Genomic DNA, 72,089 nt, shown 5'->3' on the forward strand with positions numbered 1-72,089 from the left:
ATGAACAGTAAAAAAAGTGTAATAATGTGTTACTGTGTTTGTATAACTATGCTACTTTCCGCGTGTTTTAGATTAAAAAAAAAAAAAAAAAAAAAAAAAAACACTGATGAATATGATATTTGCCGCCGAAACTAGTTTGGGAAATAAACAACTAAACAAACAACAAGGTGTTTTGCATCAAGGCGGACTCAATTTTGATATTGTTGTTTTTCTATGCAAACACGGACCAAATAGAAGAGTTCCAAGATAAAGTCACTGTAAATCAGTTTCCTCTTCCAGATATTTGGTCTCTTTTGTGGAAAAACACTCGTAGCAAAAATGTTTACGTCCTGATGTAACTGTCGGTGTATGTCACGAAAGAAAAAATGTACAATACAATAAAGATTAGAAAGACAAAATCACGGAATGGACAGCTACAACATGAGTGACAGCGGCTTGAGTAACAACTTCTGACGGTGCTGTGGCAGTCGAAGCCACCTCCGCCGCCTTCCTCCAACTCTTGCCCCGCCCAATGTCATAACTTTCTTTCCGAGAAACTCTGATGATGACATTCAGTTCCATCCGAAAGACACTGTGGAATGTGTGGACGTTCCGTTCCGCCCCTTCTGAGTCGACCTCAGCTGTCGCTTCGCAGGCAGATAAGATCTGTGCCTGCGATGCTAACAACGCAAGAAATGAGGCGTTGCGTCGAGGTCCCCCGGTGGCTGACTTCGTGGACTTCCGCTGTCATTACTCGAGCCATTGTACCGAGCGGTGCTCGTCACTCTGGTCTCGCATTCCGAAGAACGCAGGGTCAATTCCTCGTAAAGCCATACACATTCAGGTTTCCTGCGATTTACCCGCCGATTCCCACTACAGCGCGGCAATGGCAGCGGTAAGCGTTTTCCGCGTTGATGCAGCGGCGCGCGTAATTCGTGTTTCCATCTGGAAGCGGCAGACGCTAGCGGTAGCCAATGACAGACTGCCACTGAGGCATGAGGCGGGACCCACCGAAACGTCCGGTGCGTTTGATTAACACTACCGTGAACCTACATGAAGGAAAGACGAAGTGGGATGAAGACATATCAATTTTTTATTTTCTTTGCGATGTACCCTTTCACATGTTTTCTTATTTCACCGTAAAGAGATTTCATGATACCGTTCATGATTGTTCACTATCTCATTTAGAAAACCGATCGTCCCAGAACAGAAACTTATTGCTACTTTCATAACAGCTTTTAGTATTGCGAATTGTAATACCTAAGCGCAGTTTACTATAATGATAGTACATTACGTGTTATATGATAATCACTCATTTATAATTAAAAATGCCTGACAGTTTATCCTCAATATTTGCTGTGTTAAGATCATGTATTTTAACAACTCTGTGAGTGTTAGTTATTGAAACTATCAATAAAGTACTGTCACAACACTCAGCTCCCTCTCTAAACTGCCATTAACATTATCATTACCAAGACAGACATAACGCTTACACTGACACCGCAGCGATACAAGTTAACATGCCTACCTACACCACAGGTGACGAACAGATTAAAACCAATATACAATAAAAGAGATTACTCAGATAGTTAAGCGAGACAAAAATTTAAAATGTGATGAGAGACTGGAATACGGTAGCACGTATAGGAAGAGAAAATAGTAAGAAAATATAGGCTTGGGGGGAGGGATGAAAGCGGAAGTCACCTGGTAGAATTCTGCACAGAGCATAATGTAATCATCGGCAACACTTTGATCAAGAATCATGAAAGAATAATTCATATCTGGAACAGAGTTTTCGAAACCAGATATTACATTGTAAGCAATTTCCCAGTGCAGATGGAGACTGACAATATTTTTTGGTTACGAACTGCAGTTTACAACAAAAGTCACAGTAAACGGTAGCAGATTAAGGAAGTGGAACCTGATTTTTAAGTTAAGACGCAGAGTTTTCCGATAATCTTAAAGATACCATAGGTATCGACTAACTGAAACAGAGGGAGGAATCCACTACAATACGAAAAGAGATCTTTGAGAGAAGAAGTGGCGAATGCAGCAGAGAATGTGAATGAGAAAAAGGCACAGTAGAAATCCTTGGATAAAACTTGATGTGTTGAATTTAATTGACAGGGGAAAATATAAAAATGCAGGGAAAAAATGGCTCTGAGCACTATGGGACTTAACATCTATGGTCATCAGTCCCATAGAACTTAGAACTACTTAAACCTAACTAGCCTAAGGACATCACACAACACCCGGTCATCACGAGGCAGAGAAAATCCCTGACCCCGCCGGGAATCGAACCCGGGAACCCGGGCGCGGGAAGCGAGAACGCTACCGCACGACCACGAGCTGCGGACAAATGCAGGAAATAAAGTAGCCGTGGGTAATAGAGTTGTCTAAAAATGACGTTGACAAAGAGTTCAAAATCTCAACGGCTGTATTACACTCGGAAAAATCAGGTGCCGACATTAAATAAGAAAGAAAACTTTGCTTAAAGGAGAAGCAAGTGTCAAGAGCTCATTTGGCAACCCAGAACTAAGCAAATAAGAGAAGGCTAGAAGATGGAAGGAATACGTAGATTGGAGAGGCGGTGGAGCTATGCAGATTAACATGAGAACAATGTTAGATTCCTGTGAAGTGCGTCAACACGAGAGACAATACTGATTCTATCACCCTGTCACTTAGCTAAGTAGACAGACTGAAGAAAGGCAAAACTGTGTTTATAGCATTCGCATATTTAGAGAAACATTCTGACAATATTAACTGAAGGACACTCTTTGAAGCTCATGAGGTATCAGTGATAAAATACAAGGACGTACGACTATCTACAACTTGTACAGAAATCAAACTGTAGTTCTAAGACTTTAATGACTTGAAAGGGAAGCAGTAACTGAGAAAACAGCAGTAGAGAGGATATAAAATGCAGACTGTCAATAGCAAGAAAAGCGCTACTGAAAAAGAAAATTTGTTCACATCGAATATAAATTTTAATGGTTGCGTAGTATTTTATAATGGTATTTGTGTGGGGTGTAGCCTTGTATGTAAGTGAAACGTGGACGATGAACAGTTCTGTCAAGAAGACAATGGACGCTTTCAAAACGTGGTGATAAATAAGAATGATGAAGATTAGATACGACGATCGCATAACTAAACAAGAGGTACTGAATTATATAGATGAGGAAGAGGAAATTATGGAACAACTTGTCTACAAGAGGGGTTAGCTGACAGGAGATATTATGAGGCATCAAGGAATCATCGGTTTGGTAATGGAGGCTAAACTGTAGAGCGAGACGAAGGCTTGCCAGTGGTAAGCAGATTGGAATGGATGTAGGGTGCAGTAGTTAAGTAGAGATGAAGAGGCCTACACAGGATAGACTACTGTGGAACACTGTATCAACACACAGACGAATTGTATTTCTTGTTAATGCAGCCCAACAGGAAATAACATCACTTTTAATTACGCAGGCCAGTTACGTTTTTATTGCCAGAATATTTGTTTGATACAGCCTCTAGCATATATATTTGTGCTGAATTTGTGTATACATCTCTATTAGTCTCTGCAAACAGCCTTGTGTTAGGGAAAAGTTACAACTTGAATGCAGTTTTCTTATGGCGACTGTCAGCAAACGATAAAGTTTAATTACTGTTATGGCCATTCTGCCATTTGTAGCATTTTCCATGAGACATGTATTCCGTCATGAAACAACAACCAATGACTGGTTACGTATTTTCTATGACTTTCGAATGCACTGGTAGTTCTCAAACTGTGCAGAAGCCATCGGTGGCAAATGTATCGCAATACACTTTTACATATGCTGCCATACGTCTTTTGTGCAATAGAGGCTTTTCCGCTGAGGTCAGATATCATGTGACCATTCTCAGGTACATTAAAGGATGCAAGAACATCGTATGAAACTTGTCGGGGAAATCAGGTCACTCAAAAAATAAATGCGGTGTTTTGGCAACCAAATATGGAATCGGCAATTGGATTATAACGCCTAAAATGGTAACTGTGAAATCAATTATTATGACTGGTCCTTCATAACTGCTTACAAAACTGTTATCAGTGAGACTTTTTGGAATATTGAAAACAGTTCACATAATATTGTATTTGGTACTTTATGCCAAGGTGTTTAACATAAATATTCTATCAGGGATGTAAAATCTTTCGGTAAAAGATACTGGAGGAATCTGGTGTTATTACATGTGATTATAAAGTGTTCTAAACGTTGCAAATAAACAAATGGCTTAAGGCAAAACGAAATAATAAATAAGAAATTTGTTTACGTGGCCATCTCCTGCAGCAAGCACAGAAATATTCGTTTTGTAAATAACAAACACCATTTTCTTCCTGTGACGTGTTTTATTTGTTCTAGACGCTTTTCGCCTTTTACTTTAAGGCACTCTCAGTGGAATCTTTGTGATATATGTAGATTATGAAACAGTTCAGGCCTTTTTTTTACGCGAATCAGCGATTACTTACAGTTAATCGAATTTCTGGCTGACATCTACGTTTCGTCTCATTTGGTCGCAGGCTGTAGATCGCACTATAAAATCGCTTACGAGACATAAGCACATTCTCACGTTACAAACTTTTTTCTTCAGAATATTCATGTTATTTCCGCTAATTGGTGTGCAGCACAATTATTCTTCTGTCACTGGCTGCGAATATTTTACCAAAAACTGATTTGGAGTCGTAACTACTGTGTGTTCAATTTATGCATCTTCTTATTTGGTTTGTTTATGTACACGTTGCCAACCAAATGAAGTATGTGCTGAAAACTAAAGTCTGTTCATTCTGTTCCTGTGTGTGTGTGTGTGTAGTTAGGGTGAGTTGTTAAAAGTTGAAAAGTTGAATGTCCGGCAACAGTAGGTCGCCGTAAGCGCCGTACGCAATAAAAGAGCCAGTGTCTTCCTTGTGGGAAGGCAACAGTCGATTGCCTTGCCACAGACCAAACGATGCTCATCGAAGTCGACGACCGTGCTGTGTGGGCGTATAGGCGTGTCGACCAGGTGAATACAGTGCAGTCGTTGACGGTTTGGGAATTTGCCGTTCACCACTAAAAACCACAAGGCACATACCTCTGCATGGAGATAAGGAAGACAAACCGCTTTCTATAAGTAGGTTGATTCTTACCAAGTAGAAGACAGCAACCAGACACTACTAATAATGCTATATATTTAAGTAAATAGCGCCGTAACCGGTTTCGAACTGACAAGTTCATCATCAGACAGCTGTTCACAAGCTTCACAAGATGCACTTTACATAATCGTCAGTTTTCGATTTTTATTCGACCACTGTAGCGAAATATTCTCGGTGTGTTGGTGCCCTACGGTAGAAAACGATGTTAGAGGCGCCCTATGTGAACATAATTAACCTCCGAACGATGTAGTACAGAGTAAACAAGTATTTGAGGTTAAGTGGTTATAGTACTTACATCGAAAATTCCGCGAAATTTTGTTGCGAAAGTTGCAGGATTGTATTTTCGAAATATTGCAAAGTATATGCAGCATTTATACGATTTGCATATCACCATATTGTGCAAAGCACCAACCACACACACACACACACACACACACACACACACACACACACACACACACACTGTGGCGTGCTTTGCTCATGGAGTACATCGCCTTGCTCAAGAAGTACTTTTGTGAATGTAAATAAACTGATTTCATCCACAAAGAAAGTGTTTCTAAAGGCTCCTGCTCGCATCAAGACCTACAAAGAAAAACTACAAAATGTGCCTTTAGCTCTCGAACCAGTGGTAACTCGTTGGGGTAAGTGGGTTGAAGCTGTTTTACAATGAACATTTCCAGGCTATTAGAGGGGTAGTAAGCGACTTCGATAGTGCAGAGGCTTTGGCAGTTTGCCAGTGCAAGGAAGCTTTTAATGATTCTAGTATTTAAAAAGACACTGCTGGGACCAGCACTCATTTTTCCCATATTGTTGCAAGTATTAAAAAGCTTGAGACTCAAGGTTTGGAGTTGAATGAATCTATTCAGTTAATGAATAAAATTATTGCAGTGAACTCCTCATTGCCAGAGGTATTCCCAAGAAAACTCGAAGAAAGTATGAAAACATTTTAAACAATAACCCGGGCGTTGAACCCTTGTGTCAAATTGACAGTTTTATTAATGGGACGGACGATCTTCTACCAGAAACAATAAGTGCCTACATAGAACCCAAATTCAAATACTGCCCAGTTACCTAAGTTGATGTAGAACGGTCCTTTGCTGCTTATAAAAATGTTTTGAGTGATCGAAGACACAATCTTACTATAGAACATGTGGAACAATACTTGGTCGTTTATGTTTACAACATCGGAAAAATGTAAAATAAATTGTAAATGGTGCTTTGGTCCAAAAGTATTAATTAAAAGTTGGTGCTACTCAAAAAAATTCGTGATTGTATGTTGTTTTTTAAATAAAATATTACGGAGTTTTTGATCGTGCCGCTCTGCCTGCGATATTATCTCCAAGTTGGTCCTGTACATATCGATCGTTTCGCTGCGACTCACTCGCATCGCATCCGCTTGTTACCAACAACAATAGCAAAAAGGGAACAATTCTTGAAATACGATATGCGTCCCCATTTTGCAAATTTTTAGAAAATAATACCAGGAAGGCCCCCTTCCTGACCTCTACCAGAAAGTATTCAGAAAATAATATCAGCGTTCTAAATGTACTGATTTTTCGCGTGGCCGGCGCTCTTTCTCGTAACTGAAATGCACAGGTTCGACTTTGAGTAACTACCATGTTTTTTTATTATTTGGTCTTGCATATTTCAACACTTTTCATGCACTTTTTAAGCTTTTCATGCATATTTTTGGGCTTTTATGATGCATATAATCCGGTCTCTAGGAATCAGTATGCGCATTATGGTTCGGTTTAGCGACGAAGCCTACTTTCATTTGGATGTGTTCGTCTATAAACAAAATTGGCGCATTTAAGGAACTGAGAATCGGCATTTCGCGATCGAGAGGTCTCTTCACCTCAACGGGTGACCGTGTGGTGTGCAGTGTCCAGTCACGAAATAATCGGTGCGATATTCCTTGATGGCAGGGTGAGTACCGAGAGGTACGTCAAGGTTTTGGAAGATGATTTCATCCTCATTATCCAAAACGACCCTGATTTCAATAAGATACGGTTCATGCAAGACGGACCTCGATCTCATCGAAGCAGGAGAGTGTTTGATGTCCTGGAGAAGCACATTGGGGACAGCATTCTGGCTCTGCGGTACCAAGGGGCCACTGGCATGGGCATCAATTCGCCGCCATATTCTCCGGATCAGAACACATGCGGCTCCTTTTTGTGGGTCTCTATTAATAAAAAGGTGTACAGCAATAACCGCAAAACAATTGCTGAGTTGAAAGCAGCCATTCAGGAGGTCATCGACAGCATCGATGGTAGGACATTTCAACAGGTCATTCAGAATTTCGCTATACATCTGCGCCACACCATCGCCAATCATGACATGCACATCGAACATGTCACAACGTAAATCTGAGTAGTCTAAGGCGCTGCAGTCATGGGCTGTGCGGCTGGTCCCGGCGGAGATTAGAGTCCTCCCTCGGGCATGGGTGTGTGTGTTTATCCTTCGGATAATTTAGGTTAAGTAGTGTGTAAGCTTATGGACTGATAAGATTTCACACACATTTTTTGAACAAACCTGAAAAATGTAGTGACGTTTAAATGTTGAATAAAATGTGTCCACGCCGTAGTTTGCAACTAATTTACGTTGTTTTTCACATACTTCAATAACTGCCACTCTGTATACGGTCTATATACTTCCTGATCTGCTCGTCAAGCTATTCTTCTGTGTACACAATTACAGCTCTTGATTCACTGAATCCTGCAGCTGTTCTTCCAATTTCACGCTGGGTTGGCAAGCATGGACTATGGAGCATGGTGCATTGCATGTCTCTTTTTTTTTCTTTTTTCTTTACCAAAAAAGTGGAATCAAATGACCAAGTGACGTATACACTGTTCCATGCGCCAAGAACTAGGCTGACCCACTCAGCGTCAAATTGGAAGCAATCTCAAAACTGTCAACCAGTGTCACTATGGACTGCCGTTTTGTTTAAATTTATTTCATACAAAAATGGTTCAAATGGCTCTTTGCACTATGGGACTTAACTTCCGAGGTCATCAGTCCCCTAGAACTTAGAGGCCCCCTACTGTGCCTCTCTCACTACGGTGAACAATGGCAGACGACATCATAACTTCTGTCGATGCCTTCCCATTAACAAAGACAGAGAAAGATCTGTTTCCCGGGCCGGCCGGAGTGGCCGAGCTTCTGTCTGGAACCACGCGACCGCTACGGTCGCAGGTTCGAATCCTGCCTCGGGCCTGGATGTGTGTGATGTCCTTAGGTTAGTTACGGTTAAGTAGTTCTAAGTTCTAGGGGACTGATGACCTCAGAAGTTAAGTCCCATAGTGCTCAGAGCCATTTTTTTTCTTTTTGCCGGGAATCTTTCTACATCTAAATCTACATGATTACTTTGCAATTCACATTTAAGTGCTTGGCAGAGGGTTCATCGAACCACAATCATACTATCTCTCTACCATTCCGATCCCGAACAGGGCGCAGGAAAAACGAACACCTAAACTTTCTGTTCGAGCTCTGATTTCTCTTATTTCATTTTGATGATCATTCCTACCTATGTAGGTTGGGCTCAACAAAATATTTTCGCATTCGGAAGAGAAAGTTGGTGACTGAAATTTCGTAAATAGATCTCGCCGCGACGGAAAACGTCTTTGCTTTAATGACTTCCATCCCAACTCGCGTATCATATCTGCCACACTCTCTCCCCTACTACGTGATAATACAAAACGAGCTGCCCTTTTTTGCACCCTTTCGATGTCCTCCATCAATCCCACCTGGTATGGATCCCACACCGCGCAGCAGTATTCTAACAGAGGACGAACGAGTGTAGTGTAAGCTGTCTCTTCAGTGGACTTGTTGCATTTTCTAAGTGTCCTGCCAATGAAACGCAACCTTGGGCTCGCCTTCCCCACAATATTATCTATGTGGTCTTTCCAACTGAAGTTGTTCGTAATCTTTGAATGCGATCGCACCTCTGTTCGGACCATCCGCTCTCACGTCTTTCGTTTACTAAAGCGGCAGTGCGCAAGTGGATCGAACGCTTCGCAGCAGCCAAGAAACAAAACAGGGCACCACTCCACGCAGCCGCGCTCCGCTTCTTTCTGCATTCCGGGTCTCATCAACGAACAGAGCCAGCCGAGTTCCACAAACCATTTTGATTCCCACATTCGGTCTGGCGCAGGCGGGGCTCGTAATTAAAAGGCTTTGAGGCGAAGCCGCCCCAAAATATACATTTAAAAATTTTCCAATAACCTATTATAGAATCAAATTAACAGAACGCATTTCGCATATTTCCCACACGGATTTAATTAATAGCGGTCAACGTTTTTCGAACTGTTGATAAGTGGTATCAAGTGATGTTTTTCGAACAGATAGTATCTAACGTTACGGCTGCGCCTCGAAATGCCACTTAGCTCTACGTAGCAGGGGTTGGGGGGAGGGGGGGAAGGGGGGGGGGGCAGTACAGCTCTTGTGGCCAGCCCGAAGACTATGGCGTTTCAGCCGTACCAACTTGCATGAATCTTCACGTTCCACTGCTTACATCAAAAGCGAATGAACAGAGTTGCTGAAACTTCGCTACTGCATCCCTGTCTCTGTGAATCTCTATTATGCTTCATTGTGTGGCGGCGGGTCTTTAGGCGGTTCTCCACATCCTGCTGTGTGAATGCTGGGCTGGTGCTCGAGTGCTGCTAACTTTCACACGAATGAACACACACACGGACAGCTCGGCTACAAATATTCCTTCCTAAGGGGCATTGCAATGGCGGCAGGAAGAACATCTGGCCACCCCTTAAACTATCCAGGACAAATCCGTGTAACAGCCATGCCGACCCTGCAGAGATGCGGGACAAAAGCACAGGAAAAAGAAAATGATTCAGTCTGCAGTTAGGTCAGTATAAGCTCGCAACTGAAACTGCAGTTTTATTGAATTGGCTTTTTTGTGGCTTGGCACGCAGTATTTCGGTGCTGAATAATGAATCTGAGTGGAATATCATTAAATGCGTTATTCAAAAGCGTTATTTTAATTGTTTAGGTCCGATTAGGTAGCGCAAACGTTAACTTTATTATGTCGCGACGCGTTTTGCGTGGTCGTGTACGTTTCATTTGAGTCGCAGCAACTGCAGTTCGCATTTTAGTACAAGCCTTTCTTCAAAATTTACTTTAAATCAGAGAACTTAATTTTGAATCGTACAGGGAAATATCCCTTTTTTTTTATGTCTGTGCACGTAATAGCAAAAGCTAACAGATCCACTGCTGGGATAACAAAGTAGATACGAAGTAGGATTGTTATTTGTGCATTGGCGACCGTTTCGTTTTGTGATTAAAAAAATTTAAGTGACATCGTATTCCTCGTTGACTGTAGACATTATTTACTTCACAAGTGTTGCGATTTCGGCCTCTGGGCCATTTTCAAGTGGCACTGCAGAAGATTTTGCTTCAGTACATATCACACTTTCACATCTTCCGCCATGTGTCAAAGCAAAATCATTTGCAGTACCACTTGAAAATGGCCTAGAGGCCGAAACTGCGGTTAATTATGAAATAAATAGTGTCTATAGTTGGCGCCGAATAAGACGTCCTTTAAAAAATCCTACATGACTGTGGACGTCGACTGTGAGAATTTAATCAGTTATTTTGTTCTTTTATTTTTGCGATTACCGAACACTTCTGCTGATTCAAAATCATAAATATTTGCTCGAAATTTATCAAAATTCCCAGGTATTTGTATTTCAAGTTGAATACGAGATGCTCACAATCACACGGCCACGGTAACTGATCGGTGAGTGGGGGTGTTACATGGCAGTGTTCAGACTAAAATATTAGAGAATACCAACCCAGTTCAGCACGCTTCTTCGGAATGTCTTACACAGTTGCCCATCCAAAGCACATCGATACGCATCTCATTCATACACTTTCCGTCCCATATGATGCAGTTCTGTCGCCCTTTTTTTTCGGGAACCGCACATGAGACGTAGCACAAGCGACGTACGAAGTGGAGGGAGGGCTTGCCGTCGTACGTCGACATCACGGGGTGTCGCGAGCCCACTCAACAAACCCAACAATGAGGCTGTCCAGCAGGCCGCAGTGACCGAGCGGTTCTAGGCGCTTCACTCCGGAACCGCACGACTGCTACGGTCGCAGGTTCGACTCCTGCCTCGGGCATGGATGTGTGTGATGTCCTTAGGTTAGTTAAGTTTAAGTAGTTCTGAGTTCTAGGGGACTGATAACCTCAGATGTTAAGTCCCATAGTGCGCAGAGCCATTTCAACCATTTCATGCTGCCAAAATGGGAGTGCAATTTTAACAGCAACATAAAAAGTGAGTTTCCTTTTATCACCGATAATGGAGAAGCTGTTGCATGTACATATGATCTTCTTAGTGAACCATTTGTCGTTATAAAAAAAGAAAAACCAGACTTAAAATTGAGCCGGCCGGTGTGGCCGCGCGGTTCTAGGCGCTTCAGTCCGGAAGCGCGCGACCGCTACGCCCGCAGGTTAGAATCCTACCTCGGGCATGGATGTGTGTGACGTCCTTAGGTTAGTTAGGTTCACGTAGTTCCAAGATCTAGGGGACTGATGACCTTAGTGCTCAGAGCCATTTGAACCGTTTGAACTGATGACCTCAGATGTTAAATCCCATAGTCCTCAGAGCCATTTTCACCATTTGAATGTCACAGTGTTAAGTGACTTTATATTCATGAAAACACGTTGTGCTCTTCGTATGTGTGTTGTGGGCAGGGGTTGCTACGTAAGTACAAGTTGGGAATTCGGGCTGGACAGGACGCGCGCTCGGAAGCCGAATGGCGGAGACGACTGACCGCTCGAGTAAAGCGGCAGTTCCAGACTGCAGTCCCGGTTCGACACAAATTCCCACTCGTCACCACTGAGTTACTTTCAGTGCCCGATTGAGCCCGCTGTCAGAATTTCCATTTCATTTTGCCACGTAAGTTGTACAATGGTATTTTTTTAATTAAAAAAAAAGTCACTGTATTCGTGTAACCACAATTTAATTTTGCCTCATACTTATGGAACAGCAGTCTAAATTTACATCTACACTCCGCAAGCCACCTGACGGTGTGTGGCGGAGACTACCTTGAGTACCTCTATAGGTTCCCCCTTCTGTTCCAGTCTCGTACTGTTCGTGGAAAGAAAGATTGTCGGTATGCCTCTGTCTGGGCACTAATCCTCTCTGATTTTATCCTCATGGTCTCTTCGCGAGACATACGTAGGAGGGAGCAATACACTGCTTGACTCCTCGGTGAAGATATGTTCTCGAAACTTCAACAAAAACCCGTACCGAGCTACTGAGCGTCTCTCCTGCAGTCTTCCACTGGAGTCTATCTATCATCTCCGTTACGCTTTCGCGATTACTAAATGATCCTGTAACGAAGCGCGTTGTTCTCCGTTGGATCGTCTCTATCTCTTCTATCAACCCTATCTGGTACGCATCCCACACTTGTGAGCAGTATTCAAGCAGTGGGCGAACAAGTATACTATAAGCTACTTACTTTGTTTTCGGACTGCATTTCCTTAGGATTCTTCCAGTGAATCTCAGTCTGGCATCTGCTTTACCGACGATTAATTTTATATAGTCATTCCATCTGAAATCACTCCTAATGCCTACTCCCAGATAATTTATGGAATTAACTGCTTCCAGTTGCTGACATGCTATATTGTAGCTAAATGATAAAGGATCTTTCTTTCTATGTATTCGCAGCACATTACACTTGACTACATTGAGATTCAATTGTCATTCCCTTCACCATGCGTCAATTCGCTGCGGATTCTCCTGCATTTCAGTACAATTTTCCATTGTTACAACCTCTCGATATACTACAGCATCATCCGCAAAAAGCCTCAGTGAACTTTCGATGTTATCCACAAGGTCGTTTATGTATATTGTGAATAGCAACGGTCCTACAGCACTCCCCTGCGGCACACCTGGAATCACTCTTACTTCGGAAGACTTCTCTCCATTGAGAATGACATGCTGCGTTCTGTTATCTAGGAACTCTTCAATCCAATCACACAATTGGTCTGATAGTCCATATGCTTTTACGTTGTTCATTAAACGACTGTGGGGAACTGTATCGAACGCCTTGCGGAAGTCAAGAAACACGGCATCTACCTGGGAACCCGTGTCTATGGCCCTCTGAGTCTCGTGGACGAATAGCGCGAGCTGGGTTTCAGACGATCGTCTTTTTCGAAACCCATGCTGATTCCTACAGTGTAGATTTCTAGTCTACAGAAAAGTCATTACACTCGAACATAATAGGTGTTCCAAAATTCTGCAACTGATCGACGTTAGAGATATAGACCTACAGTTCTGCACATCTGTTCGACATCCCTTCTTGAAAACGGGGATGACCTGTGCCCTTTTCCAATCTCTTGGAACGCTACGCTCTTCTAGAAACCTACGGTACACCGCTGACAGAAGAGGGGGGCGGGGGGCAAGTTCCTTCGCGTACTCTGTATTCCATTGTCTATTTTATATCCTTACGAAATATAAGTTGCAATTTTTAACTAATAAAAATTATATGATTGCGTACCTTCTGCGCCCTTATGTAACCAAAGCAACTGAATCGCTTATTTTAGAAGGTTCCCAAGTCCATCTAACATAGTTTTGAGAAAAGTGGAAAAACTGTTTCCAATATTTTGCAGGTCATTTTTTTAATTTTTTGCAGTAACCGTGTGAGAGTTATTACTATGAACAAGTATTCTGACTTATTATATTCTCAATATTGTCTCTATTTACTGACCGCAGCCTTGGACATAAGGCTTCTGTGAAATAAGTGTGAAACAAAAATCTTAAATCCTTTACATCGCATATACAAACTGTTTAATGAACATGTGAGTAAAGGTTAGAGACAGTGTTTCAGGAATTCACAATATCTGAAAATGAAAACAAACTGTTAGTCAATACTGGAAACAACAAATCACACATGTGACCACGTAGGCTTTCCCGGCGTAATAAGTCTTGAAAGTCTCTTCGGGTTTGCTTTGGCGACCAGTTGGATCGCCGAAATATCGGTTCAAGTTGATTTTAGGATCCGGCAGCAAACCCGGAGAGACTTTCAAAACAAATCACGCATCTTACGTGTCCGGTGCTCCCTCAGCAGTTGGCAAGCAATGAACAATATTCCAGAATTCTAAGATGTGTTCTTCCTGCACAATGTAAGCATCTTCTTTGCGTTGATAGTAATGCAGTTTCACCTGAATAGGCTCCAACAGCTGGGAAGCTGACGTTGGATCGAGAAATTCCAGGTAGTCCTAATCTGAATCTGTGGGTATTTAAACCACTGATCATACTTCAGGCTGTTACAGTCTCGAATATCTTATTACTGAAGACAAAGTGACGAAATGTTGCAACACGAAATCATACTTTCCAGTCCCGTCGTGCTGTAACAGTCTCTTGTGAACAAGTTGTCCTCTTGTAAAGTCTCGTCCACCACGACTTGAAGTCCAACATTTCATGTGTTGAGATAATCTTTACAGAGAACAGTCGCCTTGCACTCGATCATATGATCAGTTCAAAGTAATCCATACCAGTATATGCTCTGTCAGTTCTTCGCAGTGATTTCTTGACTGTGCCGAAAGCTCTATCAGAGTGTACCCTGACAAGAAAGAGCAGCTCTATTTTCTGAAAATTTCTAGCATCCACGAAAGCCTGACACATTCTTACTCGTGATTTTCGTTTTGCGCTCGGCAGTTATCATAAAACAGATGAAGAGTTTTATGTACTTGGGGAAGCACCTGATGAGGCAGCGATGCAAGAAAGTGCACACTTCGTTAGGACGTTTATCAGCGACACCTTCCTGATAAAGGTAATGAAATGCCGTATTGTCTTTCAAATTGTGAGTGATGAAAACTTTAACCGTCAGCTGCCGGAGATAAAACAGGTCTTGAACAGGTTCTGTTCGTGGATGGAGATTGTGCATGAAATCAGAGCTCAAACTCAAAATATGCTTATCTCCTTCGCACATTACATTCAGAGCAGTATAGAATTTCTTGGCTCTTCTCTAGTGCACCATTAAATCACAAACCGCAGTCCGTCGGGGTGTCTCATTCAAACTTTTGGTTTTAATTTTCACCACTAATTGCTCACTTTCACAACGCACATCTACTGTGGTCTGCCGAAATGAAGATATTTGATCGGAGAAAGGGGAATCACTTCTTTGAAAAGCTCGCACACGATCTTTCCATTCAAGTCAGCACTTTAGTGCAGGTACACTTTACCGGCATAATGAGACTCATTCGCCGGAAGTGATGATATGTGCTCGTGAACTATGGCAATTTCAAGTTCTGGTACTGACTTTCCTCGTTCGTATTTAGGGCTTTATCCAAGCAGAAGCAGCTGTCTTATTCTTCTCACCCTTTTCTTCGCCAACTGCAAATGAGAGTAGAAGTGCTTGTCTGCAAATTTGGATTCTATTCGTTCACACCATGCACCGATATTTGAAACAATTTGCCTTTGGACATTTTCCTTCCCTTGGTCTATGTCGTTTTACTTTTTCTGGTTGTATAGGCTCTGAAGGTAAAGATCTCGTTCATCTTTACTATTAAGATCCAGAAATTTACTATTAAGATCCAGAAAATGTGTGGAATTCTGGACACTTCAAAACTGCATGTACAACGTTATCTGACAATTTTTGCTGGCCTTTGCTTACTTCGGTAGTTGATATGCTCCAATTCCATTAGTTTAGCAGTTTTGATTACATTTCGTTTGTACTGCTGAGGATGACATACGCCTTACCTACTCCTTTTCTTATGGATAGGTTCAACTTCACTGCCAGATTCACTCTTGTTGATAGAATACACGATACTATGAGGACACAATATCACATCCTACTGCTTGCCTTACAATGTTCACTTTGAAACAACCCATAAATAGATTATTTATACAGTTCTCGCATGTTTTCTGACAATTACAGCAGTACATGCATTTACTGTTCAGAATTGTTCAGATCAAAAGCGCCCTATGTCCTGGACATGGGGCTCTTTCGAAATCAACGGGAACTTCTGTGCAATATGTTTCGGCTATTTTACAAATGCGGAGGTCTTTCCCACACCCGACGACGAGTCGACTCCTGAAGAACACAGAATTGTACCCAGACAAAAAGTCATAAAAGTGGACTTAGGACCCATCTGAAGTAAGCTATTCAATTACTTTCGATGCGAGTACAGTTTACAAGCACAAAAGTAAAAAATATGTAGAATTAGTGCTATTATTTTGAACTGAATAGAACGTTCTTCATCACGATCAAAGGCAAGACTTCCTTGCTTTTATTGACAAATGCGAAAGTTGTTTTCGAGTAGCAGAACCATGTTTTATATGACATCAAAGAAATATTGAAGCAATGTTTTGTATATTTTTGTTTTGTGAGTTTTTTTTAAATTTTACCTTGTTGTTGACAAAATTGCGTTTTCTAGGGCTATATGATAAATATGTATCATTTTCTTTATTTTTACTGCAACTTCCTTCTGTTTCACGTTACAAATCAGCAGTTTACAAATAAAAACTGACAATTTCAATTTTGCTGTAAATACTGTTTATTTTCAAGCAACAGTCACAAGGATAACTACGTAGAACAACGATGTTCCTTAGGTTACCTGACACTTCACGTATACTCACTCAGTTTCTAGCTTTATATTAAAAATGAAGAAATTCCTCCAGCTGTATTTAAGGTGTCGATTTTATTTTGGCAACTAGTTTCTACATTGTAAAAACGTCATCTTCAGGCCCATACACTTGTTGACGTCAACTGCGTGCGGCTGAGTAACCACCTTCCACACAGAGCACGTCCGTATCTCACCACTGACTTCTAGTATCAGCCGCACGCAGTTGACGTCAAAAAGTGTATGGGCCTGAAGATGACGTTGTTACAATGTTGAAACTAGTTGCCTAAATAAAATCGACACCTTAAATACAGATGGAGGAATTTCTTCATTTTTAATATAAATTTATACCAGCTGACGTCCAATTGTCCTCCATTTCAACTATGGATGTAAGGATCCGTACCAGATCGGTTTGACGGAGGAGATAGAGAAGATCCAAAGAAGAGCGGCGCGTTTCGTCACAGGGTTATTTGGTAACCGTGATAGCATTACGGAGATGTTTAATAAACTCAAGTGGCAGACTCTGCAAGAGAGGCGCTCTGCATCGCGGTGTAGCTTGCTCGCCAGGTTTCGAGAGGGTGCGTTTCTGGATGAGGTATCGAATATATTGCTTCCCGCTACTTATACCTCCCGAGGAGATAACGAATGTAAAATTAGAGAGATTTGAGCGCGCACGGAGGCTTTCAGACAGTCGTTCTTCCCGCGAACCATACGCGACTGGAACAGGAAAGGGAGGTAATGACAGTGGCACGTAAAGTGCCCCCCGCCACACACCGTTGGGTGGCTTGCGGAGTATAGATGTAGATGTAGATGTAGAAGACAGTTTCTAGATGGTTCAAATGTGTGTGAAATGTTATGGGACTTAACTGCTAAGGTCATCAGTCCCTAAGCTTACACACTACTTAACCTAAGTTATCCAAAGGACAAACACACACACCCTTGCCCGAGGGAGGACTCGAACCTCCGCCTGGACCAGCCGCACAGTTCTAGATGGTTCGCCGCTTCCGGTTTTTAGGGGTATCTGGTAAGACACTGCTCGCATACGTAAAGAAAGCGATCGTTACGACGCAACACCCGATAGGTAGGCAACACACTTAACGTGCAGGTAATGCGGGTACGACCGTAACAGACCAAAGCTACTACCGTAGTTTATGCTTACGACAGCGCACCGTAGTTCTACAACTCTAGAACGAATAAACTGTAACGTACGGTATAACACAAGTACCGTCTACCGCGCTCTTAACGGTAGAGTGTGTATGGATGCAGGTTTCAGTGACAAATGCTCACGCTGCTGAGACACTTGCGGCAGCCGGCACTCTGTGACTCAGACAACCGCACTGGCCCAGCGGCTCAGCAGGGGTGCGTCTGCGGTCGCGAGGACCTGTGCTGTGATGCTGGAGATCCACCAGCGAGCTGGGGCCGCCACACGCTGCTGCTTCCGAAAGATACCGGCGGTGCTGTCCGATGTGTGTGTGTGTGTGTGTGTGCGTGTGTGTGTGTGTGTATGTGTGTGTGTGTGTGTGTGGTTGTGGTTGCCGACCGGTCTGGCGAGGCAGCGCACGCGCGCGCCGGCGGCCGCGGCGGGGCGGCCGCTGCAGATTCGCTGCGCGCAGCTGTACCGGCCGCCCGCCAGGAATGCGGCAACATTATCCCCCTCCCCCCCCCCCCCCCTCTCCCACCCAGTGAGCAGAGCAGCGCAACACTTGCGCTTCCATCAGCACCGTGCCCTTTGTCGGCGTTCCCGAGGCACTGGGTTCGACTCTCGCTGGCCACGACCGCAGCTTCGTGGCAGGCGCGCGGAACACGCCGCCACTTCCGGCCTTAGCGTCTCGCTAGTGGCGTCAATTTCCGTCTCCTGTGGACAGCTACGTAGAGCAACTGAAACACGACACAAAATCTACCTTTGCACGAGCGAAATCAGTCTTCGGCCATCACATAACTTTTAATATGCATGCCGAAGGGACGGTACAACAAATTTTCAAGTCGTTCATTACGCTATTAAAGGCTTATTATTAAATATTTTGGAGGAGCTCGAGATACTGGGTGATCAAAAAGTCATTATAAATTTGAAAACTTAATAAACCACGGAATAATGTAGATAGAGAGGTAAAAATTGACACACATGCTTAGAATGACATGGGGTTTTATTAGAACCACCCCATAATGCTAGACGCGTGAAAGATCTCTTGCGCGCGTCGTTTGGTGATGATCGTGTGCTCAGCCGCCACTTTCGTCATGCTTGATCTCCCAGGTCTCCAGACCTCAGTCCGTGCGATTATTGGCTTTAGGGTTACCTGAAGTCGCAAGTGTATCGTGATCGACCGACATCTCTAGGGATGCTGAAAGACAACATCCGACGCCGATGCCTCACCGTAACTCCGGACATGCTTTACAGTGCTGTTCACAACATTATTCCTCGACTACAGCTATTGTTGAGGAATGATGGTGGACATATTGAGCATTTCCTGTAAATAACATCATCTTTGCTTTGTCTTACTTTGTTATGCTAATTATTGCTATTTTAATCAGATGAAGAGCCATCTGTCGGAAATTTTTTGAACTTTTGTATATTTTTGGTTCTAATAAAACCCCATGTAATTCCAAGCATGTGTGTCAATTTGTACCTCTCTATCTACGTTATTCCGTGATTTATTCAGTTTCAAATTTATACTCACTTTTTGATCACCCGGTATATATCCATTATAGAGATAAACCGTCACTGCTTCTCAATGAACAGTTGGATTTTCGTGAAAAACATTCTTATGGTCTCTTTGACGAAATTCTATGAACACGTATGTACTCTTTTGTTCAGATAATTATAGGACCCAGTTGTATCCATGGGAGAAATGTACCTTAGAACAGTGCGTAAATATTTATATCACAATCTTAAACTTCCAACAAGAAGTATTACGAAATACGACTCCATTTCTAATAAATCAGTTTTATGACATTTTAAAAAGTGTATCTAATATCATAGCACTCTGCAGCTGATCATTCCATTATTACATATATCGCCGGTGGCAAATAAAGTTAATATAAGACAGACAGACTGAATCTAGCACAGGTGTATACTTGCAGTTGAGTCACAACTCACATATCGATATGATGCCGCAATGGCAAAGACCTTCACAACATCGTTGACTTTGAAACCATAGTGGTAGTACCACCTTAGCCCATAGAGGGCACACTTGAGTATACATCGTCTGTACAGCTATTTTAAAGCTTTTAATTGATACTTTATACCATATTTAAGTAGTTCCATGGTCGTAAAGAGATATTTTAAACATAACTATTTTTATGTTATTATTGTACTTTTTTTACGTTTTGACGATTATGTGAACCCGTTTTACACTGACTGGTTGAGGTGAGGTAGAGGGAGAAGAGGTAGGCGGAGCATCTTCGTATCGTATTTAAGCGTATGCCCGTCACTTGCTGGCACCAGTTGAGATCACAGCAGCTGAGAAGAGTGCTCTATCTTCGAAGGATGACATGGGCATAGCAAGTCTTATTGTATTTTATCCTTATAAGCATTTTGTCATATTCTATTGTCAATCTAATAAGGTTTCTATTACTTTCTAAATTATATTACAAGTCAGATGATGGTCATGTAATATGAGCGAAACCGGTCACCTATGTTCTTGTAGCATAGGTGGTGCGATCAACACTGAATTTTAAATAGAAAAAAATTATAAAAATTTTTTATTGCTGTTCCAAAAATGTTTTTTTTTAAATTGTACAAAATCTGTGACCTGCTTCATTTATACAGATTAATGAGCCAAACGACATTTCTGGAAAAGCTGTCGCAGTGTATCAGTTTCATACAAATTACTAGCTGCAGTGCATTGCCCGAGATGTTTAATATCTGCCACACAAAGTGATTGGCCCCGTGCCTTGTTGACACTTGTAGCGAAAGCGAGACGAATGGGAAACTGCAGTCGCTGTAAATCGAAGGGTACTTCTGAATCACTCGGCATCAACGGCCTACGACGAATGGACACATCTTCAGCTGCACAAAAAAGTGGTTGTATGCGTAATCTGCAATTACATCTTGCGATTAGCGTCTTCGACTGTTTTATCTCTGCTTTCACTGTTTCCAGCTGGGCTGTGCTTGAGCACGACTCGAACTGTTCCAACTTCACAGTTCGACAAATCTCGGGTTCTATTCGATCATTTCGTCGCACTGGGATCTAATGATGTCTAATGGTGCTACCTCCAAGACAGGTATTGGCGCTGTAATTCAATCTCGCTAAGGGAACTACAGTCAGTTTATCGCCGTTTATTTCGTTTTTAAGATTTGATTTTCCATTGATTTTCTTCATCGTTTCATCTGAATGTAGAAGTAAATCTGCCAGGGACTTTTAGAGTTTTGGTAACAACCTTTTCCACTCACATATTGTATACACTCCTGGAAATTGAAATAAGAACACCGTGAATTCATTGTCCCAGGAAGGGGAAACTTTATTGACACATTCCTGGGGTCAGATACATCACATGATCACACTGACAGAACCACAGGCACATAGACACAGGCAACAGAGCATGCACAATGTCGGCACTAGTACAGTGTATATCCACCTTTCGCAGCAATGCAGGCTGCTATTCTCCCATGGAGACGATCGTAGAGATGCTGGATGTAGTCCTGTGGAACGGCTTGCCATGCCATTTCCACCTGGCGCCTCAGTTGGACCAGCGTTCGTCCTGGACGTGCAGACCGCGTGAGACGACGCTTCATCCAGTCCCAAACATGCTCAATGGGGGACAGATCCGGAGATCTTGCTGGCCAGAGCAGTTGACTTACACCTTCTAGAGCACGTTGGGTGGCACGGGATACATGCGGACGTGCATTGTCCTGTTGGAACAGCAAGTTCCCTTGCCGGTCTAGGAATGGTAGAACGATGGGTTCGATGACGGTTTGGATGTAACGTGCACTATTCAGCGTCCCCTCGACAATCACAAGTGGTGTACGGCCTGTGTAGGAGATCGCTCCCCACACCATGATGCCGGGTGTTGGCCCTGTGTGCCTCGGTCGTATGCAGTCCTGATTGTGGCGCTCACCTGCACGGCGCCAAACACGCATACGACCATCATTGGCACCAAGGCAGAAGCGACTCTCATCGGTGAAGACGACACGTCTCCATTCGTCCCTCCATTCACGCCTGTCGCGACACCACTGGAGGCGGGCTGCACGATGTTGGGGCGTGAGCGGAAGACGGCCTAACGGTGTGCGGGACCGTAGCCCAGCTTCATGGAGACGGTTGCGAATGGTCCTCGCCGATACCCCAGGAGCAACAGTGTCCCTAATTTGCTGGGAAGTGGCGGTGCGGTCCCCTACGGCACTGCGTAGGATCCTACGGTCTTGGCGTGCATCCGTGCGTCGCTGCGGTCCGGTCCCAGGTCGACGGGCACGTGCACCTTCCGCCGACCACTGGCGACAACATCGATGTACTGTGGAGACCTCACGCCCCACGTGTTGAGCAATTCGGCGGTACGTCCACCCGGCCTCCCGCATGCCCACTATACGCCCTCGCTCAAAGTCCGTCAACTGCACATACGGTTCACGTCCACGCTGTCGCGGCATGCTACCAGTGGTAAAGACTGCGATGGAGCTCCGTATGCCACGGCAAACTGGCTGACACTGACGGCGGCGGTGCACAAATGCTGCGCAGCTAGCGCCATTCGACGGCCAACACCGCAGTTCCTGGTGTGTCGGCTGTGCCGTGCGTGTGATCATTGCTTGTACAGCCCTCTCGCAGTGTCCGGAGCAAGTATGGTGGATCTGACACACCGGTGTCAATGTGTTCTTTTTTCCATTTCCAGGAGTGTACATATAGGTTTCATGGCATCTTAGCCGGCCGCAGTGCCCTAGCGGTTCTAGGCGCTTCAGTCTGGAACCGCGTGACCGCTACGGTCGCAGGTTCGAATCCTGTGTGATGTCCTTACGGTTAGCAAGGTTTAAGAAGTTTTAAGTTGGTGGGGGTCTGATGACCTCAAATGTTAAGTCCCATAGTGCTCAGAGCCATTTGAATTTAATCTGATGTAGACAGTGATCTTTCTCTTCTCTTGTAGGTAAAGTGTGCAAAATTTCATCAAGATCGGAATGAAACTGTTGACTTCTATGAATTACAAACAAACAAACGCTAAAGAAACTGGTATAGGCAAGCGTATTCAAATACAGAGACATGTAAACACGCAGGATACGGCGCTGCGATCGGCAACACCTATATAGCACAACAAGTGTCTGGCGCAGTTATTACTTCGGTTACTGCTGCTACAATGGCAGGTCATCAAGATTTAAGTGAGTTTGAGCGTAGTGTCATAGTCGGCGCACGAGCCACGGGACACAGCAGCTCCGAGGAAGCGATGAAGTGGGTGTTTTCCCGGACGACCATTTCACGAGTGTACTGTGAATATCAGGAATCCGCTAAAACATGAAATATCCTACATTGCTGCGGCTGCAAAAAGATCCTGCAAGAACGGGACCAACGACGACTGGAGGAAATCGTTCAGCGTGACAGAAGTGCAACTCGCAAATTGCTGCAGATTTCAATCCTGGGCCATCAGCGACTGTCAGTGTCCGAACCATTCAACGAAACATCACCGATAACGGCTTTAGGAGCCGAATGCCCGCTCGTGTACCCTTGATGACTGCCGACACAAAACTTTACGGCTCGCCTCGGGCCGTCAACACCGACAATGGAGTGTTAATGACTGGAAACATGTTGCCTGGTCGGACCAGTCTCGTTTCAAATTGTTTCGAGCGGATGGACGTGTACGGGTATGGAGACAACTTCATGAATCCATGGACCCTGTATGTCAGCAGGGGACTGTTCAAGCTGGTGGTGGGTCTGTAATAGTGTGGGGTGTGTGCAAGTGGAGTGATAAGGGATCTCTGATACGCCTAGATACGACTCTGACAGGTGACACGTACGTAAGCATCCTGTCTGATCTCCTGCATCCTTTCATGTCGATTGTGCATTCCGACGGACTTGGGAAATTCCAGCAGGACAATTAGACACTCCACACGAATTCGTATAGAGTGGCTGCAGGAGCACTCTTCTGAGTTTAAACACTTCCACTGGCCACCAAACTCCCCAGACATGGTCATTATTGAACATATGTGGGATGGCGTAAAGACGATTTTCAAACCGACAAGGAAGATCAAAGAGTGTCTTAGATCGGCAAAGGAGAAAAGGGATCCACTTGTAATGTCGGAAATATACCGTATACCATGCGCATGCGGAAAAGTTTATGTCGGAATGACTGGACGATCCATCAACGCCAGGCTCAAAGAGCATAAGCGACATTGCAAGTTGGGGCAGGTGGAGAAATCGGCCGTGGCAGAGCATGCACTGAATGAGACCGACCACGAAATAAAATTCACCGACACGGAAGTTCTGGCTGTAGAGAAGCACTATCACACGCGCTTGTTCAGAGAAGCTGTAGAAATCGAAAAACACGCGAACAGTTTCAACAAGAAAGAGGAAAGCCTTAAGGTAAACGGATCCTGGCTTCCCGTACTGCAGCGAACGACCGTCGCAGGTAGCAAGAGGAGAACCGCACCGGAAATGACCGAGGAGAAGCCCTCGGACGTCGGCGCGCCAGGTACATATAGTCTGCGCCCGCGAGCTCGGCTCCAGTTCACCACCGGCAATGGAGGGTGAAGCTTTGACAATGCCAGCCACTCGTGCTGGCGAAACGTCAGAAAAATCGTTATATGAACGTCGGCCGAAGATGGCTCAAATGGCTCTGAGCACTATGGGACTTAACATCTGAGGTCATCAGTCCCCTAGAACTTAGAACTACTTAAACCTAACTAACCTAAGGACACCACACACATCCATGGCCGAGGCAGGATTCGAACCTGCGACAGCACCAGCAGCGCGGTTCCGGACTGAAGCGCCTAGAACAGCTCGGCTACAACGGCCGGCTCGGCCGAAGAACCAGAGACAAAAGCCAATGGGCAATTTTGCAACAACTGGCCAAGAAAGCCTTAACAATTTTGTATATGTGTGATGCCTTACACAGTGCTGTTGCCAAGGGATCTCCACCCTCTCGTACTGTTACGGACAGCCCTGCAGGATTCATGGTGTCAAACCCTCCAGCACTACCTCAGACATTAGTCGAGTCCATCACATTTGTTGTCCCTACACGCTATTAGGCAGGTGTACCAGTTTTTTTGGCTCTTTAATGTGTGTATGTATGCATGTATGTGTGTGTGTTGCGTGTGTGTGTATGTATGCATGTATGTGTGTGTGTTGCGTGTGTGTGTTCTGCATGCGTGTGCGTGTTGTGTGTGTGTGTTGTGCGTGCGTGTGCGTGTTGTGTGTGTGTGTTGTGCGTGCGTGTGCGTGTGTGTGTTGCGTGTGTGTGTTGTGCGTGCGTGTGCGTGTTGCATGTGTGTGTTGTGCGTGCGTGTGCGTGTGTGTATTGCGTGTGTGTGTTGTGCGTGCGTGTGCGTGTTGCATGTGTGTGTTGTGCGTGCGTGTGCGTGTGTGTGTTGTGTGTGCGTGTGTGTTGTGCGTGCGTGTGTTCTGCGTGCGTGTGCGTGTTGTGTGTGTGTGTTGTGCGTGCGTGTGCGTGTGTGTGTTGCGTGTGTGTGTTGTGCGTGCGTGTGCGTGTTGTGTGTGTGTGTTGTGCGTGCGTGTGCGTGTTGTGTGTGTGTGTTGTGCGTGCGTGTGCGTGTGTGTGTTGCGTGTGTGTGTTGTGCGTGCGTGTGCGTGTTGCATGTGTGTGTTGTGCGTGCGTGTGCGTGTGTGTGTTGCGTGTGTGTGTTGTGCGTGCGTGTGCGTGTTGCATGTGTGTGTTGTGCGTGCGTGTGCGTGTGTGTGTTGTGTGTGCGTGTGTGTTGTGCGTGCGTGTGTTGTGCGTGCGTGTGTTGCGCGTGCGCGTGCGCGTGCGTGTGTGTGCGTGCGTGTGTGTGCGTGCGCGTGCGTGCGTGCGTGCACGCTTACGCGCACTGTCGGTGTAAATACGACTGGAAACCCTGAAGGAATAAACTTGCGTTTGCCACGGTATTGCTTGTTCACTATTTGTGATTGGACTTGAGTGAGACCGATTTACTGCACGTTGCCTCACTGCTGTCATCGCCTTTGGGACTATTCATTCATTTTCAGTTAAATGAGTTGACGAAAAATCGAACAGGCTCATGTGGCTACAGAAACAGTGACCTGTGGTGATCATTTATGCTGAAGGTGAAAAGTCCCCTTAGAAAAAAAATTATAAATGACTGTGCTTAAACTGACACACAATAATCCCTACAAAATAATGGCCCTGACTGACAACCTATACCTTTCGTGAATCACTTACCTCACAAAAATCTTCATTACTCGAACTACTGCAATACAGTGAGCGCCACTACTGCCAGCTAAGTAAAAGATTCAAACTACTGAAGGCACTAACTACTGATTGGCACAGTTAGCAAATGAAACATTTTGATAGAGAACAAACAATGTATTTACGTTAATAGTGTTCAAAAGTCATTATATATATATATAGGATGTCTTACAAATTTACCCTCTCTGATGGACACACGTCCAGATCATCCGCTCTCAAAACTCCGCCATCTCTCACCCCACATCCACCACTGCTGGCGGCTCACCTCCAACTGCGCAACGCTACGCGCTGTTAACAGCCAACTGCGCAACACTACAATACCAAATATTGCAACAATGCCGACCAGCCTCAGACTGCACACAACACAGTCAGTGATTTTCATATAGAGCGCTACATGGCGTTACCAACTTAAAAACCTACAAAGGTACCTCATGAAGAGTGTCTCCTCGAAGTCGAAAATATCGACCAAAAAATTAAAGATAAAAAGGTGACGGAGTAAAGAAAAAATTGTGAACTCAAGGGCCGACCGGATGGGCCTGCGACCTGAGCTGCAGGGCTCCTCCGTGCAGCCGGCAGGCCTCTGCGGCCTCGTGAGGTGGGGGTCACGGGTTCGAGGTCTGTCCCTGGCGTGCATGTCGTTTCCCTAAGTGTGCCGCCACGGGCCGCGCGGCGCCTCTACCTGCTGGAAACAACGGCACCAAACGATTAAATTTCTGCACGTCTGCAACCTGCCTCGTTCTCAGTCGCGCGTTAATAATCGGTGTCGCATCTGTGTAACTGAAGGGGACGAAAACATACTGGTTTCGAGCCATTTGCAGTACGCTCTTTATTCACAAAACCATAACGTCAGGCCTGACATTGCCTTGTACTTTTAAACATCTGTCAAGACTTCTTTTACGTACTATGTCTGATAGCGTTTTAGGTTCGAAGCAGAACTTTGCGAATGTACGTGTATCCTCTTATCTGTACGCTCGATTTTACTGAATTTTCTAACAGTTGGAATGGGAATTTCCTGTTTCTTGTAGTGTAAGGAGTGAGCAGAATTTTCCGACGGTGAGCACTGGAACTCCGTATAATACGGAGTTCCCACCAAACTACACTACTGGCCACTAAAATTGCTATACCACGAAGATGACGTGCTACAGACGCGAAATTTAACCGACAGGAAGAAGATGCTGTGATATGCAAACGATTAGCTTTTCAGAGCATTCACACAAGGTTGGCGCCAGTGGCGACACCTACAACGTGCTGACATGAGGAAAGCTTCCAACCGATTTCTCATACACAAACAGCAGTTGACCGGCGTTGCCTGGTGAAACGTTGTTGTGATGCCTCGTGTAAGGAGGAGAAATGCGTACCATCACGTATGCGACTTTGATAAAGGTCGGATTGTAGCATATCGCGATTGGGGCTTATCGTATCGCGACATTGCAGCTCTCGTTGGTCGAGATCCCTACATTTCAGCAGGATAATGCACGACCGCATGTTGCAGGTCCTGTACGGGCATTTCTGGATACAGAAAATGTTCGACTGCTGTTCTGGCCAGCACATTCTCCAGATCTCTCACCAATTGAAAAAGTCTGGTCAGTGGTGGCCGAGCAACTGGCTCGTCACAATACGCCAGTCACTACTCTTGGTGAACTGTGGTATCGTGGTGAAGCTGCATGGGCGGCTGTACCTGTACACGCCATCCAAGCTCTGACTCAATGCCCAGGCGTATCAAGGCGTCATTACGGCCAGAGGTGGTTGTTCTGGGTACTGATTTCTCAGGATCTGTGCACCAAAATTGTGTGAAAATGTAATCACTTGTCAGTTCTAGTATAATGTATTTGTCCAATGAATACCCGTTTATCATCTGGATTTCTTCTTGGTGTAGCAATTTTAATGGCCAGTAGTGTATTTTCCTCATACTACCGGACGGGTAAATGCGTTCAAAAGCCGGCAGAGAAGGAATTAGAAGATAAATTTTATTCCTTTCAGTGCAACACTTGTCTCAACATGGTGGTGATGCAGTGGAAATTGGGTGGTGTGGGCTCTTAAATATCTCTACAACTCGACGGAACTGACTTTTAGCGGCTTTTTTAAAAAGGCATAGTTGAAAGGATGAAAAATGTTTATCTGCGAGAAATCACAACGTTTCTGTCTGTAATGAAGCGAAACAATTGTTATCAACATTTCGTTCAAACATAGGTTGCGGCTTGAGCACGTAGGGTACACCTACACTATATATAAAACTATTGCACATGGTTCGTTTAACAGAAGAAAGCAGCGTTGTAAGAAGTGCGTTGATGAACTTTATTACTTTGCAGTCTCTCTCTCTCTCTCTCTCTCTCTCTCTCTCTCTCTCTCTCTCTCACCTCACACACAAACACACACACACACACACATCTCTCTCTCTCTCTCTCTCTCTCTCTCTCTCTCTCTCTCTCTCACCTCACACACAAACACACACACACACACACACACACACACACACACACACACAAACACAATACGATAAGTGAATAAAAGCTAAGGTGGTTACAATATTAAAACTTATTCTTGAAGTAGAAAGATACACAGCCATAACGAAAGGCTAAAAAAAGGTGAATCGCCAAAACGTTTCACTGCAAATATTGCGGAAATTAATGTGCAGTTTTCACAGAATGGATTGGTAGCGAGGGGATCGTATTGTTAGCCAATATGCAAGCTGTAATAACACTCAGAAAGTGTATTTTTTGTGACCGAGCGGTTCTAGGCGCTTCAGTCCGCGCGACTGCTACGGTCGCAGGTTCGAATCCTGCCTCGGGCATGGATGTGTGTGATGTCCTTAGGCTAGTTAGGTTTAAGTAGTTCTAAGTTCTAGGGACCGATGACCTCAGATGTTACGTCCCATAGTGCTCAGAACCATTTGAACAGATCAGTCAGCCACTGTGTAACACACTAAAATGTCCAACTAACCAATTCAGGAAGAAGTCCTGAAGAAAATACGAAACCTTAGCGTTTCTTCTACACTCCCTTGTTCGCTAATCAAAACAGATATGTACGGTGCCAAACCTATGGGGTGACTCCCACTCAGTATACAGAACTAATTTAAAATACACAGCAACGGAACTATTGCTGCTCAGCCACGTCAAACTGTCGGCCTATCTGGCCTTAAAAGGGGAGTGAAGGACATTTTCTGTGATATCAAGTCTTAAGCGAAATACCTTCAGGTATCTGCACATATTCAAACTTATCAGCAAGCTATTCGTCTCCACTTGGCACTAATCGCTTTATACCTTGTGTATTTTCATGTCTGCTTTCCCACTGTGCTTTTTTGAAGGCGATCTTGGCTTTCCTTTCCCGGAATTCCCCGACTCGAGCTCCGCCTTTTTGCACGCGCAACGTCCTGTCTGTAGCGGAAAACGGATTTGAACAGCTGGTCGACACGGCACGCTTCACCGCCGAGTGCGTTAACGCCGGTACCAGGAGGCGTAGCACAATGTGACGTCACCTGCTCGACAACACAGGCGCGCCAGACCAGCTGTTCCGTCGGCCGACTTGGCTCGGCCGGTAGTGGAAATCGGCTTGCACTCAACTTCTGTGAATAGGGCGAGGACAAACCACGCGCGTGACCCGTTATTGGATCGGTCGATGCGAAACACAGACACGGGAAAGACAGAAATACAGCGGTTACAAGCAGTTGAAATGTGGGGTCACAGCAAACTGTTGGTAGGTTAAACAGTTTGGCCGAGTACGGAAAGGAGACTACGAAACAAACCAGCGACATAAACAGTCTAATACATCACAAAATACAACGAAGAGATAGAATTCTTGCACTCATACATTATGACACGACTCGTTGCTGGAAACAGTCGATCGCTGAAGGGAAGGCAGAGGAATAGAATTTCAGGGCGCGTCCAGATACTTCAGGAACGTCGCCAACGATGGTGTGGCGCGGAACGCAGCAGTTTCTCTGGCGAGCGCAAGAATGGCAACTGCGCAAACCGGCCAACCTTAAGTTCAAATGGCTCTGAGCACTATGGGACTTAACATCTGTGGTCATCAGTCCCCTAGAACTCAGAACTACTTAAACCTAACTAACCTAAGGACATCACACAACACCCAGCCATCACGAGGCAGAGAAAATCCCTGACCCCGCCGGGAATCGAACCCGGGAACCCGGGTGTGGGAAGCGAGAACGCTACCGCACGACCACGAGATGCGGGCGGCCAACCTTAAGGCCGCTGAAGGAAACACACACGGCAGTTCTGGTAAAAAGGATTCTGAAAAGGTGGCAAGTGTCGGCGTTTGTAGCTGCTGAAAACTGAGACAGAAGAAACGGCGGATAAATTATTAAGTACATCCACAAATATGGGCAAGACATGCGAAAGATCAACCGAGGAGGTCTCATGAAGAATTGAGATCGCTCCCGTCGAAATTTTGCAACTACAGGGTGACACACGGGAAGCGGACGGTTTTTAATGAAATAATACTCAGCAACTTTAAAATTAATGCATATTTCGTTACACAAAATCGAAGCTCATTATTTGCCATTTTAGTTAACAAAGTTATTTGTGAAAAATAATGTCGTCAACGTGATGTCCATCATTTCGAATGCAGGACCCAAGTCTCTTCTCAAAATCCTCCATCACACGGACTAAAATCCTGCAGGGATGGCAGCAATTTCAACTCGTCCAAATTTCGTGGTTTGTGGTTATAGACACAGTTCTTAAGGTGCCCCCACAGAAAATAGTCACATACTGACAAGTCGGGAGACCTGGGAGGCCAAGGAACATTGCCAAAACGTGATATAATCCGGCCAGGAAACATGCGTCTAAGAACTGTCACTGAAGTGTTTGCGGTGTGCGATGTTGCCCCATCCTGCTGGAACCAAACCCGTTTTAAAGGGATTCATCGTCTTCTTAGTTCTGGTTTCAAGAACGTTTCAAGAATACGAATGTAACGAATCGAATTAACAGTAACTGTGGCCCCGTTCTCTTCACAAAAATAAGGTCCAATAATGTCAACAGAGCCAAGAGAACACCAGACTGTTACTTTTTCTGAGTGTAGAGGACACTGGTGGATAAGGTGTGGATGCTCTGGAGCCCAGTAACGTAGGTTTTGCTTATTCACGGCCCCGTTTAAATGAAAATGAGCTTCATCGCTCATCAATAAAATCTCATTTTCATTCGATCCCAAAATCACTTGCATTCTGTTAGTGAAGTCTTCTCATACAGCAAAATCAGTTTCCTTAAGTTGATGAACAATGAGCTTTTTGTAGGGATGGAATTTTAATTCTTTATGCAAAATTCGTCTAACCGATTCGCGATTGATTCGTAACTCACTAGCATGACGTCTAGCTGACTGCCCTGGGCTTCTGACTGCCGCTTGCCTTACCCTTTCAACATTTTCTGGTGTCGTTACTCTGCGTCTCGGGCCAGGATGCTTCTTATCCAGTATGTTTCCAGTTAATCTGAAGTTTTCCACCCATCTGAGGATTGTGATACGGCTCGGAACAGCGCCATGTCGACCGACATTAAACCGCGCACGAAACAGTCGCTGCGTAGTAATAATAGACTCACCACTTTTCACGAAACGACGTTGCAAGTCCCACTGCTCCACAGTGACTGAGTAAGTGAAGTGGCGTCTTGTGTGGATCACAACTATCTCCACCACGACCACCTCCCACCACCGCGCCCTCAGTACCACGCAGTTCAAAACCGTCCATCTCCCGTGTGTCACCCTCTATATGACAATGGCTGCTAACGCCTTTAATAAGTTAATTCAATTACTTAACTTCACGTTACGGATCAGAATGCCGTTATCTTAATGTATGAAAGGAAATAATCTCTCCACTCAAGAAAGATTTTATTGCTCTGATACGTGGAACGTAAGTCGACAAAGTGAATCGATCATTGCTCTCGTGATTTGTTTTTATTTATCGTATGGCGTACATCGCTATTCTTATACACTTTATACACAATTTAATTACAAACTGACATCCAGACATTGAATATAATCTACAGGGTGTTACAAAAAGGTACGGCCAAACTTTCAGGAAACATTTTTCACACACAAATAAAGAAAATATTTTATGTGGACATGTGTCCGGAAACGCTTACTTTCCATGTTAGAGTTCATTTTATTACTTCTCTTCAAATCACGTTAATCATGGAATGGAAACACACAGCAACAGAACGTACCAGCGTGACTTCAAACACTTTGTTACAGGAAATGTTCAAAATGTCCTCCGTTAGCGAGGATACATGCATCCACCCTCCGTCGCATGGAATCCCTGATGCGCTGATGCAGCCCTGGAGAATGGTGTATTGTACCACAGCCGTCCACAATGCGAGCACGAAGAGTCTCTACAGTACATTTGGTACTGGGGTTGCGTAGACAAGAGCTTTCAAATGCCCCCATAAATGAAAGTCAAGACGGTCGAAGTCAGGAGAGCGTGGAGGCCATGGAATTGGTCCGCCTCTACCAATCCATCGGTCACTGATTCTGTTGTTGAGAAGCGTACGAACACTTCGATTGAAATGTGCAGTAGCTCCATCGTGCATGAACCACATCTTGTGTCATACTTGTAAAGGCACATGTTCTAGCAGCACAGGTAGAGTATCCCGTATGAAATCATGATAACGTGCTCCATACTGACGAAACTAAAATGAGCTCTAACATGGAAATTAAGCGTTTCCGGACACATGTCCACATAACATCTTTTCGTTATTTGTGTGTGAGGAATGTTTCCTGAAAGTTTGGCCGTACCTTTTTGTAACACCCTGTATAGCCACTCCTGTTGCCGGTAGTAAGTCGTTGACGATTCCCTTTTAAGCTAACTGGAAATTTTCCATTATGTGCTGGGTTGTTTGATTTACAGCACCGCGATCGCAATGTGGAGTAATTCAGTCGGCCGACTAATTCCAGTACCGTACATGTAAATTTGTATGTCTGACGTCCGCAGTCGATAATTTTATGTTGTGCGACGGATTATATTAGCGGCTGATTTTTCGATCGTCCATGCCCGTATGTGTTTATACTTTATAAGACCAATGTCCTAACAAAACGATACCGTGATTGGCTGACTGAAAAATCCACTCAAGCGCGCCGTGGACGAAAGCAATGATTGCGGAAGAGCAACTTATGCACTCAGTTCACGTCTACGTGAATGTACGACTTTTCAGTTTCTACGCCTAGGACGCTGCCGTTGACTGATACGCCTTTATGAAGCACAAGTGTTTGCTTTACATTTGGAAGCCATCTTCTGCCGAACACACTTATTTTCCTCGTCCTTGCAGGTTACGATTAATATGGGGTATACAGAAGATCCAAAGAAGAGCACCGGGTTTCTACATCTACATGACTACTCTGCAATTCACATTTAAGTGCTTGGCAGAGGGTTAATCGAACCACAATCATACTATCTCTCTACCATTCCACTCCCGAACAGCGCGCGGGAGAAACGAACACCTAAACCTTTCTGTTCGAGCTCTGATTTCCCTTATTTTATTTTGATGATCATTCCTACCTATGTAGGTTGGGATCAACAAAATATTTTCGCATTCGGAAGAGAAAGTTGGTGACTGAAATTTCGTAAATAGATCTCGCCGCGACGAAAAACGTCTTTGCTTTAATGACTTCCATCCCAACTCGCGTATCATATCTGCCACACTCTCTCCCCTATTACGTGATAATACAAAACGAGCTGCCCTTTTTTGCACCCTTTCGATGTCCTCCGTCAATCCCACCTGGTAAGGACCCCACACCGCGCAGCAATATTCTAACAGAGGACGAACGAGTGTAGTGTAAGCTGTCTCTTTAGTGGACTTGTTGCATCTTCTAAGTGTCCTGCCAATGAAACACAACCTTTGGCTCGCCTTCCTCACAATATTATCTACGTGGTCTTTCCAACTGAAGTTGTTCGTAATTTTAACACCCAGGTACTTAGTTGAATTGACAGCCTTGATAATTGTACTATTTATCGAGTAATCGAATTCCAACGGATTTCTTTTGGAACTCATGTGGATCACCTCACACTTTTCGTTATTTAGCGTCAACTGCCACCTGCCACACCATACAGCAATCTTTTCTAAATCGCTTTGCAACTGATACTGGTCTTCCGATGACCTTACTAGACGATAAATTACAGCATCATCTGCGAACAACCTAAGAGAACTGCTCAGATTGTCACCCAGGTCATCTGTATAGATCAGGAACAGCAGAGGTCCCAGGACGCTTCCCTGGGGAACACCTGATATCACTTCAGTTTTACCCGATGATTTGCCGTCTATTACTACGAACTGCGACCTTCCTGACAGGAAATCACGAATCCAGTCGCACAACTGAGACGATACCCCATAGGCCAGCAGCTTGATTAGAAGTCGCTTGTGGGGAACGGTGTCAAAAGCTTTCGTCAGGGGTTGGTTGAGAAAGCGGGAAACCGTCATTCAAACTCCAGTGGCAGGTGTTAGGGGAGAGGTGCTGTGCATGTCGGCGAGATTTACTATAAACATTCCGCGAGTACTGAGCAACAAGAGTCAGGCAGCGTACGACTTCCTCCCGCGTGATGTTGTTGTGGTCTGGTACAGCTCTCAACGCCAGTCCAGCCTGTAAGAGCCTCTCCACCTGCGCCTAACAACCACAACCTACTGCTCACTGTAGGAAACACTTCGTGTCTCTCTCTCTCTCTCTCTCTCTCTCTCTCTCTCTCTCTACAATTTTTACCCCATCACACTTCTTCGCTTGGCATTTCGATTCAGTACCTTTGCATTATTTTTTGTATATCAAAAATTTGCAGCACTTGTAGTCGTTATTTGGACTCGGATTTTCTTTTGTCTTTTTCACTACTGCTGTCTGGAAATTTTCAAATTTGTGGTATAATCCATCAAAAGAACAAGGTTCGGTTAAAGATAATGCCAACGTGGGTTATACATTGTTAAAATAAGTTTGGATGGACTCGTAGGGAATAAAATACAAGTAGAATTAAATATGATCGACGTACAATAGGGGATAACATCATATAAGGTTGCCCTTAACGCAAAAATTCCGTACCAGGATACTCTCCTGAAAATACACTCAGAAAGGACTTCGTAATACTTATTAAATGTTTAAAAAAATATCTCGATTTCATAATTAATTTTCTTTATATCGTCAGTCTGTATACTCTCTCCTTAAGTCATTGTCAATTATTTTGTTGACCAATTGCAAAACTCATGCACTACTTTAAGTCTCATTTCGTAATGTAATTCCCTCACAGTCGCCTGATTTAATTCGACAAGATTCCGTAAACCCTTCCTTTTCGTTTTGTTGATATTCATTTCACAATTTCTTTTGAACACATCCTCCATTCGGTTCAAGTGATATTCCAGTCCTTTGCCATCTTTGACAGAAATACGACGGCTTCGGTAAACTTCACAGCTTTCTTTCCTTTCACTCGAGTTTAAGTCTGCTTTTAAATTTTACCTCGGTTTCCTTTACTCCTTGCTCAATGTACAATCCCAATAACATAAGGGGTCCTTCCTACTCTACCTTCCCAAATGCTGCTTCTTTATTTTCATGTAACTGCAGTCTCGTCTATGTTATAAACTAAGTTTTGCGCCTTGTGTTTCACCTGTATTATCTTTGTGCTCTGAAGAGCCAAAGAAATTGGTACACCTCCCTAATATCGTGTAGGGCCGCCGCGAGCACACTGAAGTGCCGCAACATGACGTGCCATGGACTTGACTAATGTATGACGTAGTGCTGGAGGGAACTGACACCATGAATCCTGCAGGGCTGTCCATAAATCCGTAAGAGTACGAGGGGCTGGAGATCTCTTCTGAACAGCACATTGCAAGGCATCCCAGATATGTTCAATAATGTTCACGTGTGGCGAGTGTGGTGGCTAGCGGAAGCGTTTAGACTCAGAAGAGTGTTCCTGGAGCCACTCTGCAGCAATTCTGGACGTGTGGGGTGTCGCATTGGCCTGCTGGAATTGTCCAAGTCCGTCGGAATACACAATGGACATGAATGGACACAGACGATCAGACACAATGATTGCGTACGTGTCACCTGTCAATCTAGGCGTATCAGGAGTCTCGTATCACTCCAACTGCACACGACCCACGCGATTACAGAGCCTCCACCATCTTGAACAGTCCCCTGCTGACACACAGGGTCCATGGATTCATGAGGTTGTCTCCATGCCCGTACACCTCCATCCGCTCGATAGAATTTGAAACGAGACTCGTCCGACCAGACACCATGTTTCCAGTCATCAACAGTCCAATGACGCTGTTGACGGCCCGAGACGAGGCGTAAAGCTTTGTGTCGTACAGTCGTCAAGGGTACACGAGCGGGCTTTCGGCTCCGAAAGCCCATATCGACGATGTTTCGTAGAATGGTTCGCACGTTGAGACTTGTGATGGCCCAGCATTGAGATCTGCAGCAGTTTTCGGAAGGGTTGCACTTCTGTCACGTTGACTCATTCTCTTCAGACGTCGTTGGCCCCTTTCTTGCAGGATCTTCTTCCGGCCGCAGCGATCTCCGAGATTTGATTCACGGTACACTCGTGAAATGGTCGTCCGAGAAAATCCCCACTTCATCGCTACTTCGGAGCTGTTATATCCCATCGCTCGTGCGCCGACTATAACACCACGTTCAAACTCATTTAAATCTTGATAACCGGTCATTGTAGCAGGAGTAACCGATCTAACGAATGCGCCAGGCACTTGTTTTCTTACATAAGCGTTGCCGACCGCAGCGCCGTATTCTGTCTGTTTACATATCTCTGTGTGTGAATACACATGCCTATACCAGTTTCTTTGGCGCTTCAGTGTAATTTTAAAATGTATATTGCATTAAACGTTGCCGAACGTTTTCTTCAAATCTACAAATGCTTCGTTAAAGATGGTTTTGCCTTTGCCCGTTGTACTTTGCAAGAGGACGGGTCCCACAGAAGTGGAAGGGTTACAAGAGTTTGGAATGTCGTGTGACAAGGGACACTTTTCGGTCAGGTGGACTGGCCGAGGGGCGCGGCGTATCCGCGAGGTCAGAGGCCCGTTGTAACGGTCCGCACGGCTCCCTCCGTCGCAGGTTCGAGTCCTCCCTCGGGCATGGGTGTGTGTGTCGTCCTTACCGTAAGTTAGTCTAAAGTTACATAGTGTGTAAGCTTAGGGACCGGTGACCTCAGCAGTTTGGTCCCATAAGACCTTACCACAAATTTCCAAATTTACGGTCTGGCCGAGATAATCAGTCTCGCCAGGAGCGAAACAGAGGCAGAAGTCGAATAAATAAAAAAAATATATTGATGAGGGAGAGAATGGTTGGGCGTAAAGTGGGACACGAGTCGCTACTGAAAACAGGAGCTGATGGACTGTAAAGGGAAGTATTCGGCGGGCAGGCCCGGATAACAGTCCACGAGGTGGGGAGGGAAGCCGAGATCGAGGCGGTCAGAGCTGGAACAGAAGCTCGGGTTGGGAAGGACGGAGGAGGAAATGGGCCGTGATCTCTCGTGGGACCAGTGTCGTCACCATCCTTAGGTGATTTAGGGAAAAGCCCGCCAGACTTAAATCTGGATGGCCGGGATTCGAACAGCCGACTTTGCGAATGCAGGGCCAGTGCGTTCACTACTGCGTCATACAACACTTCTGGCCATTAAAATTGCTACACCACGAAGATGACGTGCTAGAGACACGAAATTTAACCGACAGGAAGAAGAGGCTGCGATAGGCAAATGATTAGATTTTCAGAGCATTCACAGAAGGTTGGCGCCGGTGGCGACACGTACAACGTGCTGACGTGAGGAAAGTTTCCAACCGATTTCTCACACACAAACAGCAGTTGACCGGCGTTGCCTGGTGAAACGTTGTTGTGATGCTTCGTGTAAGAAGGTGAAATGAGAACCATCACGTTTCCGACTTTCATAAAGGTCGGATTGTAGCCTATCGCGATTGCGGTTGATCGTATCGCGACATTGCTGCTCGCCTTGGTCGAGATCCAATGACTGTTAACAGAATATGGAATCGGTGGGTCCAGGAGAATAATACGGAACGCCGTGATGGATCCCAACGGCCTCGTAGCAGTCGAGATGACAGGCATCTTATACGCATGGCTGTATCGGATCGTGCAGCCACGACTCGATCCCTGAGTCAACAGATGGGGCCTTTGCAAGACAACAACCATCTGCACGAACAGTTGGACGACGTTTGCAGCAGCATGGACTATCAGCTCGGAGACCATGGCTGCGGTTATCCTTGACGCTGCATCATAGACAGGAGCGCCTGCGACGGCGTACTCAACGACGAACGTGGGTGCACGAATGGCAAAACGTCATTTTTTTCGGATGAATCCAGATTCTCTGTTTACAGCACCACGATGGTCGCATCCGTATTTGGCGACATCGCCGTGAACGCACATTGGAAGCGTGTATTCGTCATCGCCATACTGGCGTATCACCCGGCGTGATGGTATGTGGTGCCATTGCTTACACCTCTCGGTCACCTCTTGTTCGCATTGACGGCATTTTGAACAGTGAACGTTACATTTCAGATGTGTTACGACCCTAGTCCCTACCCTTCAGTTGATCCCTGCGAAACCCTATATTTCAGCAGGATAATGCACGACCGCATGTTGCTGATCCTGTACGGGCGTTTCTGGATAAAGAAAATGTTCGACTACTGCCCTGGCAAGCATATTCTCCAGATCTCTCACCAATTGAAAACGTCTGGTCAATGGTGGCCGGGCGACTGGCTCGTCACAATACGCCAGTCACTACTCTTGATGAACTGTGGTATCGTGTTGAAGCTGCACGGGCAGCTGTACCTGTACACGCCATCCAAGCTCTGCTTGAGTCAATGCCCAGGCGTATCAAGGCCGTTATTACGGCCAGAGGCGGTTGTGCCGGGTACTGTTTTCTCAGGATCTATAGTCCCAAATAGCGTGAAAATGTAATCAAATGTGAGTTCTAGTATAATATATTTGTCCAATGAATACCCGTTTATCATCTGCATTTCTTCTTGGTGTAGCTATTTTAATGGCCAGTAGTATATTATTTTTCTTTTTTTATCCCACAAAAAAGATATTCTCATGAGTTTTACAAGAGGGTAAAGAAGTATATACTTTGCAGGAGAGGCGGTAGGTGGAGGTGTGTATTGGTGACGGTGAGGGCAGTTTGCAGCTGGTACGGGGCCCGGCCGGCGCCGCGCAGCTGACGCACACAGCCGTGCCGTACTACGTGTTGGTAACACACGCGCGCCCGCTGGCTCGCTCGCAGCCTTAAGCCGTCGGCACACGGACCGTGCATCCGAACGTTGAGCGTGCCGAGTTTCTGACGTCATAGCGTGGAATAGCACGTTCGGGAGTCTTTCCCAACGTGCAGAGCAATATCTGGCATGTCAGATATTGTGAGCGTGCGTCTGAGCGTTGACCAATGAGATGGCACCACGCCACCTACGTCACACGCACGCCGTCTCCCTTCAGTACAGAGTTGTGAGGCGCCATATTGGCATTCCTTTCAAGCCTATATGTGTATATGCCGTTTCTGAGCACCATCAAATTGAGAATCACTGGAAAACCCGTTGTTAGTTGTGTGATTCGTTCTAATAAAATAATGAGAAACATCATATTCGTGGCAGAAGAAGTATTGTAACTTGCGTATTATGAGAGTAGGCTATTTGAAGGCTGCGACACACTGAAGATCCACCCAAAACGCATTGTTCTTGGTACAATTCGTTATAATCAAAATTTCAGTTAGTAACATATCTACGATTAAAGTTTTCAGCAACGGTTAACATATGATTAGATGCAAGGGCTGTGTTGATGGTTTAGTGTAAGCAGGCACTGTAGCTCAGCGTGTTCGGTCAGAGAGCTGGTTCGCCTCTGTAATAAAAAGAAACTGAGTGGAACGATCAAGAAACGAACTTGAACGGATGTCATGTGGCGTCCGAAACGACCAAACACACACAAAAAAAATCTTGACACTCCCAAATTTTTTTTCCTAACATTCCCGTTTTTATTAGGTTATGATACTTTATTATTAGTTTAATATAAGTATCTAGTATAATATTTGATGTTATGTAAATATAAATTCACCTCTTTTTGAGGGGTGACTTTGTTCGAATGGCTTGATCTACAGGACACCTTGCGCTACTTGTGTAAAGCTATTTTGCTCCTTTTTCTTTTACGCTTCGTAAGTCACATGTTGCAAAGATTCTGCTACTGGGTAGGAACAGTCATCAAGTAAGACTGACCTTGGGGTTTTACTAAAATGTGGGAATGATGAAATAATGTTTATCTTATGCGGAGAAGTATTCTAAATTTGTACCGCACTGTTTGTAATGGAACTTTTATAAGCCTGTGTCCTTACTGACTGGACATGGTACTTTCATTTCCGTGGACAATGGAAGAAATGTGCGATTTAATAGAGGTAACGTGGGAATTTTACGCAGCCTGTTGAGTAAACAGTGTGATTTACGAACTAGAAACCTCCCTCAGCTACCGCAGGAGTGCGTTGCGATCGCTTATACCACGTCGGGGCCCACGTACCGTAGTCGCATCGTTCAGCAGCACGTTGAACTTGGCACGCTCTACGTTAACGTTCGACAGCACTGTCCGTGTGCCGACGGCCTCACCGCCACCGCGGCTGCGCTCCGCTGTGCAGACGCTCTCCTCTCTCCTCCCAGCTCACAGCGCCTGCGGCAGGCGCGTTCCCGCCGCCCGCGAGCAGCGCCCGCATCGTTTTACAGCCTCCTCCGCTAATGCCGGCCGGCCATTTAGCTGAAGCGCCTGCAGCACGCGATCCTGTTATCTCTTCGGTCAGCAAACCGCACTTAATATTCCGCGACTCCTCTCGCCGTCTGCGCATACGGTATCTCTGCTCGTTAATACCACACTGGTAGGGTCGCCAGTTTCGAATAGTGAAAAATCTGATACCGAAAAGCTCCTTTTACCCGGCGTAGTGCAGCAGCTCGAGGTGCCACGGACTCGATAACTCTTTCGAAGCCTCCTGCAGAAATACAGAACATGGTGGCCTGTAGGGCCGTCCTAAATTCCGAAAGTGTGGGCGGTGCAGGGTTTTGTGCACCAACTGGCCTCTCAATTACGTCCGATAAATGTTCGATGGGGTTCATGTCGTGCGATCTGGATGGCCAAGTCATTCGGTCGCATTGTCCGCAATGTTCTTAAAACGAATCACGTACAGTTGTCGCCCGGTGACATTGCGCATTCTAATAAAAATTTTATCCTAATTTGGGAACATGAAGTCCACGAATGGCTCCAAATGGTCTCCAAGTGCTTCATCTGGACCAGAGGACCAGTCCATCAGTGTAAACACAACCCATACCATTATGCAGGCACTACCAGCTCAAAAATGAGATCGACATGAAGTGCAAAATGGCTAAGCAGGGATGGCTAGAGGACAAATGTAAGGATGTAGAGGCTTATCTCACTAGGGGTAAGATAGATACTGCCTACAGGAAAATTAAAGAGACCTTTGGAGAAAAGAGAACCACTTGTATGATTATCAAGAGCTCAAATGGAAACCCAGTTCTAAGCAAAGAAGGGAAACCAGAAAGGTGGAGGAGTATATAGAGGGTCTATACAAGGGCGATGTACTTCAGGACAATATTATGGAAATGGAAGAGGATGTAGATGAAGATGAAATGGGACATATGATACTGTGTGAAGAGTTTGACAGGGCACTGAAGGACCTACGTCGAAATAAGGCCCCAGGGATAGACAACATTCCATTAGAACTACTGACAGCATTGGGAGAGCCAGTCCTGACAAAACTCTACCATCTGGTGAGCAAGATGTATGAGACAGGCGACGTACCCTCAGACTTCAAGAAGAATATAATAATTCCAATCTCAAAGAAAGCAGGTGTTGACAGATGTGAAAATTACCGAACTATCAGTTTAATAAGTCACAGCTGCAAAATATTAACACGAATTCTTTACAGACGAATGGAAAAACTAGTACAAGCCGAACTCGGGGAAGATCAGTTTGGATTCCGTAGAAATATTGGAACACGTGAGGCAATACTGACCTTACGACTGATCTTAGAAGAAAGATTAAGGAAAGGCAAACCCACGTTTCTAGCATTTGTAGACTTAGAGAAAGCTTTTGAGAATGTTGACTGGAATACTCTCTTCCAAATTCTAAAGGTGACGGGGGTAAAATAGAGGGAGCAAAAGGCTATTTACAGATAGTAGAGAAACCACATGGCAGTTGTAAGCGTCGAGGGACCTGATAGGGAAGCAGTGGTTGGGAAGGGAGTGAGACAGGGTTGTAGCCTTTCCCCGATGTTATTCAATCTGTATACTGAGCAAGCAGTAAATGAAACAAAAGAAAAATTAAGAGTAGGTATTAAAATCCATTGAGAAGAAATAAAAACTTTGAGGTTCGCCGATGACAGTGTGATTCTGTCAAAGACAGCAAAGGACCTCGAAGAGCATCTGAACGGAATGGACAGTGTCTTGAAAGGAGGATATAACATGAACATCAACAAAAGCAAAACGAGGATAATGGAATGTAGTAAAATTAAATCGGATGATGCTGAGGCTATTACATTAAGAAATGAGACGCTTAAAGTAGCAAATGAGAGTTGCTATTTGGGGGGCAAAATAACTGATGACGGTCGAAGTAGAGAGGATATAAAATGTAGACTGGCAATGGCAAGGAAAGCTTTTCTGAAGAAGAGAAATGGGTATATCACATAACTAATGAGGAGGTACTGAATAGAATTGGAGAGAAGAGAAATTTGTGGCACAACTTGGCAAGAAGAAGGGATCGGTTGGTAGGGCATATTCTGAGGCATGAAGGGATCACCGGTTTAGTATTGGAGGGCAGTGTGGAGGGTAAAAATCGTAGAGGGAGACCAAGAGATGAATACACTAAGCAGATTCAGAAGGATGTAGGCTGCAGTAGGCACTGGGAGATGAAGAAGCTTGCACAGGACAGAGTAGCACGGAGAGCTGCATCAAACCAGTCCCTGGACTGAAGACCACAACAACAACGACACTCCCGATCTGACGGCCGGGAGAATGAAATCTGCACAACATCTGTCATATCTCCTAAACTGCTCGAGGCATCGAAACGAGAATTTGGCGAATGATAGGGACAAAGAGGAGAGTATTTTGTCAATTCGTAAACACATTCTTTTGTTTTGGGTTCTCAACTACTGGAAGACTTGGGCTGTATACCCATTTCAAAGTGATCCGTGTGACCTGTCAAAGGGACACTTAGGTTACAGTCAAACCTTTCGTCTCGTCTTACTCGCTAAAATGAAAGTTTCACTAGATTTACGACCAAGATTTTAAACATGGCTGCAACAGCAACTGTTGAAATTCTTCACGATAAAGGATGACAGCCAAAAACAGTTGCAGGATAAAAATTTATTAAAATTCTTGACCAAGGTTTCGGTACATATAAATATACTTTCATCAGAAGTAAAAAATCTAAAATTACATACTGCAATGGAGATAAATAAAACAATTGTGCCAAAGGCGTCGTCAATAATTAAGACATCTTCTCCAAATGTACAACATGGTTTTGCAGTCAGTGCAATGTTTACAAATGCTGAGTTGGCAGATGCCCATTTGATGTATGGATTAGCACGGGGCAATAGCCGTGGCGCGGTAAGTTTGTATCGAGACAGATTTCCAGAACGAAGGTATCCCGACAGGAAGACGTTCGAAGCAACTGATCGGCGTCTTAGGTAGCACGGAACATACCAAAAATGACTCGGCCGGTCGGAGTGACCGAGCGGTTCTACGCGCTACAGTCTGGAAACGCGCGACCGCTACGGTTGCAGGTTCGAATCCTGCCTCGAGCATGGATGTGTGTGATGTCCTTAGGTTAGTTAGGTTTAAGTAGTTCTAAGTTCTAGGGGACTGATGACCTCAGCAGTTTAGTCCCATAGTGCTCAGAGCCATTTTAACCATTTGAACCTATGACTCGCGACTGGGTAAGACCTAGAACGACGAGGACACCTGCAATGGACGAGGCAATTCTTCGTGCAGTTGACGATAACCCTAATGTCAGCGTCAGAGAAGTTGCTGCTGTACAAGGTAACGTTCACCACATCACTGTATGGAGAGTGCTACGGGAGAACCAGTTGTTTCCGTACCATGTACAGCGTGTGCAGGCACTATCAGCAACTGATAGCCCTCCATGGGTACACTTCTGCGAATGGTTCATCCAACAATGTGTCAATCCTCATTTCAGTGCAAATGTTCTCTTTACGGATGAGGTTTCATTCCAACGTGATCAAATCGTAAATTTTCACAATCAACATGTGTGGGCTGACGAGAATCCGCACGGAATTGTGCAATCACGTCATCAACACAGATTTTCTGTGAACGTTTGGGCAGGCATTGTTGGTGATGTCTTGATTGGGCCCCATGTTTTTCCACCTACCGTCAATGGAGCACGTTATCATGATTTCATGCGGGATACTCTACATGTCCTGCTAGAACATGTGCCTTTACAAGTACGACACAACATGTGGTTCATGCAAGATGGAGCTCCTGCACATTTCAGTCGAAGTGTTCGTACGCTTCTCAACAAGAAATTCGGTGACCGATGGATTGGTAGAGGCGGACCAATTCCATGGCCTCCACGCTCTCCTGACTTCAACCCTCTTGACTTTCATTTATGGAGGCATTTGAAAGTTCTTGTCTACGCAACCCCGGTACCAAATGTAGACAATCTTGGTGCTCGTATTGTGGACGGCTGTGATACAATACGCCATTCTCCAGGGCTGCACCAGCGCATCAGGGATTCCATGCAACGGAGGGTGGATGCATGTATCCTCGCTAACGGAGGACATTTTGAACATTTCCTGTAACAAAGTGTTTGATGTCACGCTGGTACGTTCTGTTGCTGTGTGTTTCCATTCCATGATTAATGTGATTTGAAGAGAAGTAATAAAATGAGCTCTAACATGGAAAGTAAGCGTTTCCGGACACATGTCCACATAACATATTTTCTTTCTTTGTGTGTGAGGAATGTTTCCTGAAAGTTTGGCCGTACCTTTTTGTAACACCCTGTGTATACAGGATGGGTCGCGTAAGACGTAACACCCCCATTATTCCGGAGGCGATTGCAGGTATCGACAAGCGGTGTTCGGCGAATCATTGCCGACTATGGGCCACATACTTTGGTACATGCGCAATAATCACAGCGTTTATATTGACCGACATAATGAGGCAAGTACATGTTTTTTAAATGGGACGCTATACTCTTTTACCATCATTCGAACGCTCTGGAAGAGACGCGTATATTGATGTAACGCATGGTGCTATTGTGATTCAAATTTCGCTTAAAAGGCGCTGGGAAATATTGTACGATTGAAGGTCGAGGCGGTCGGAAGCGGGTGCAGACTGTAAACACGCCTCGCGCGAGCCGCAGGCCGAGTTGCCGTACTCTCTGCAGCATGCACGGCCTACGCTACGTAGGTACATCCTCACCCGCCCTCTTTTAAGCAAAGTTTGAATCACAATAGCAACATGCGTTACATCACTACACGCGTCTTTTCCTAGCGTTCGAAAGATGGTAAAAAAAAAGTATAGCGTCCCATTTAAAAAACATACTTGCCTTATTATCTCGGTCAATATAAACGTTGTGATTATTGTGCACGTACCAACATATGTGCCCCATAGTCCGTTACGATTCGCCGAAAACCGCATGCCGATACGTGCAATCGCCCCCGGAATAAAGAGGGTGTTACGTCTTACGCGACTCACCCTGTGTATACTTTTGAACACTATTAAGGTAAATACATTGTTTGTTCTCTATCAAAATCTTTCATTTGCTAACTATGCCAATCAGTAGTTAGTGCCTTCCAGTAGTTAGAATCTTTTATTTAGCTGGCAGTATTGCAGCTCATTGTATTGGAGTAGTTCGAGTAACGAAGATTTTTGTGAGGTAAGTCATTCATGAAAGGAATAGGTTATTGTTAGTCAGGGCCATTCTTTTGTAGGGATTACTGAAAGTCAGATTGCGTTGCGATAAAAAAATTTATTGTGTTTCAGTTTACTGTTGATCAGAATAAGTAAAGAGAGAAATGTGTGAGTACGTTCAGTTTTGCTCAGCTGATTGAGATTCAAATAACGTAAGGGGTTTACCAGCACAGTCTTTATTAATTTTTCTAAGGGGGTGTTTCAATTATTACTTCTTCAGTCTTCGCTGTCTACGATATATAAACATATTGTCTCTGTTCCTTTAGTGGGAATTCCGATACTTACTCGATTTTTTCAGTCTTTTTCTTTACGGTAAATAGCTGTTTTATCTGTATAACGTGCTGCCCTACTGCAATTGCAGAATTTTATTTTACAGTAATCAGTTGATTCAATAACAAAAGGAGGGTCAGCACTGGACGCTGGAGTAGAAATCTGGATGTCCCTTACAAATCGATTTCAGTCAATCCTTATTAAGCCATAATGAGATTTTCACTCTGCAGCGGAGTCTGCGCTGATACGAAACTTCCTCACAGATTAAAACTGCGTGCCTGACCGAGACTCGAACTCGGGACCTTTGCCTTTCGCGGGCAAGTGCTCTACCAACTGAGCTACCCAAGCACGACTCACGCCCCGTCCTCACAGCTTCATTTCTGCCAGTACCTCGTCTCCTACCTTCCAAACTTTACAGAAGCTCTCCTGCGAACCCGAGTTCGAGTCTCGGTCCGGCACACAGTTTTAATCTGCCAGGAAGTTTCATATCAGCGCACACTCCGCAGCAGAGTGAAAAATCTCATTCCGGTCGTAGATTGTGTTCCATAAATGGACAGCATAGAGACAGAAGTGATGACACTTTCTGCAGGACCAGACCATCATTTTGCAGGACAATGCTCAAGCACGTACAGTGCAAGCTGTTACTGATTTGTTTGACTGATGGGGCTGCAAAGTGCTATACCACCTACTGTACTCCCCTGACTTAAGCCCCCGTAAGTTCAACTAGATTTCCAAACTGAAGGAAACACTTCACGGCATTCGCTTCAGAACTGCTACAAATTCGTCGGGCAATAGACCGCGCCGCTCTAACTGTCAACACAACTGGCACTGCTAAGAGTATCCTACGATTTCCACAACGTTGGCAACGAGTTATACACAATGCTGGTGACTACTTTCAGGGTCAGTAAAACTTTGAAACACGTATCTATTTTGTAAGAGCTGTAAATAAATAGTTGCCACTATTAAAGTTCCAACCCTCGTAATATGCGAATTAATAAAAGCAGAAGATGGATAATGCGATGTACTCAACGTAAAACAGGCGATGGTGGGGTAACAGTTTAGGATATGAGACGCTAAAAGTAGTGGACCGTATTTCTAGCTCGCACAGCAAAATAACTGACGACTGCTTAAGTGGGGAACGTATAAAGACAAGACTGGGAATTGCAAGAAAAGCCTTTCCGGAGAGAGGAAGTTGTTAAAGTCTAGTACAAAGTTAAGCGTTAGTAAATCTTTTCTGAAGGTATTTGTCTGTGTAGACTTCGGTAGCAGTGAAACGTGATCGATAGACAAATACACTCCTGGAAATGGAAAAAAGAACACATTGACACCGGTGTGTCAGACCCACCATACTTGCTCCGGACACTGCGAGAGGGCTGTACAAGCAATGATCACACGCACGGCACAGCGGACACACCAGGAACCGCGGTGTTGGCCGTCGAATGGCGCTAGCTGCGCAGCATTTGTGCACCGCCGCCGTCAGTGTCAGCCAGTTTGCCGTGGCATACGGAGCTCCATCGCAGTCTTTAACACTGGTAGCATGCCGCGACAGCGTGGACGTGAACCGTATGTGCAGTTGACGGACTTTGAGCGAGGGCGTATAGTGGGCATGCGGGAGGCCGGGTGGACGTACCGCCGAATTGCTCAACACGTGGGGCGTGAGGTCTCCACAGTACATCGATGTTGTCGCCAGTGGTCGGCGGAAGGTGCACGTGCCCGTCGACCTGGGACCGGACCGCAGCGACGCACGGATGCACGCCAAGACCGTAGGATCCTACGCAGTGCCGTAGGGGACCGCACCGCCACTTCCCAGCAAATTAGGGACACTGTTGCTCCTGGGGTATCGGCGAGGACCATTCGCAACCGTCTCCATGAAGCTGGGCTACGGTCCCGCACACCGTTAGGCCGTCTTCCGCTCACGCCCCAACATCGTGCAGCCCGCCTCCAGTGGTGTCGCGACAGGCGTGAATGGAGGGACGAATGGAGACGTGTCGTCTTCAGCGATGAGAGTCGCTTCTGCCTTGGTGCCAATGATGGTCGTATGCGTGTTTGGCGCCGTGCAGGTGAGCGCCACAATCAGGACTGCATACGACCGAGGCACACAGGGCCAACACCCGGCATCATGGTGTGGGGAGCGATCTCCTACACTGGCCGTACACCACTGGTGATCGTCGACGGGACACTGAATAGTGCACGGTACATCCAAACCGTCATCGAACCCATCGTTCTACCATTCCTAGACCGGCAAGGGAACTTGCTGTTCCAACAGGACAATGCACGTCCGCATGTATCCCGTGCCACCCAACGTGCTCTAGAAGGTGTAAGTCAACTACCCTGGCCAGCAAGATCTCCGGATCTGTCCCCCATTGAGCATGTTTGGGACTGGATGAAGCGTCGTCTCACGCGGTCTGCACGTCCAGCACGAACGCTGGTCCAACTGAGGCGCCAGGTGGAAATGGCGTGGCAAGCCGTTCCACAGGACTACATCCAGCATCTCTACGATCGTCTCCATGGGAGAATAGCAGCCTGCATTGCTGCGAAAGGTGGATATACACTGTACTAGTGCCGACATTGTGCATGCTCTGTTGCCTGTGTCTATGTGCCTGTGGTTCTGTCAGTGTGATCATGTGATGTATCTGACCCCAGGAATGTGTCAATAAAGTTTCCCCTTCCTGGGACAATGAATTCACGGTGTTCTTATTTCAATTTCCAGGAGTGTAGATGCACGCGACGCTCGAACTCTTCCGGCGATCGGGGAGACTCCGCGAGTAATGAGCAGGGGTACTACATCAGTAGTGTATAGTAGGTATAAGCTGAGACTCTGGGTCTGAGGGAGGCATGCTAGGGCAGTGCGTGCGGTTGTGGTGAGAACTGTGACCGGATGGTGTAGCGGTTAGCGCAGCCGTCTAGTAAGCACGAGACCCGGGTTCGAATCCCACTGGGGCACAAATTTTCACCTTGCCCCATTGGCATAAATCAATGCTCACTGGCAGCTAACGTCTTTAACTCCTTCGTGTCCCGATTCATAGTGGCTGCAGGATGAAAATGGTGTCTGGATACCACACAAATGTAGTGAATAGAGCTGAGGAGACGAGAAACTTGTGGCACAACTTGACTAAATCAAGGGATTAAAACCCATTCTGAGACATGAAGGGGTGACTAATTTGGGTCGGTTTGGGGTTGGGTTGTTTGGGGGAAGGACCAAACAGCGATGTCATCGGTCTCATCGGATTAGGGAAGGAAGTAGACCGTGCCCTTTCAAAGGAGCCATCACGGCATTTGCCTGGAGCGCTTTAGGGAAATCACGGAAAACCTAAATCAGGATGGCCGGACGCGGGATTGAACCGTGGTTCTCCCGAATGCGAGTCCAGAGTGCCACTAATTTGGTGTTGGAGGAAAGTGTGAGCGTTAGAGGAAACCGTGGAAGTAACAACTCTGCAGGGAGATCAGGAAATGAATGCAACAAGCTGGTTCAAGGGATTGGAGACAGCAGTAGTTACTGGAAGATGTAGAGGCTGTGCAATATGGAGTAACATAGAGAGCTGCACGGCACCAGTCTTTCAACTAAAGAGCACAACGATAAGAACAACAGAGATATGTTCGTAACTGTATACTACAATTTCCGCATGAGCTATGTAGCTAATGATATAGAGCTTACGATATTAGATTCATTTGTATTAGCTAACTGCCGGCCGTTGTGGCCGAGTGGTTCTAGGCGCTTCAGTCAGGAACCGCGCTGCTGCTACGGTCGCAGGTTTGAATCCTGCCTCGGGCATGGATGTGTGTGATGTCCTTAGGTTAGTTATGTTTAAGTAGTTCTAAGTCTAGGGGACTGATGACCTCAGATGTTAAGTGCCATAGTGCTTAAAAGGGAACCTCCCCATCGCACCCCTCTCAGATTTAGTTATAAGTTGGCGCAGTGGATAGGCCTTGAAAAACTGAACACAAATCAACCGAGAAAACCGGAAGAAGTTGTGTGGAACTATGAAAAAAATAAGCAAAATATACAAACTGAGTAGTCCGTGCGCAAGATAGGCAACATCAAGCATAGTGTGAGCTCAGGAGCGCCGTGGTCCCGTGGTTAGCGTGAGCAGCTGCGGAACGAGAGGTCCTTGGTTCAAGTCTTCCCTCGAATGACAACTTTATTTATTTTCGCAAAGTTATGATCTGTCCGTTCGTTCATTGACGTCTCTGTTCACTGTAATAAGTTTAGTGTCTGTGACTTGCGACCGCACCGCAAAACCGTGCGATCAGTAGACGAAAGGACGTGCCTCTCCAATGGGAACCGAAAACATTTGATCGCAAGGTCATAGGTCAACCGATTCCTCCACAGGAAAAGACGTCTGATATATTCTATACGACACTGGTGACGGCATGTGCGTCACATGACAGGAGGATGTTGTGTGGCGTACCCATACTACGGTGCAGTTACCTCGCATCGGAAGGACGGACGGACAGATAATAATTATCTCAAAATAAAAAATTAAACTTTTCACGTCTCGCTGCTCACGCTAACCATGGGACGACGGCGCTCCTGGGCTTAAACTATCCTTGATGTTGCCTATGTTGCTCATGGACTACTCAGTTTGTATATTTTGCTCATTTTTTTCATAGTTCCACACAACTTCTTCCTGTTTTCTCGATTGATCTGTGTTCCCTTTTTCAAGGCCTATCCACTGTGCCAAATTATAACTAAATCTGAGGGGGGGTGCGATGGGGAGGTTCGCTTGTTAGCGCCATTTTTTGTTGGCTAAATACTTCGCTTACTGATCCGCCATTGAGCATGGTAATTGTAAGCTGAAATATTTCTTTTACCGCCGTAGTAAATTTTGCTAGTCAAAGCTGTTTTATTTACTCTCCAAGAGATAAGGAACAATATAATAATGTAGTCGCCAGGTTATTAACGTCGCCTGCCGCATGTTTACTGACGAAAGCCAGCGGCCAGTACAATTTGTCTTTACACAAACAGTGTCCGGGAATCGTTTCTAGCCTAATATGTAAGCACGACGGCGAAGAAAGGTTGTCGTCTTCGGGAAAGCCGTGTGGAATATACACGTAGCGAGTGTGGTCACCACTGCCAGTCCCTCGCAAGAACTCAGCAGCGAGCATAAGAAGCGACGTTCTCCGTGTCACGTCACCAGCCAGCAGCTGTTGCGGTGGGGCGGGAAGTGGGGGGGGGGGGGGGGGGGGGGCACAGTGGCAGCAGCGGCGGCGGGCGCGCACTTCCTCATTCCTCGGCGCTAGTCTCTCTGCTCACACCTGCCGCGGCTTCAATTGTCTGCGCCGAGAGCCGAGCCCAGCACCGAGTGAATTAGAATTTTTGCCGCGGCGGTGAAGGTACGGAAGGGTGGGAGAAGACCGGGCTCACTGTCGGTGGGAGGGGCAGAGGGGGGGGGGGGGGGGGGGCGGCCGCGATTATAACGGCGACGCGCCGCGGTAACGGCACCGCGGAGTCCTGCGCTGCGGCGTGTGGCACCGCGCCGTCTTCTCGCAGCCGGCGACAGAGGAGCACGGCGGGCAGCGCGGCTCCTGGAAACAAGCACCACTCCCCTCACTGCCGTACACGTACTCCCTGTCCGCCGTGCTTGCAGCTGTGGCTACCGACACAAATGGAAACTCGCTGCATAGGAACTATACAGGGTGGTCCATTGATCGTGACAGGACCAAATATGCCACGAAATAAGCATCAAACGAAAAAACTACGAAGAACGAAACTCGTCTAGCTTGAAGGGGGAATCCAGATGGCGCTATGACTCGCCCGCTAGATGGGGCTGCCATAGGTCAAACGGATGTTGTTGTTGTTGTCTTCAGTCCTGAGACTGGTTTGATGTAGCTCTCCATGCTACTCCATCCTGTGGAAGCTTCTTCATCTCCCAGTACCTACTGCAGCCTACATCCTTCTGAATCTGTTTAGTGTATTCATCTCTTGGTCTCCCTCTACGATTTCTACCTCCACGCTGCCCTCCAATGCTAAATTTGTGATCCCTTGATGCCTCAGAACATGTCCTACCAACCGGTCCCTTCTTCTTGTCAAGTTGTGCCTCAAACTCCTCTTCTCCCCAATTCTATTCAATACCTCCTCATTTATGTGATCTACCCATCTAATATTCAGCATTCTTCTGTAGCACCACATTTCGAAACCTTCTATTCTCTTCTTGTCCAAACTAGTTATCGTCCATGTTTCACTTCCATACATGGCTACACTCCATACAAATACTTTCACAAACGACTGCCTGGCACTTAAATCTATACTCGATGTTAACAAATATCAGAAACGCTTTCCTTGCCATTGCCAGTCTACATTTTATATCCTCTCTACTTCTACCATTTTCAGTTATTTTGCTCCCCAAATAGCAAAACTCCTTTACTAATTTAAGTGTTTCATTTCCTAATCTAAATCCCGCAGCATCAACCGACTTAATTCGACTACATTCCATTATCCTCGTTTTGCTTTTGTTGATGTTCATCTTATATCCTCCTTTCAAGACACTGTCCATTCCGTTCAACTGCTCTTCCAAGTCCTTTGCTGTCTCTGACAGAATTACAATGCCATCGGCGAACCGCAACGTTTTTATTTCTTCTCCATGGATCTTAATACCTACTCCGAATTTTTCTTGTATTTCCTTTACTGGTTGCTCAATATACAGATTGAATGACATCAGCGACAGGCGACGACACTGTCTGACTACCTTCCCAACCACCTGCGTTTTTAAAAAATAGGAACCCCCATTTTTTTATTACATATTCGTGTAGTACCTAAATAAATGTGAATGTTTTAGGTGCACCACTTTTTTCGCTTTGTGATAGACAGCGCTGTAATAGTCACAAACGTATACGTACGTGGTATCACGTAACATTCCGCCAGTGCGGACGGTATTTGCTTCGTCATACATTACCCGTGTTAAAATGGACCGTTTACCAATTGCGGAAAAGGTCGATATCGTGTCGATGTATGGTTATTGTGATCAAAATGCCCAACGGGCGTGTGTTATGTATGTTGCTCGGTATCCTGGACGACATCAACCAAGTGTCCGGACCGTTCGCCGGATAGTTACGTTATTTAAGGAAACAGGAAGAGTTCGGCCACATGTGAAACGCCAACCACGAACTGAAACAAATAATGATGCCCAAGTAGGTGTTTTAGCTGCTGTCGCGGCTAATCCTCACATCAGTAGCGGACAAACTGCGCGAGAATCAGGAATCTCAAAAACGTCGGTGTTGAGAACGCGACATCAACATCGATTGCACCGGTACCATAATTCTATGCACCAGGAATTGCATGGCGACGACTTTGAACGTCGTGTACAGTTCTGCCACTGGGCACAAGAGAAATTACGGGAAGATGACAGATTTTTTGTACGTGTTCCATTTAGAGACGAAGCGTCATTCATCAACAGCGGTAACGTAAACCGGCATAATATGCACTATTGGGCATCGGAAAATCCACGATGGCTGCGACAAGTAGAGCATCAGCGACCTTGGCGGGTTAATGTATAGTGCGGCATTATGGGAGGAAGGATAATTGGCCCCCATTTTATCGATGGCAATCTAAATGGTGCAATGTATGCTGATTTCCTAAGTAATGTTCTATCGATGTTACTGCAAGATGTTTCACTGCATGACAGAATGGCGATATACTTCCAACATGATGTATGTCCGGCACATAGCTCGCGTGGGGTTGAAGCGGTACTGAATAGCATATTTCATGACATGTCGATTGGTCGTCGAAGCACCATACCACGGCCCGCACGTTCACCGGATCTGACGTCCCCGGATTTCTTTCTGTGGGGAAAGTTGAAGGATATTTGCTATGGTGATCCACCGACATCGCCTGGCAACATGCGTCAGCGCATTGTCAATGCATGTGCGAACATTACGGAAGGCGAACTACTCGCTGTTGAGAGGAATGTCGTTACACGTATTGCCAAATGCATTGAGGTTGACGGACATCATTTTGAGCATTTATTGCATTAATGTGGGCCGGCCGTTGGTGGCCGAGCGGTTCTGGGAGCTTAAGTCTGGAACCGCGCGGCCGCTACAGTCGCAGGTTGGAATCCTGCCTCGGGCATGGATGTGTGTGATGTCCTTAGGTTAGTTATGTTTAAGTAGTCCTAAGTTCTAGGGCACTGATGACCTGAGATGTTAAGTCCCATTTTGCTCAGAGCCATTTGAACCATGAATGTGGTATTTACAGGTAATCACGCTGTAACAGGAGGCGTTCTCATAAATGATAAGTTCACAAAGGTACATGTATCACATTGGAACGACCGAAAGAAAATGGTCAAACGTACCTACGTTCTGTATTTACTTTAAAAAACCTACCTGTTACCAACTGTTCGTCTAAAATTGTGAGCCATATGTTGTGACTATTACAGCGCCATCTAACACAAAGCGAAAAAACTGGTCCAACTAAAAAAATCATATTTCTTTACGTACTACATGAATATGTAATAAAAAATGGGGGTTCCTATTTAGAAAAACGCAGTTGATATCCGTTTGACCGATGGCAGGGCCATCTAGCGGGCCAACCTTAGCGCCATCTGGTTTCCCCTTCAAGCTAGACAAGTTTCGTTCTTTTTAGTTTTTTCTTTTGACGTTTATTTCGTGAGATATTTGGCTCGGTCACGATCAATGGATCACCCTGTATAGTGCTAATCACGTCTGCCGAAGAAGAAGCAGACAATAATCGCAGAGGTATTACGAGAGCTGAGCGAGCGTGTCGTTCCGTATCTGGATTTTCGCACGGATGCCGATATCCGCAGTAATATTAACTTTCAGAGTAGATACTTGTCTCGGTACGGGTATCCGTAACAATTTATGATTAAAAGTTTCTCTACAGTGGCAACAATACGACCGACAACAATGATTATCATGGCTTAGATCGACTGTCCACTGAGGACTGAGTGACTCTATACTAACTAGCTTCAACGCGCAGCGTCCGGCAGAGGGTAGGAGCGCTGTTGACGGCTGCGTAGAAGTAGGTTACAGTACGCTTGTTCGCCCACTGCTTGAATACTGCTCACCGGTGTCGGATCCGTACCAGATAGGGTTGATAGAAGAGACAAGATCCAACGGAGAGCAGCGCGCTTCGTTACAGGATCATTTAGTAATCGCGAAAGCGTTACGGAGATGATACATAAACTCCAGTGGAAGATTCTGCAAGAGAGACGCTCAGTAGCTCGGCACGGGTTTTTCTTGAAGTTTCGAGAACATGTCTTCACCGAGGAGTCAAGCAGTATATTGCTCCCTCCTACGTATATCTCTCTAAGAAACCATGAGGATAAAATCAGAGAGATTAGAGCCCACACAGAGGCATACCGACAATCTTTCTTTCCACGAACAATACGAGACTGGAACAGAAGGGAGAACCGATAGAGGTACTCAAGGTACCCTCCGCCACAGACCGTCAGGTGGCTTGCGAAGTATGGATGTAGATGCAGATGCTAACGCCAGAGAGTGGGACGCGTCTGTGCTCTCGGTTTTTCTGCACAGCGAGACCTACATGCCGCATACGTCGTGTGAGCAACAGCCTCATGATGTCTCAACCGTTCCTACTGTGATTACATGTTTTGTTTACATTAACAGAGGTGGTCACGTAATTACGGAACGCTGCCACATAGCGACACGTAAGCTATTCCAGGAGACTGCATCCATTGGAATGTTCTCTCCGCGGTCTGACTCCAGGTCATGCATCACATATCACACAAACTAGTGTTCACTATAAAATAAGTTACACTACTCGCCATGAAAATTGCCACACGAAGAAGAAATGCAGATGATAAACGGGTATTCATTGGACACATTTTATACTAGAACTGACATGTGATTACATTTTCACGTAATTTGGGTCATAGATCCCGACAAATCTGTACCCACCTCTGGCCGTAATAACGGCCTTGATACGCCTGGGCATTGAGTCAAACAGAGGTTGGATGGCGCGTACAGGTACAGCTGCCCATGCAGCTTCAACACGATACCACAGTTCATCAAGAATAGTGACTGGCGGATTGTGACGAGCTAGTTGCTCGGCCGCCATTGACCAGACGTTTTCAATTGGTGAGAGATCTGGAGAATGTGCTGGCCAGGGCAGCTGTCGAACATTTTCTGTATCCGGAAAGGCCCGTACAGGACCTCCAATATGCGGTCGTGCATTATCCTGCTGAAATGTAGGGTTCGCAGGGATCGAATGAAGGGTAGAGCCACTGGTCGTAACACATCTGAAATGTAACGTCCACTGTTCAAAGTGCCGTCAACGTGAACAAGAGGTCATCGAGAGATGTAACCAATGGCACCCCATACCATCACGCCGGGTGATACGCCAGTATGGGGATGACGAATACACGCTTCCAATGTGCGTTCACCGCGTTGTCGCCAAACACGGATGCGACCATCATGATGCTGTAAACAGAACCCGGATTCATCCGAAAAAATGACGTTTTGCCATTCGTGCACCCAGGTTCGTCGTTGAGTACACCATCGCACGCGCTCCTGTCTGTGATGCAGCGACAAGGGTAACCGCAGCCATGGTCTCTGAGCTGATAGTCCATGCTACTGCAAACGTCGTCAAACTGTTCCTGCAGACGGTTGTTGTCTTGCAAACGTCTCCATCTGTTGACTCAGGGATCGAGACGTGGCTGCACGATCCGTTACAGCCATGCGGATAAGATGCCTGTCATCTCGACTGCTAGTGATACGAGGTCGTTGGGATCCAGCACGGCGTTCCGTATTACCCTCCTGAACCCACCGATTCCATATTCTGCTAACAGTCATTGGATCTCGACCAACGCGAGCAGCAATGTAGCGATACGATAAGCTGCAATCGCGACATGCTACAATCCGACCTTTATCAAAGTCGGAAACGTGATGGTACGCATTTCTCCTCCTTACACGAGGCATCACAACAACGTTTCACCAGGCAACGCCGGTCAACTGCTGTTTGTGTATGAGAAATCGGTTGGAAACTTTCCTCATGTCAACACGTTGTAGGTGTCGCCACCGGCGCCAACCTTGTGTGAATGCTCTGAAAAGCTAATCATTTGCATATCACAGCATCTTCTTCCTGTCGGTTAAATTTCGCGTCTGTAGCACGTCATCTTCGTGGTGTAGCAGTTTTAATGGCTAGTAGTGTATGTTCTCAATCATTCTCTTAAAAATGTTTACAAGTACGCAACGCAACGCTTAAGTAGTGTTGCACGTTAACACGATTTAAAATTATCGTGAAGCAACGTAAATCACACAAAAAACTGAAAGTTTAATATTTAACAGCATGACGCGTGTTTGTAATGTGACTTCATTTTACTTTCATATACGGACGAAATATTCTGCAGAAACTTTCATAAAATTCGTTTCACTAATTAGTTTTGAAAGAAATGTGATGGTGGGCGGTCCTTACGTTCTTAGTCGGTCGAATGTAAATTACGAGAGCTGACTTCAGCAGATTCAGGCCGCTCGCTAGTCTACCTCCACAATTCCGGCGTACCGAGCCGGTTAACGAGGTTTGCGATGTCACAAAATCCGCACATAACAACTTACACAAGTAGACAGCATTTCCGTTTTCGGCACAGACCTCTATCCGCACTTCATGACACTTCTGGAGGGATGTTTACCAGGAGACAGGATAGCTCGAATATCCAAAGTCTTACGGACCGATACACTTACAAATGCGTTCGGTATGACATAAGAGAAACTTGTCTGTAGTGGGCAGACAGAAGATGGAAATATTGTCGGTGTGAACGAATCGGACACTGAAGGTCATCAACACAGCAGGGGAAAAGAACGGTGTGGGCGCAATGATTGCCACAGCGGGACCCTACGATAGATAACCAACGCAGAATGCCTCGTTCTCTAGAATGACGCAAATGGGATATCAAAGATATCTCTACCTGTCTCCGTGACTATACAAGAGAAAGCAAAGCTGAAGTGGTTCGTCCGAAGATAGCGGCAGAGAAACTCTTACCGAAGGACATCCAAAGACCTCTGCAGAAATTCTCTTACAGAAAAGACGTGACCCACCCCGAGCAGAAGGAAGCGCCGCAGACGGCTGCGACCCCGTGACAACTGCAGGGGACACTGCGATACAAGCAGAAGAAAGTAGTCGAAGAGTAATGGCGCCGCTTCCTAATTGGCGTTCGGAAAAGATCTTCAAATAAATACAAATAAAGACTCTATATTTTGCTCCAAGGAAAACTGTCACGAACAAGATACCCGACTGTAAGAATATACAGCTAGGTCCTCTCGTGTCTCGTTTATGAGACTGATATATACAGTAGTTCGTTGTAACAAAGTAAGACATCTTCTAAATACATATAAGTAACTCCTTGTAATACATAAGGAATTTTGCACTACAGACGTATGGTTTTCTTTAGCTACTGCTCCTGCATAGAGTCACGGGCAGAACACTGGTAGTAATTAAAACTGCGACTCCAATAAGAACAGCGAATAACCAGATTCACGTAAGGTAGGGTAAAGTCACCTTTTTTCCTAACTCATTGCCACCACATCTGTTTGCTTGTAGTCTCTTGGGACATCACAAGTGGCAGATACTGTTGACATAGCTGCAGTCTACTAATCAATTTACAACTATCACGAAATTGCCTACAAATCTCTGTGATATTTGACAATCGTTTAAAATTCTACTTATAACTTATGATTGCCTACACCTGGATGAAATGGTTTCATGTAAGAGAGTGAAAAAAAAAATGTTGTAAATGTAAATCTATCGCGAATACACCTCCCTCTACCTTAAGTTGTATAGAACGGAATATACGACGGACATTCAATAATTAAAGAGACAGATTGGTGTAGAAAAGAAACTGCGCATTTTAGCAAAATGAGGCTTTTACTACTTCTCAACGTAATCCCCACCAAAATTAACACATTAGTCCCAAATATGAATTAGTTTTTTGAGTCTGTTTTTTGACGCACTTGCCCACAAAGTGTTTTATTCCATGATTTGTCTTTTGGACTTTGGTTGAAAACGGTGACTGCAGTTTCATCACACATTACATCTTGTTTAGAAAAGGGCCACCTGCCCTTCCGTTGCGCTGTTCTAAGTGTGTAGACACTTCAAGTCTTCTTTCCTTGTGATGTCGCGTTAACTCTTTCGCGACCGACGTAGCCCTTGTTTTGCTGTACTCGAGCTTGTCACCGACAACGTTACGAACTGCGCCAACACTTACCGCAGTTGTTTTTGCTCAGTAATTCGTCGGTCCTCACGAGAAATGTCGTCAGTACGGGTTTAGACCAAAGGAGCTCACAGTTTAACTGGCCGGCCAACCACTGAGCATTGGCCTTTTCTTGTTTTTTAACTGTTCTACCCATTTACAAAAATTTCCGTACTTCATACTACTTTCATCACGCGGTAAAATTATTGGAGAAAAGGCTTTACTTGGTTTTACACATCACCTTCAGAAAGCAAAAAACGGATCACTGAACGTTGTTTAGCAAAACTGAGATTAAAAAGAAAACAGTTTTTGTTGGTCAGTTGTTCTCAGCTCGTCCCAGTTATGCCAACCGAAGGTGACGAAAGCAAAGAGCTCCTTCTACAAACTGTTTAATACGTACGTACATCAATTTATCTCTTTAATTAGTGAATGTCGCTTATTGTAACACTCCACAAACGCAATATTAGGGTTCCCACCGACCACGTCTTAATTCGCTTACACATAAAGGAGAATACAGACACACTGAATGAAGTAACAGTAATTAGGAACACACGAAATAAGGGCTTACATTAAGACCCTGTGTGACAGTGAAATATTCTACAGAGGCGAAGACATTAGAGTGGGATTTTTTTTGGTTTATTTTTGTTTCATCCCTGTTGTTGTTGGGTCTTCAGTCCAGAAACTGGTTTGATGCAGCTCTCCGTGCTACTCTATCCTGTGCAAGCTTCTTCATCTCCCAGTACCTACTGCAACCTACATCCTTCTGAATGTGTTTAGTGTATTCATATCTTGGCCTCCGTCTACGACTTTTACCCTCCGCGCTGCCCTCCAATACTAAATTGGTGATCCATTGACGCCTCAGAATATGTTCTACCAACCGATCCCTTCTTCTAGTCAAGTTGTGCCACAAATTTGTGTTTTCCCCAATTCTATTCAGTACCTCCGCATTAGTTATGTGATCTACCCATTTAATCTATCGTCCCATATACGGGTGGCGGGGGGGGGGGGGGGGGGGGGGGGGGTCAGCGGTGCAATTCTCCGCTTCTCCGCTCTTCAGTTAAACGTATGAGAAAAAAATTACAGTGAGATATAGGAACAAATTTTGGGGCAATTTTCTGTTTTAAATTTAAAAAAAGGCGGACAGGTAAACGAAAGCAAAAAAAGTAAATTTTAAAAACACATCAGTGAAAGTTGAAATTCTTCTGATAAAAACACTGCACTTTCACTTAAAATCGGAAGGACTTGTGATAGTGTGAGAAGTTATAAAATAAATAAATAAAAAAAATAAAATAAAATATTGGTTATTGGATATGTATGATAGTGATTGGTTGTAATTAATATTTGCTTATCTGGAACGTGGACGTTTAATTATTTGGTATCAGCCGCTTGACAATGGTTTTTTCGTAAATGCAATGTTATTCGTAGTTGACCGTGAAATAAGACTCATATAATCGGACCTCGTATTTAAATCGTTTCCAAAGACTGCTGCGGTAGGTGCGGACTCAAAATCTCAATATTAGAATAATTTGCCCGCCGTGTCAATACGTCGTACAGAGGTGACTGTCTGCTAAACATAAAAAAGTTTACACAGTTAGTTAAATCAGATATATTCAACAAATAAGACTACAGTTAAATAAATAATTCAACTTACTTTCATAAATATAGAATCTTTACAGGGTCGAGTGCCTAGTGAAATTGCAACTCGCAGTGTTCTTATATAACATCAAATATGGCGGTGTGCCAGTTAATAAAATATACGTGCTTCCCGCACCAGTTATTGTACAACTCCTACTTCTTCTTAATGAAACATAAGAGTGTCGTAATTGTATTTTGTTTTCTCAGCGGCATAGCGCTGCAGTTCTGTGCTATAGGCTTTATTTATTTGTCAGAGATTAATTATTTAATTAAGCTTTCGCGTTTCCGAGGAAACACACGCACGGCATGCAAATGTGCGTTTATAAAGTGTTAGCAGAGGGGAGACTGTGTTCGACAGGGTTGAGGGGTGTAGGTAGAAAGGTGGAGGTCTATTAGACAGGCAAACTACGGAGACGAGGCAGGTCGGTGTCGCTTCCCCTCTTTCCGACGCCGTGGCTGGGAGTCGCCATCCACCCCGCGCCGCCAGAGGCGCCGCCCGCGCACCTGCAGGTGGCGAGGCACTGCCCGCAGGTGCGGCGCCGCCTCCTGCAGCGCGGGCAGCGGCAGGTGCGCGCCACCTGCTTGCTACCTGCCGTGCGCCCGTCGACTCGCCACAGCCAGCCAGCCTGGTGGTCGGTGTCCTCCGGGCAGCTGCCCCTTAGGCGCTAAGGACCAGCTCCCCGTGATTTCAAACGGCCGCAGATTCCAAACTGTCCGGCGTCACGTCACAGTGACTGCGCACACACATTTGCACCCACTGCCTGTCTGAAATAACTGTAGTAGGGCCAGACGCGCGAGCTGCCAGCGTACGCAGAGTGGGGTGATAAAGTTCCTGGGACGGGCGATAGGAACAGAGAAAGATATCAAGTCTGCAAACAGGCTTCTGGCCTACGTGCAGCTCTAGGAGGGAGACGCCGCCCCGGCAAAGATCACCGGTAGCTCAAATGGCTCCGAGCACTAAGACTTGACATCTGAGGTCACCAGCCCCCTAGACTTAGAACTACACTACTGGCCATTAAAATTGCTACAGCAAGAAGAAATGCCGATGATAAACGGGTATTCATTGGGCAAATATATTATACTAGACCTGACATGTGATTACATTTTCACGCTATTTGGGTGCATAGATCCTGACAAATCAGTACCCAGAACAGCCACCTTTGGCCGTAATAACGGCATTGATACCCTGGGCATTGAGTCAAACAGAGCTTGGATGGCGTGTACAGGTACAGCTGCCCATGCATCTTCAACACGATTCCACGGTTCATCAAGAGTAGTGAGTGGCGTATTGTGACGAGCCAGTTGCTCGGCCACCGTTGACCAGACGTTTTCAGTTGGTGGGAGATCTGGAGAATGTGCTGGCCAGGACAGCATTCGAACATTTTCTGTATCCAGAAATGCCCGTACAGGACCTGCAACATGCGGTCGTGCATTATCCTGCTGAAATGTAGGGTTTCGCACGGATCGAATGAAGGGTAGAGGGACGGGTCGTAACACGTCTGAAATGTAAGGTCCACTGTTCAAAGTGCCGTCAATGCGAACAAGAGGTGACAGACGTGTAACCAATGGCGCCCCACCCACTACGCCGGGTGATGCGCCAGTATGGCGATAACGAATACACGCTTCCAACGTGCGTTCACCGCGATAAAGCCAAACACGGATGAGATCATCGTAATGCTGTAAGCAGAACCTGGATTCATACGAAAAAAATGACGTTTTGCCATTCGTGCACCCAGGTTCGTCGTTGAGTACACCACGCAGGCGCTCCTGTCTGTAATGCAGCGTCAAGGGTAGCCGCAGTCATGGTCTCCGAGCTGATAGTCCATGCCGCTGCAAACGTCGTCGAACTGTTCGTGAAGATGGTTGTTGTCTCGGAAACGTCCCCATCTGTTGACTCAGGGATCGAGACGTGGCTGCACGATCCGTTACAGCCATGCGGATAAGATGCCTGTCATCTCGACTGCTAGTGATACGAGGCCGTTGGGATCCAGCACGGCGTTCCGTATTACCCTCTTGAACCACTGATTCTATATTCTGCTAACAGTCATTGGATCTCTACCAACACGAGCAGCAGTGTCGCGATACGATAAACCGGAATCGCGATAGGCTACAATCCGACCTTTATCAAAGTCGGAAACGGGATGGTACGCATTTCTCCTTCTTACACGAGGCATCACAACAACGTTTCGCCAGTCAACGCCGGTGACCTGCTGTTTGTGCATGAGAAATTGGTTGGAAACTTTGCTCATGTCTGCACGTTGTATGTGTCGCCACCGGCGCCAACCTTGTGTGGATGCTCTGAAAAGCTAATCGTTTGCACATCACACCATCTTCTTCCTCTCGATTAAATTTTGCGTTTGTGGCACGTCGTCTTCGTGTTGCAGCCAATTTAATAGCCAGTAGTGTACTTTCGTACAATTCTTCGAGAATTTCCGCACGAGAGGTCGTCCCTTACGGAACTGGCGACGAACGCGCGTATCCGATACAGTTGCGACGTTGGCCTTTCGTACTACATCACTGCCGCTTACGAAAACTATAACGGCTGCGTGCAGATGAGCGTGAAGACAGCCGTACGCCCTGTCTGTTCTGCCGCCTCCTCTAGCACTGCACTTCCAGTTACTTATCTTCAGATCTGACACAGCGTAGAAAAAGTATTCGTCCTCGACAAAGCGCTCTTCTCGAAATCACTTTCTGTACGAGGAACCCGACGTCGGGACGATGTTCCTCAAAATCTCGGGGAAAATAAAACACATTTCCAACTTCAAAAGACAGCGAATGGATCGCCTACGACAACGGCAATGTGTTCCGAGTACTTAAGCGCCACTCATTGCAGGTAGCCGACTAACAAAAATTAATGTGGTAACGGAGAGGACCCTTTTTCGGGGCAGGCTGGAGGTAAAACTTGCAGGGAATGGGCGAGGCGTGAATGCGGTAAGCGTGTTCCAACGGTCGTAGGCTGCAGTAGAAATGCGCAGGTGAACTGAGTTGCACAGCACCTTGTAGCAGTGGGCAGCATCGCAGCGACAACAACGTGAGCAGAGAGTCAGTCGGCAGGACTCAACAGGACCAGCCATACCTCTGAGGATGTCCCAACGTAGTACTGGAAGAAACGTTAGGAACAGAAGTGTTCCTTGGACCACGGCCATATAACCCGGAAGAATTGTCAACAACAGTACCATCCGGTCGTGAAAGCCTTCACTGTATGATTAGAGACGTGTGTGTCGCGCAGTTGCCGAGTCCTCCCGGCGCCATCCGTCCGAGCCGGTGGCCAGCGCTGACCGGGCTTCGGCGGGGGGCGGGTGCGGCTGGGCTGGGCTGCGCTGCGCTGCGCTCGGCCGCTGCGTTCCACGTGAGCAGCGCCGCCGCCGCCGCCGCCTGCAACCCGACGCCCGCCGGCCGCGTCCCCCCCTCCCCCCCCCCCCCCCCCCCGTCCATGCCCGGCTCATGGCGCCGCTCAGCCGGAAGGCCGCCACGTCCCAAATGGAGGATGCTAAGTTCACCGGACTTGGATACGATGTGACGTCATTACGACGTATACACGCTACATCGAAAACGATAGAAACCGTATATCGACTATTCGACTTTTGTGAACTTTCGAGAGGTTGTGACAGGGTAGCGCTGTGCTCTGCGCCATTCGTTTAAATGTGTTTTGCGTTCCTTGCGTTTAAATCGTGTATTGTACTGTGTTTGTGTCCTGAGCGTTGTTTTTCGTTTTCTCGTCTCTAATTATGTGTTCAGCATTCGAGAGACTAATGAGAGAAAATCAGCATCGATGACGACGGGCAATTGCGTGTTTATTGTGAATCTCAAGCAGAAATTTATGTACTTCTGACCCAGCTGAAGTGCGTCGGTTATTCGTACTCGGTGAGAAGAAGCACTCAGCAGCCAAAATCTTTAGATGCGTCAAGACACTAACCTTTGGTTAAGATTACATTGAGAAATCCACTTCCCCTCGTATTTCATCTCCGGTCGACGATTTTTCTTCAACAATGCCTCATATTTTTCTTTTTAAGTTCGAAATTCAATCATTCTACACACCAGTCATTACTGGACACTAAGGTACCTGTCTCTGCGGTCCGAGTGTAAAATTACTTGGAATTATGGTTGATAAAAGACTATCTTGGGATGGAAATATAAATTACTTAGCTAACAAACTTGCACGAGTTCTCTTTCAGCTATATAAATTAAGAAAAAAAAGTCAGCAAGAGTATGCTGCTACAATCTAATACGTACTGACAAGACCAATTGTATGAAACCATACTACAATACTGATAATAAATAAATATTATTTTCGGCGTAAGCGTTCAATGCAACAATCACACAATCTAATCTGGTCGGGACATAAGAAGACTTCACTTTTTTACGAAACGTGTTGTCCGTGGTGTTTTCAAGGCCACGGTCAGGAATATTTCTATTAATATCCAGCTCTTTTACTTTTATTTTGGCGAAATACAAATACGCTGCCACACTGAGCTGTTATCAGAATCGCACATGTCAAAACAAACCACTAGCTGACGACAGTTTAGAATCTCGAACGTTCGTAAAAGTCGATAGGTGTGTTAATCGACTAAAGCGTATATACGTCATAATGACGTCACATCATATCCAGGTTGGGTGAACTTAGCATCCTCCGTCCCAAATCAAATCTCCCCACCTGCGCCCTCTCCACCCCGCTTCTCCTTCCCCGGCTCTCCCGGTACCCCTGAGGTCTCCTTCACACATATGAGATTCCGTTCGATTCGAAAATAAACAATTTTTTCAGCCTTCAGTTGCAAGGTAATTTTTACTCTTTTACCTCGTGTGGGGCGGCTGGTTGAAATTTACTTGTTAATAATAGTGTAGAATGTAATGTAACTGCAGAATCATTTCCCGGCCGTTTAACCATATGTGGTGCGGCGGGTGGAATTAATTATTAATTAAATGTTCCTATTAATTATGCTGTCTTTTGCCGTTCTCAACACTGGCTCTCTAACTACAATATTGGCAACCAGAAAGCGATTAGCAAAACGTGAAGCCTGTAATTAGAATTCCTAGTGCCCACTTCATCTGAGAAATACACTTATAGCTACAGCTTATAGCTCTGAGGAATTAGGAGATTGTCTGGGATTCATTATCAAAAACGATCGTGAAAAAACGTTCACTATATTCTGAAAGTCACAGATGAAAAAAAAGAATCCACACAATCTGACTAACAGAGCAGTTCAGAGTCTAATGCGCTGATGCAACTATAACTGTCCAAATTAAATGTTTAAGTGAATGCTCGCCATAATTTGATGATAACGTTCATCAAACGCCACGCTAAATAATGGTAGAATGTTTGTCCCGCGAGGGCACGTGAAATTACGACATACGCAAACTGAAGACAGATCATTAAAGTCATCCCAGAATTAACACTTCACTTGAAAATGATTTCATGGTTACGCGTAACCCGAGTAACTTAATACGGCATCCGACGCTGTTTATAGCAATGATACCGACGCGACGCGACTCCCGACACAGATGGTTCAAAATGGCTCTGAGCACTATGGGACTTAACATCTATGGTCATCAGTCCCCTAGAACTTAGAACTACTTAAACCTAACTAACCTAAGGACAGCACACAACACCCAGCCATCACGAGGCAGAGAAAATCCCTGACCCCGCCGGGAATCGAACCCGACACAGATGGTGTGCTATTCAGCGTCTGGAGAGAACTGGGGCCTTTTTTCTTCGCGCAGCGTTCTTATATATAAAGCCGCGGTGCGGACGGCTCAGGGAACACGTGATCAAATCGGCTCTCCCGACTAGCCGCTGGGCTAGTAAAGCACCACTTTAAGTTATTGAATAAATCATCGCTTCCTTTGCTGATGGCCGATGAAGCTCTCAATTTAAATGTGCATTCAGCACACAGGTAAGTAATCATAATAAAAGTCTGACGTGGCTAAGTAAAATATTTTGGGCGAGAGAATTAATTTAATTACACTACACTCAGTAGACGAGCTCTGAACTTGCCCTTCGGAGATACGCTATCGCTATAGTTTTATAGTTATTCAATTGAAACTTCTCACGTCTTTATGATTATAGCGGATCTCCCTTCTACTTAAATTTAAACATCCATCCCTGACCCCGCCGGGAATCGAACCCGACACAGATGGTGTGCTATTCAGCGTCTGGAGAGAACTGGGGCCTTTTTTCTTCGCGCAGCGTTCTTATATATAAAGCCGCGGTGCGGACGGCTCAGGGAACACGTGATCAAATCGGCTCTCCCGACTAGCCGCTGGGCTAGTAAAGCACCACTTTAAGTTATTGAATAAATCACCGCTTCCTTTGCTGATGGCCGATGAAGCTCTCAATTTAAGTGTGCATTCAGCACACAGGTAAGTAATCATAATAAAAGTCTGACGTGGCTAAGTAAAATATTTTGGGCGAGAGAATTAATTTAATTACACTACACGCAGTAGACGAGCTCTAAACTTGCCCTTTGGAGATACGCTATCGCTATAGTTTTGTAGTTATTCAATTGAAACTTCTCACATCTTTATGATTATAGCGGATCTCCCTTCTACTTAAATTTAAACATCCTAGCCTTATTTATTCGCCTACTTAATCTATCTTGCTTCCTTAATTTTTAAGACAAAAACCAGAAAATCATGAATTTCAACTAAAATCTTAATTTGTGAGATCCAGAAGACTGTTTCTACTAAATTATTATGAAAAAGGAATCTAAATAGAAATTTTTAAGTTTCTAGCTCTTTTCTGTTGCGCCAATGATTTTTACAGAAAAACGTCCAAATTTTGAAAATGGTTACAGTTATTGAACTGACATTCAACACATATTGATTTAGTATTACTCCTGACATGCTAGAAACGTTTCAGGCTATTTACTTGATTTTTAAAATATTGCGCAGTATTTATGACGTCAGAGCTAGTTACAGCGGACTAGGCTGGCACACAATGGAAAGACTGATGAGAATTTTATAAGGCGTGAGTAGGCTGCTTCCCTACACAAGGTTTCGATTCCAGTAATGGAATCTTCTTCAGAACCTATAATTAAACCACATACGGACATATATTACTCACTGAAATGCATCATCAGTCTAATGATTTACTAATAAAGAAATCGTGATACTTACAAAAAATTAAATTATTTTGAGAGCCAAACACTGGCCAGATTAAAAATTAAAACAATAAAGACGCATAATCATAAGATTATGTCTGTCAAGATTAAAACCATTAAGGAGAACGTAGAGGGAGCTACGCCGGCCAGAAATAAGGACCACATGTGAGCGGCGCGGAAACTAGGCGTCGCGAGCAGTTTCGCGGCGAGGCTCGGCCGCGGCCAACCGCAGTCGCGAGGGACAAACTGTCTCAAAATTATTTAGAGCAAATATACATATAAACAAAATGTGACAAAGCCGTCCTACAAATGGACAAACCTATCTATTGGTATGGCAACATTAAACAATTTACCTGAGAAACTACAAAGCCAAGGTATAAAATTTTTTTTTACATTTAAATATTATAGTAAGAGGGCGAAGCCCCGCTACAGTAACTAAAAAATTTGTGTCGAAACCATGCGTGCTAAGCATAAAATGTCGTAACATAAAAACGCCTTAGCAACGATGTGTCATTAACAAGCATGTTACGAAATACAAAGACATACATGTACAAGCAGATAGGGAAACATCATCGGCCATTCGAAGCGGACTATGGGTCAACTCCACTGGAGTAAAGGTCGAAATCCTTCGAAATAACTTCTATTTTTTAGTTGCAACTGATCATTAAGCAAGTTGTCTCTATCAGTAATAATATGTTTAAAAATTTGCAATTCTTCGAGGGTGTCTAGCCTACATCCCTGGACTTCGTTATGCAAAAGCTCTGCGTCTTGCAGAGGCTTGGGAGCATGCGCCTTTTGGACTAGATGTTAAAGATTTGCCATTCGATTCGGTTCGTTTTCGGTTCTTATTCGGTTGCTGCAGATACGTGTGAAACGGTTGAACCGTAAATTGTACTTTCAAATTCTTTTCTTAAGGAATTTACTTTATTTACTGGCGATTCACCAACAACATCAACACATTTAATCACTCTAGGTGAAGGTGGAGGTAGTTGCGAGGGAGTAACTGATGGAAAATAAAATTACCTTTAACAAAAGTGAATTTTATTCCTAAAAGCCTTCTCAAAACAGATTTAAAATTACAAGTAGAAAAGCACCCTCGAAATATCAAGTTACAATTTTATTTAGAGGCAAAAGAACAGTAGGAGCCTTCGGGCTGAGAAGCTTGTCTGCTTCCTTTCAACACGGCCGTAGTCATGACCGCTCACAACAACCTCTGCGAGAGTACACTGGTGCAAATCTGCAACACACCACATTACTTTGAACAAAAAAATTTTTAACAACTCACACAAACACGTAAACTATGCACCCCGTAAGAGGGATGGAAATGGTACAACACTCAAATTATTTGCCACCGAAAGTACAATTTGTTTTTAAAGGGCTCTTACGGTGGAAGGGTGGCAACTTTGTAAAAATGGCTATTTAAATAAAACCCATGAAATTCAGAATTCCATAAAGTGTACAACATGCTTTACATTACACATATACCGCCTCGCAAGATCATAGGCAAGATAAAAACATATTTCAGGAATTCGGCCTTTACCTTAATTGTATGAATTCGTTAACACCGAATCCGACAAACATGACAGAGCCACCTATTAACGTACGGCAGACCGACCGACAGACAGACAGACACTAACTGCCTATCAAATGCGGACGAAAGACACACGAGCAAGCTGGGGATGAGAGACTGACCAAAAAAAGTAGAATTTAACAAGTAACTGAAACATATCACGAATCACTTGTTGTTGTTGTTGTTGTTGTTGTTGATGTGGTCTTCAGTCCTGAGACTGGTTTGATGCAGCTCTCCATTATTCCGAATAATTTAACTTCTAATAAACTGCGATGTCTGGCGAAGACCTGGCGCAGCACCCCCAAATCGCCCTCCCGAACCGTCCGCTGCCAGCCGCTTCAACGGACGCAGGAAGGCGCGCCGATCTCCCGTCTCACGGCGTCACAGCTCGCCCCGGCCAGACCGACGTCGTGGGTTGACTCCTGTTGCTCTCGTGTCGACCGCGAAGCCACTACCCCTCGCTATACGCCGCGGCCCACTGGACTGACGTGTCGACCTCACATGCGACGACGCTCAAGACGGACAAGTCATCTTGTGTCTCAGTGCGCGACCGACCAACCGATCGATCCAACCGCCAATGACCACTGCCTGAGCAAACTCGAGCAGACTGGCGGCCTAACACATACTAGCACTCCGGACGACAGACAGACACTGACTGCCGCACAAATGCGAACGAGAGACAGACCAGCAACTGGTGACGTGAGACTGACCCAGACTCACTCGGCCTGACCAACTGCCTCCAACTGGCTGACTCCTTGACGCGTTCATAGCGCCCCTTAAATGCACGTGAACAAGCAACCTTTCTCCTTTCACACCAGAGGGTGCGACTGCCACAGCGGCGCCACCGCCAGAAACGGAAGCCGACTGCTTTACACTACGCGCTGCGGCGCGCTCTTCAAAACAGCAAATTTTACCACGGCTCAACGGTCCTTCGGCTTTTATTCTGTACCTAACAGAAATAGAGAACCGAATCATCCCTGGATGCAAACAGGTTTGCTCAGCTTTCTATAAGGTGCCAATTACTCTCCAAAGAACGGAAAGCAATCGAGGCGTTCACAAACACTTAAAGTACAGTTTCTGTTTTACACTGATATCGAATGGATCTCTCTACAAATTACCTCTTATTATTATTTTTTGAATGTTGTTGTCGCAGTTTCTGTGATAAAACGAGCGCTTTACCAGATGATGATGATGTGGATAGGCTGGTTTCTGCAGAACAATTTAAAACCAGTGCTGTGGGGCAAAACTTGTGATAAATATAAGGATAAATTTAAGACGCAGGATTACGGAAAGAAGTTTGTGTTGAAATATTCAACGACTTCGGTGAATTTGACGGCTCTATAAAATGGAATTGTGTAATTATGGAAAAATTAAATTTTGTCGAATAAGCGACATGGTACATTAGAACAACTGGAAACTCACCACTATTTCGATGAAATTTACAAGGAAATGACCAAAAATAACCAATGACATTTATTTAAAATACGTATAAAAATAATATATTAAGGTAAATCACATTTTAGAAAACCGTTAACTCACTGAACCCACTTCAGTCACGAAGCAAAAAAAAATGGCTATGAGCACTATAGGACTTAACATCTGAGGTCATCAGTTCCCTAGAAATGCCGGCCGGTGTGGCCGTGCGGTTCTAGGCGCTTCAATCTGGAACCACGTGACCGCTACGGTCGCAGGTTCGAATCCTGCCTCGGGCATGGATGTGTGTGATGTCCTTAGGTTAGTTAGGTTTAAGTAATTCTAAGTTCTAGGGGACTGATGACCACAGATGTTATGTCCCATAGTGCTCAGAGCCATTCAGTTCCCTAGAACTTACAACTACTTAAACCTAACTAACCTAAGGACATCACACACATCCACGACCGAGGCAGGTTACGGACCTGCAATCGTAGCAGCAGCGCCGTTCCGGGCTGAAGCGCCTAGAACCGCTCGACCACAGCGGCCGGCCACGAAGTAATCCTTCAACAAAACTCATATACTTTAGTTAACATAAGTGCCCGATTTATTCTGACTTAATCCGAAGGAACATCTTCAAAACCCGAGATGGACAACGTTCTTTTCATTTCAAAACCATCTCAGTCTCGTACGAAATTGTGCAGAACTACATAAGCTTTCACTATGTCCGCAGCATAGTCAGGACCCAAGTTAAGTGCGCGATAGAATATTCTCCACGTGTCCTTAAGTGCTCCAAAAGCACATTATGCGGTTTAATACATTCCCTCATAAATGTATCTTCGTATTGAAGACGGTCCTTTGCTGTCCCGTGTAAGTCATCAAATAATTTGACAACCTCAAGTAATTAAAAAATTTGTCTACAGCTCTCGTAGCTTCGGGAAAACAGTTGTAAGTACGCTGTTTATACGTTTGTATGTTGGCAGCGCGATAGACTGCATTAA

The sequence above is a fragment of the Schistocerca americana genome, chromosome 7 (genome assembly GCF_021461395.2).
Source record: "Schistocerca americana isolate TAMUIC-IGC-003095 chromosome 7, iqSchAmer2.1, whole genome shotgun sequence".
NCBI classification, from domain to species: domain Eukaryota; kingdom Metazoa; phylum Arthropoda; class Insecta; order Orthoptera; family Acrididae; genus Schistocerca; species Schistocerca americana.